The following is a 72,089-nucleotide window of genomic DNA, read 5'->3' as shown; positions in this document are numbered from 1 at the left end:
AGGAACATTGTGTCTCAGAAAGATGCAGAGAAACTTGTTCATGCATTTGTTACTTCTAGGCTGGACTATTGCAACTCCTTATTATCAGGCTGCTCCAATAAGTCTGTTAAGAGCCTCCAGTTGGTCCAAAATGCTGCAGCTCGTGTACTAACTAAAACAAATAGAAGATGCATAACATATTTCTCCTGTATTAGCTTCTCTGCACTGGCTACCTGTAAAATCTAGAATAGAATTCAAAATCCTTCTCCTTACGTATAAAGCTCTTATTGGTCAGGCTCCGTCGTATCTTAGAGCGTACTCACACTGTCCTCCCGGGCCGCGACCCGGACTTTAGGGTACTTGTCCCCCCTCCCTCTCCCCCCGCGCCCCAGCCCCGTTTGTACTCACACTGCCAGGGCCGGCCAATGCTTCTTGCTGTCCATACGCCATCACGCTGTAACACGTCACACGCATTGATCGCGTGTGGCTTTGTTTACAAATCTTTCCATAGACCTCGGAGTTTTTGTGCGTCTTGTCGACTGTTTTTGAATATTTTCATCCGACCAAATCTGCAGTAAACACTCCACCTCCGCATCACACCAACGTGAACCTTTCAACGCCATTGTTGTTGTTGTTAAATGTCCGCGCATGGTCCGTCCTTCTATTTACATGTCCGAACAGGCGGACATAACGCTACTGCCGTGGGGCTCGTGCTCGTGCTCGTACACGTGCGCACGCTCATGCTCGTACATGTGCAAACGGCTCCGCTAAAGCCCACCTCTTTCAAGCGGGCCGTGCACGAAGCGGGTGCACTCACACTGCTTAAAGGTACTAGGCTTTAGCTGAAAAAACGGTTTTGGCTGCGGCCAAAAGGACAGTGTGAGTAGGCTCTTAAAGAGCTCATAGTACCACATCACCCAACTAGATCTCTGCGCTCTGAGAATGCAGGGCTACTCGTCGTTTCCTAGAGTCTCCAAAAGTAGAAGTGGAGGGAGAGCCTTCAGCTACCAAGCTCCTCTCCAGTGGAACAAACTCCCAAATGTTATTCGGGAGGCAGACACTGTCCCCTTATTTAAAAGTAAACTTAAAACTTTCCTTTTTGATAAAGCTTACAGCTAGGGCTTACGATGAGACTTTATTCTGCTTAATTATGCTGCTATAGGCCTAGTCTGCCGGGGGATAATACTTTTCCTGATACTCTGAGCTTCTCTCCTCTCTGTCTGTATCATTCATGTCTCATCAATGCATGTTACTAATTCAGCTTCTTCCCCGGAGCTGTTTGTGCTTTGTCGTCTCGCAGGTCTCTGCTGATCGTGGTGGTGCCTGCTGCCGTGGTCCTACATGACGCTTCCTGCTGCTATTATCACTGTTACTCATATATACTATCACTAGTTTAATAAACTATAAAATTTGTAGCTGTATCATAGCTGCTATTGCCACTACTCATCATTGATCATGTTTGCCACCATAATTATTATCATTTTCATATTCTGTCACCTTAGCTGTGCTTGTTTCTACTATTCTGTTGTATTAACTGTCTTAACATATACGTTATATTCACATTACTATAAATATTATAGTTACTGTTAGGCTTTACTCGCATCTCTGGAAGTGTGTCTGTCTGTCTCTCTCTGTCCATCTGTGTGTCTTTTCTCTCTTTCTCTCTCCTTTTCTTCCTCCCCAACCGGTCAAGACAGATGGCCGTCCTCTACAGAGCTGGGTCTGTCTGACGTTCCTGCCTGTTATAGGGAAGGTTTTCGTTGCCACCGTACTCTACAGAGGAATTGTTGGGTCTATGTATATCATAAATAAGTCATTGAGTGTGGTCTTTACCTACTCTGTAAAGTGTCCTGAGATAACTTTTGTTATGATTCGACACTATAAATAAAATTGAATTGAATTGAATTTAATTAATTGTGAAGACAAGCTTCATTTACCTGTGGGGTTTTGAAGCTCAGAAGAAGGTGTGTGTAACCATATGACGACAGTTCGAGAACCTGTGTGGTCTGCTGTCAAGATATTCTGTAATTCCTGTGGGGTTTGAATGTAAGGTCAGATGAGTCATTTGTGGAGGTCGTGACCGTCTTCATATGTCCTTTGTGGTTTTGAAGACTAGCTTCGTTTTCTGTGTGATTTTGAGGCTCTGAAGAAGGTGTGGAACCTAGGTAGACAGTTCGAGAACCTGTGTGGTCTGCTGTCAAGATATTCTGTAATTCCTGTGGGGTTTGAATATCAAGGCCCGATAAGTCCATTTTGGAGGACGTGACCGTCTTCATATTTTCTGTGAAATATTATTTTGTAGACTAGTTTCATCTAAAAAAAATAATATATGCACTTAAAGGTATATAAGTGATGTCTTAAACTAGACAGAAATTAATATAATGTGTTGTGAGAAGTTGATGCAACCTAACAAATGAGAGAGGTGTTTTGGAAAATACACAAGCATTTAGGAAGAAAATGAATGATTTCTGAATCAATTATTTAAAGGAGTAGAAATTTTTGAAATGCAAATATAATTTGCATGAGCGTAGAGATTCCCAACTACAATAAAATGGGCGTATGAATGTGGTAATATATATATACATATATAGTGAAGAGGGTAAAGTGATGAGAAAGAAAGGGACAGAAAGAAGGGAAAGATGGATTGTTGGGATTAAGAATGAAAAGAGAAGGATGGAGGAAAGCAAACTCAGTTATAGGAAGACAAGAAATTAAAGAAATAAGTATCTGTGACAGAAAGAGAAGAAACAAAGTGAATGAAAGAATGAGGAGCACGGATTAGGCATAAGACAGGCCGGCCTCCTCCATGCTGTCTCCAGGCTGTGCAGCCAACTTCTCTTTCGACTACTGGCCTGAAGAAAAGGAAACAGAGAGGATGTCCACCAGATATTCAGTTGAATTGAACACTGAAGAGCTTGTGTTCAGGACATGGCAGCCAGAGGAACTAAAAGATTGCAAGGAGGTGGGAGCTGGAGTGGTGTGAACTCTGATGGGCCCACATTCGACCGGCCATTTGGTTCACTATACCAGCAGAATGGGGCACAGAATCCTGGACAAAGATGGCCTCATCAAGACAACATCAGAAGGAGAGAAAGAAGGAGACTGGGACAAGATCCAGAGGAGTCCTGGTTGTGTGTTTCTGCCTGGGGTTTTCATGTTTCCTGTGAACAGGCCATACAGACACAGAGGAAGGTCAGAGCATTTGAAAATCACAAATTAGGAATTAAAAGATAAAAACATCCACACTAGATGACACTGTTAGATGATCTTAGAATGAACAGGATGTTAATGTTCAACACATACAAACACAAGCATATACATATAGGAACATTTATTAAGAACAAGTATTGATGTCAATAGGAGAGGTTATGGTTTTGCAGTTTGAGTTGATCGTTAGACACAGAAAGTTAAGGTTTTGATTACTATGATCAGACAACATCTTTTTAACTCACATAAGAAAAAATTCAAGTTATTGAAAGCAACACTGATTCTTTCTTATAAAACAAACATGCCATTGTGGAATATCTCAAATATAATTCCCATTTTACCTGAAGAGGCAAAGAGGTTTGAGTTTCTGGTGATTGATTTTAGAAAATGCAATATTGTAGTATCACTGTCCATCCTGACTCATTATTCTGGGTTTTTTGCTTTCACTCTCAATGGTATTTTAATTTTTTTCATTTTATGGTACAGTTTTCTGGAAAACCTGGTTTAAAAAAAAAAACTTTCACCGAGATGGTGAAGTTTTCAAAAACATACGTCTTGTTTTTGCAAATTGAAGCATTAGATATAACAATAATAATAATAATAATAATAATTATGATAATTACTGGGCCCTGACTGCATCCTGAGAAACTGGATGGGTTTTAAAAAAAAAAAAGATAAAATTATATCGCCACTTATGGATTATTTTATGTTTTTGTGGAGATCTCCCAAACCCTGTATAAAGAAACTTGGCCAATGACTGACATTTTAGACTGTGACTGCTGAGGCAAACAGCCTCTACCGACTTAAAATTACCTACCTGATCGAGCTCTGATTGTTTCAATGAACTAATCTTCTAATTTTTGCATGATAGTTGTATGTCAGCAGTTTTACATCGATTAACAAATACTAACAAATAAACAGCTGACCCTATTGTATTTTCAAAGTGTGCATGTTCTGCATGATACTCATTGTCACACTTATGTTTTATGTCAGCCTGAAGCGCTGTACTGTCTTCATTTTTGAGCTTTTGATCCTACAGCTGAAGATGGAGAACCATTCTTGGATGGAAATGTTTAACAGTGGATCAAAACCATGGGATGCATTGTTTGATACATAGTTTCTAACGATGATTCTGTTTTTCTTTATAGATGGTTCTGCGAGGAATCCATCTAACTGCTCTTTCTGTGTTTGCCTTTGAACTAAACTGCCAAATAACTTGTCTGCTAAGGCGACAGAGTTATTTGTATTAATCTGTGGTTTTCATTCTAGGCGCAACAGATGATACAGTGTCATTGACTCACAATATGCTTTAAGAGTGTCCATAACTTTCACACTCTGGGAAAAACTGTGGCATTCTCACTCCTACGGGAAAACCTTTTGTTCCCAGACCACTTGTCCTTAACCTCTTGTTTCCAACACTTTCTTTCAACTGTTTACAGTTGAAAGAACCAGAACCAGAAGAACATGGAAGAGAGAAGAAAATGGCGTCCATGGCATCGAATGAGGCAAAATAAAGCAAGGAAACCTATATAATGGCTCAGATGAAGAAATGGTGTGAATAGAATTGTTTTGTTTCAATGTTTTTCATTGTTTTTATTTTTTCCCTTTTGTTATATTCAGAGAGTTAAAAGTTAACCTATACTAATGTTCGCAGTGTGTAGTCAAAGAAAGTTAGTTGATGATATCGTGTTATTTCCAAAAAATTATTTGACACCGTGTCAAAAGGGGGAAATGTGGGAAATAACCAGAGTTTTTTTACTTTCTTTGTAAGTGTTTTTAGTCTATGGTTCGGTTCCTGTATGTTGATTAACACAACAGTGAGCTGTGGAAGGCTCTTTGATGTAAATCCTTGGTTCCTGTATGTTGATTAACACAACAGTGAGCAGTGAATGAAGTACTAGGGGGATTACGGAAAGGATTCACATGGGGGGTGCAAATGGTGACATTTGGTAGTTGTAAAAACACTAATAACATCTAATGGGATCATTTATATTACTTTGATGTCTTTGTGTTTGTAAGGTGCTTTGATGTAACGGTATAAATGCTGAAGTTACTTGGAGAGAGGCAGAGATCAATTTAGACCCGGTTGAGGTAGAATCTCTCCTGTATGCATGCAGTTTAGTAAAGACATGATCTCCAGAGAATTTCTTTCACAACCCGGCCACCAGGCGCTCGCCGGCGAGCCCTCCGTCTGGGCCTGGCTCCAGACGGGGGCCCGAGGCTTCCTCCAGGCAGGGTCTCTCTTCCTCTTCCTCGTTTGTCCATTGAGTCTTTGTGAACCATTCTTAGTCCGGGCCCCTCGCCTGAGATCACTCTGCCATGGGAGACCTTACCAGGAGCACTAGGCTCCAGACAACACAGCCCTCAGGTTCAGAGGGACACACAAACCTCTCCACCACGATAAGGTGATGGTTCCCAGAGAGGTGCTTAATTCAGTTCAGTAAAATTTTAATTTCTTTCAGGATTTTCCAGTGTGATTGGCTGCATAGATGGCACACACATCCCCATCACGGCTCCATCCCATAATGAAGCAGATTCTGTGAATAGGAAGTCCATTCACAGCATAAATGCGCAGGTACATGTGGATTGAATACTGTTTCAAAATGTTAAAGACTGCATCATAGTTCAACATCTGTCAATCTCTGCACTGTCAAGATTGTATGTGATGCTGCATTCATTATTTCCGTATGGAACAGGAGCTGAAGCTGACGTCCTGCTCTGGTACGTGCTGACGTGTTACGGTGATGTATTACGTTATTTCCGGTGCTTGTGTGTTGGTCACTCGTTGTTGTTTCACTGTTAGCTGCTCTCGCTAAATTCAACTGTTTTTGCTATAATATTCACCACAGCGGCTAACTACCGCTTAACATTTAAACATCCACTAGTTCTACTCAAGCACTCACAGCTCTCCTTCTTTCAGCCGCTTTCTGGCTAATTAATCGTTACACGCTGTTAGCCACTTTAGCTTAGCAGTTAGCTTCACGGCTGGTGATGGCTTCCCCCGCTCTCTCTCCTGCTCTCTCTTGCTCGGAGTGTCGTATGTTTAGCTACTCTTCTGCCTCCTTTAGTGATAATGGTAAATGTAATAAGTGTAGTGTATTTGTAGCGCTGGAGGCGAGGCTCAGTGAGTTAGAGGCACGGCTCCGCACCATGGAAGCTCAGTCTTACGCTACAGTAGCTAGCCAGCCACCTACAACTTTAGCCGGTGCGAAGCCACATAGTGTAGCGTTAGCTCCTGCCAGCCCTCCCCCGGCAATCCCTGAGCAGCCAGGGTCCTCCTGGGTGACTGTGAGAGGAAAGCATAGTTCTAAATCGAAGCCCATGGTTAACCATCCGCACGTTCACGTTTCAAACAAGTTTTCTCCACTCAGTGACACGCCTGCTGAGGAAACAACACTGGTTATTGGCAGCTCCATTTTGAGAAACGTGAACTTAGTGACACCAGGGACAATAGTAAAATGCATCCCAGGGGCCAGAGCGGGCGACATTGAATCCTATTTGAAACTTCTGGCTAGGGATAGACGTAAATATGGTAGGATTGTTATTCACGTCTGCGGTAATGACACCCGATTACGTCAATCGGAGGTCACTAAAATTAATGTGCAGTCGGTGTGTTCTTATGCAAAAACTATGTCGGACTCCGTAATTTTCTCTGGTCCCCTGCCCAACTTGACTTGCGATGACATGTATAGCCGCATGTCATCATTCCGTCGCTGGCTGTCTGGATGGTGCCCGGTAAATAATGTGGGCTTCGTAGATAATTGGCAGTCTTTCTGGGGAAAACCTGGTCTTATTAGGAGAGATGGTATTCATCCTACTTTGGAGGGTGCCGCTCTCATATCTAAGAACCTGGACGCAGTTGTTAGCGGTCTAAAACCATGACAACCCAGTGTTGGGATCAGGAAGCAGAGTCGCAGTTTAATACACCTCTCTGCGCTGCCCTTATCGCAGGTGCCCAGGAAGCAGAGTGGCAGTCTTACACACCTCTCTGCGCTCCCTGTGGAGCATTTTCCAGCTCAGTTTAGTATACAAACACTGTCTGCCCCACGATCATTTAAATTAAACAGATCAAAAATGAACAGAAGAGGAGCTATAAAGAAAAACTTGATACAAATCAACGCAAAATCTGCGACAATGCAACAATATCAGAAAATAAAATGTGGACTTTTAAACATTAGATCTCTCTCATCTAAAGCTGTATTAGTAAACGATCTGATATCAGACAACCATATTGATTTACTCTGTCTGACCGAAACCTGGCTGCGTCCCGAAGAATATGTTAGCCTAAATGAATCCACTCCTCCCAGTCATATTAATACTCATATTTCTCGAGGCAGTGGTCGAGGAGGAGGCGTTGCAGCTATTTATAATTCAGGCCTATTAATAAACCCTAAACCTAAACTAAATTATAATTCATTTGAAAGTCTTGTTCTTAGTCTTTCACATTCAACCTGGAAAACTGTGCAGTCAATTATATTTGTTATAGTGTACCGTGCTCCCGGTCCCTACTCTGAATTTCTGTCCGAATTCTCAGAGTTTCTGTCAAATTTAGTCCTTAAATCCGACAAAGTAATAATTGTAGGTGATTTTAATATTCATGTGGACAGCGATAATAATAGTCTCAGTATCGCGTTTATCTCTCTATTAGATTCGATTGGTTTTAGTCAGAGTGTACATAAACCTACTCACTGTTTTAATCACACCCTCGACCTTGTTTTGGTTTATGGTGTGGAAATTGATGACTTAATAGTCTTTCCACAGAATCCTATTTTATCAGACCATTATTTAATAACTTTTGAATTCATATTACAGGACTACTCACCACTGGGTAAAAGTGTCTACACCAGATGTTTATCTGATAGTGCTATAACTAAATTTAAGGAAGCGATTCCATCTGCATTTACTTTAATGCCTTATCCTAATATTCAAGATTCCTGCACTAACGTTAGTTTCTCTGAAATTGATCACCTTGTTGAAAGTGTTGCAGGCTCTCTAAGAACAACACTTGACTCTGTTGCTCCTTTAAAAAAGAAGATAATAAAACAGAGGAAGTTAGCTCCGTGGTATAACTCACAAACCCGTGAATTAAAACAAATATCGCGAAAGTTGGAAAGTAAATGGCGCTCCACTAAACTGGAGGAATCTCACTTAGTTTGGCAAGAAAGTCTTAAAACCTATAGGAAGGACCTCCGTAATGCCAGAGCAGCCTATTACTCATCTTTAATAGAGGAGAATAAGAACAATCCGAGATTTCTTTTTAGCACTGTAGCCAGGCTGACAGAGAGCCACAGCTCTATTGAGCCATGTATTCCTATAACCCTCAGTAGTAACGACTTCATGACCTTCTTTAATGACAAAATTATAACTATTAGAGACAAAATCAACTCGCTTGGCACTATTTGTTCATCAAACCCAGGAACCTTACAAACTGTACGACCTGAAATATTCTTGGACTGCTTTTCTACAGTCGACCTTAACAAATTAACATCTACTATTTCAGCATCAAAACCTTCTACTTGTCTTCTAGACTCTATTCCAACTAGGTTACTTAAAGAAGTGTTACCTTTAATTAGCACTCCTGTATTAGATATGATTAACATGTCTTTGTCAGCAGGTTATGTACCACAGTCTTTTAAAGTAGCTGTAATTAAACCTCTTCTTAAAAAGCCCAGTCTTGATCCTGAGGTACTAGCCAACTATAGACCTATATCTAACCTTCCTTTTCTCTCTAAGATCCTCGAGAAATTAGTTGCCAATCAGTTGTGCGACTTTTTACATAATAATGAGTTATTTGAGGATTTCCAGTCAGGATTTAGAGCAAATCATAGCACTGAGACAGCACTGGTGAAAATTACTAACGACCTTCTAATAGCTTCAGACAAAGGACTTGTCTCTGTACTTGTCTTACTAGATCTTAGTGCTGCCTTCGACACTATTGACCATCACATCCTGCTACACAGACTAGAGCATCTGATCGGCATTAAAGGAACCGCACTGAGCTGGTTTAAGTCATATCTATCAGATAGATCTCAGTTTGTACATGTTAATGACAAATCCTCCATGCACACTAAAGTTAGTCACGGAGTCCCACAGGGTTCTGTCCTTGGACCGATTCTTTTCACCTTATATATGCTTCCCTTAGGAATTATTATAAGGAAGCACTCCATACATTTTCATTGTTATGCTGATGATACACAATTATATTTGTCGATCAAACCAGAAGAAACCCATCAGTTAGATAAACTTCAAATGTGCATTAAGGAAATAAAAAGCTGGATGACCTGCAATTTCCTGATGTTAAACTCAGACAAAACTGAAATTATTGTACTTGGCCCCAAAGGCCTCCGAAACTCAATAGCTAAAGACATTGTTACTCTGGATGATGTTGTGTTGTCCTCCAGCACCACAGTAAGGAATCTGGGTGTTATTTTTGATCAGGATATGTCCTTCGATTCTCACATAAAACTAACGACAAGGACTGCATATTTTCACCTGCGTAATATTGCAAAAATTAGGAACATTGTGTCTCAGAAAGATGCAGAGAAACTTGTTCATGCATTTGTTACTTCTAGGCTGGACTATTGCAATTCCTTATTATCAGGCTGCTCCAATAAGTCTGTTAAGAGTCTCCAGTTAGTCCAAAATGCTGCAGCTCGTGTACTAACTAAAACAAATAGAAGAGAACATATTTCTCCTGTATTAGCTTCTCTGCACTGGCTACCTGTAAAATCTAGAATAGAATTTAAAATCCTTCTCCTTACGTACAAAGCTCTTATTGGTCAGGCTCCGTCGTATCTTAAAGAGCTCATAGTACCGTATCACCCAACTAGATCTCTGAGCTCTGAGAATGCAGGGCTACTCGTCGTTCCTAGAGTCTCCAAAAGTAGAATGGGAGGCAGAGCCTTCAGCTACCAAGCTCCTCTCCTGTGGAACCAACTCCCAAATGTTATTCGGGAGGCAGACACTGTCCCCTTATTTAAGAGTAAACTTAAAACTTTCCTTTTTGATAAAGCTTACAGCTAGGGCTTACGATGAGACTTTATTCTGCTTAATTATGCTGCTATAGGCCTAGTCTGCCGGGGGATAATACTTTTCCTGATACTCTGAGCTTCTCTCCTCTCTGTCTGAATCATTCATATCCCATCAATGCATGTTACTGATTCAGCTTCTTCCCCGGAGCTGTTTGTGCTTTGTCGTCTCGCAGGTCTCTGCTGATCGTGGTGGTGCTTGCTGCCGTGGTCCTACATGACGCTTCCTGCTGCTATTGTCACTGTTACTCATATATACTATCACTAGTTTAATAAACTATAAAATTTGTAGCTGTATTGTAGCTGCTACTGCCACTACTCATCATTGATCATGTTTGCCACCATAATTATTATCATTTTCATATTCTGTCACCTTAGCTGTGCTTGTTTCTACTATTCTGTTGTATTAACTGCCTTAACATATACGTCATATTCACGTTACTATAAATATTATAGTTACTGTTAGGCTTTGCTTGCATCTCTGGAAGTGTGTCTGTCTGTCTCTCCCTGTCCATCTGTGTGTCTTTTCTCTCTTTCTCTCTCCTTTTCTTCCTCCCCAACCGGTCAAGACAGATGGCCGTCCTCCACAGAGCTGGGTCTGTCTGACGTTCCTGCCTGTTATAGGGAAGGTTTTCGTTGCCACTGTACTCTACAGAGGAATTGTTGGGTCTATGTAAATCATAAATAAGTCATTGAGTGTGGTCTTTACCTACTCTGTAAAGTGTCCTGAGATAACTTTTGTTATGATTTGACACTATAAATAAAATTTAATTGAATTGAATTGAATTATTTCCAGTGTGGAGGCCAAGTGGCCTTGGTCTGTTCATGACTCGAGGATTTATCGGGAGTCTAACTTGAGAAACAGACTGCAACGTGGTGAGCGGCCTAAAGATTTGCACAGTACTGTATAATTCACTTTTCTCCCTCCTTTTAACATTCTCTAATGTATCCACTACACATTACAGGAGAGTTTGATGGCCATCCGCTGGGTGACAGGGGTTACCCATGCCAACCTAGGCTGCTGACCCCTTACCCTGACCCTGAACCAGGCCCCCAACAGAACTTCAACCGGGCTCACTGCAGGACAAGGGCCCGGGTTGAGATGACCATAGGCCTGCTGAGAGCCCGTTTCCAGTGCCTACGTCACCTCAGGGGGACCCCTGAGAGGGCCTGTGATATTATTGTGGCATGTGTTGTTCCTCATAATTTTGCCACTATTAGAGGAGAGCAACTCTACAAATCTCTACAAATTGAAGACCCTGATGATGACCCCATCCACCTGTCAGCTATGCTGGACAGCAGAGCAGTCAGAGACACCATATGCCATCATCACTTTAGTGATTGAGTCCCCACCATCACCACCACCACTACCACCACAGCCGTCAAATAGACATAATACACATTTCATTTGGACTTTATTTCCTGCAAAAACAAGAGCTAGCTTAGAGAATGTTCCAATAGTTAACATCATTCACCTGTGACCATGCACCTACCTCTAACTTGTGCTCCAGTATTTCAATTTCTAGGTCTGCCCTCCTATTCTTTCGGTCCAAGTACTGCATTTCTTTGTCAGTTTTTAAAACATTTTTCAGCAGGTGAATTTTATAAATGTCTTGTCTTGACTGGTAACTGGGAATACATACGAGGACATTATACAGTTGCACATAAATTCCACAGAATGAATCTCTGGTGTTTACTGAACATCCATCTCACACAGTCAATCTATGCAGTGGAAGTTGAAGGACCCTCCTGCTGCTGCCCAGCCATGCCCTGTTAAAAAAGGATGAGAATGTGTTAATACTTGTGTAAGCTAAACGTAACTCTATATTCCACCAGTATGTTAAGAAATGTAAATGGAAAGACAAATCAGTAACATATCAAGATGTTACCTCTGTAGGCCTTTTTGGATCCCCCTCTGTAAAGGCATCAGATACAGTTGGAGTCGGAGTATTTCCTACTTACAGTTACAAGGTCTGTTGGGGCGTAGGGGGGCTCCACCAGGCAGACAGCACCAACAGAATCTGTTGGGACAAAAGTAAAAAAAAGTAATTCACTTAATATTTACACCTTACCATTTTGAACAATATTTTTATGCTGCCAAGTGCGCTGCTCCCCTGCAGGAATGCACCTAAATGTAATAAATTAATAGGCTACCACTCAAGCAGTTTCCCCTGTGATATTATTGTGATTGCAAAGGGCTACATTTAAACGTATGCATTGACCCGTCTCCCTCTCTTTTGCTGCTGCAGCGGTGTTACATTTTTGTTGAAAAACGTGCTCAAACTCACCGTGTGAGCGCATTAATATTTCCAATTCCAGTGGTGTAAAAAAACGTAGCCCTCCTCTTCCCCGTTGCCATGGTGACTCGTCGAATCGGGGTTCCATTGATGCTGTCTCTTTATACTTAACTCCAGGTGAAACTACTCCGAGTTGATTAAACTAACGCAAATCACCTGTTCTGGAACCGAAAACTCAGAGTTTCCTATCTCAGAGTAGATCAACTCAGAGTTCAGGGTTAGACTCAGTTTGTTGAACCTGCTTTGTAAAACGGACCCCTGATGTATACTTGGACTGCTTTTCTACAGTTGAACAAATTAACCTCTACTATTTCGGCATCAAAGCCTTCTGCTTGTCTCCTAGACTCTATTCCAACTACGTTACTTAAAAAAGTGTTTCCTTTAGTTAGCCCCCCTGTACTAGATACGATTAATATTTCTTCATCAGCAGGTTATGTACAGCATTCTTTTAAAGTAGCTGTAATTAAACCTCTTCTTAAAAAGCCCAGTCTTGATCCTGAGGTACTACCCAACTATTGACATATATCTAACCTTCGTTTTTCTCTCTAAAATCCTTGAGAAATTAGTTGTCAATCAGCTGTGGGGCTTGTTACATAATGAGTTATTTGAGGACTTCCTGTCGGGATTTAGAGCGAATCATAGCAATTAGACAGCACTGGTAAAAATTACTAAGAACCTTCTAATAGCTTCAGACAAAGGACTTGTCTTACTAGATCTTAGTGCTGCCTTCAACACTATTGACCATCGCATTCTATTACAGAGACTGGAGCATCTAATTGGCATTAAAGGAACTGCACGTAGCTGGTTGAAATCTTAAGAATCAGAATCAGAATCAGAAAATGTGTCCCGCAGACGGGGAAATTCTTTTGTCACAGCAGCAACAGAATATGACAAAATAAGATAAAAAATGGCAAAAATAAGCAATAAAGTTAAATTTAAAAAGGGAAGAAATGGAAATAGACATATATACATATTCACATGATATAGTGCAGTTGTAAATATGATTAAATATGTCCAAATAGTGCAAAAAACAGAAGTGCCCATAGTACAGGCATATTGTACATTGCAGGGTACAGGGTACAGGATGAGGTCAATAGTCTATTGGGAGCAGTGCTGATTGTAAAGTCTGACAGCAGCAGGAAGGAAGGACCTGCGATACCTCTCCTTCGCACACTTAGGGTGAATCAGTCTGTTGCTGAAGGAGCTGCCCAGTGCTGTGAGAGTGACCTGCAGGGGCTGGGACTCCTGCACCAGCAGGGATGACAGCTTGTCCAGCATCCTGCTCTCTCCCACCACCTGCACTGAGTCCACAGGGCATCCCAGGATGGAGCCGGCCTTCTTGATAAGCTTATCAAGTCTCCTCCTGTCTGCTGCTGATATGCTGCTGCTCCAGCAGACTGCTCCATAGAAAATGGCTGATGCCACCACAGAGTCATAGAAGGAGGTCAGGAGTGCCCCTTGCACTCCAAAGGACCTGAGCTTCCTCAGAAGGTACAGTCTGCTCTAACCTCTCTTATATGTTGCTGCAGTGTGGTCAGACCAGTCCAGTTTATTGTTCAGGTGAACTCTCAGGTACTTGTAAGATGTCACCATCTCAATGTCCGTTCCCCGGATGTTCACCTGTGTGCAGGGTTGTTTGTGCCTGTGGAAATCCACCACCAGCTCTTTGGTCTTCCCGGCGTTGAGCTGGAGGTGGTTCCGCCGGCACCAGTCCACAAAGTCCTGAATAAGTTCTCTGTAGGCTCCGTCGTCACCGTCCCTGATGATGCCGAGGATAGCAGAGTCGTCAGAGAACTTTTGTAGAAGTCTGCGGTGTACAGGGTGAACAGGAAAGGAGCCAGGACTGTTCCCTGTGGGGCCCCCGTACTGCAGATGATTGTGTCCAACACGTAGTCCCGAGTCCTCACATACTGTGGCCGGTTAGTGAGGTAATCCAGGATCCAGGATGTGAGGTGTTGGTTCACCCCTGCCAGCTCCAGCTTGTCCCCCAGAAGTGCAGGCTGGATGGTGTTAAAGGCACTGGATAAATCAAAGAACATAATCCTCACAGTGTTTTCAGCCTTCTCCAGGTGAGACTGTGATCTGGCCAGGAGGAAGATGATGGCGTCGTCCACTCCGATGCTGGGTTGATATGCAAACTGGAGAGGGTCCAAAAAGGGGCCCACCAGGGGGCGGAGATGGATTAAGACCAGCCGCTCCAGGGTCTTCATCAGGTGTGAAGTGAGAGCAACTGGTCTGTAGCTGTTGAAGTCTTTTGGGTGAGGGATCTTTGGTACAGGTACCACGCAGGAGGTTTTCCACAGCAGTGGCACTTTTCCCAGCTTCAGGCTCATGTTAAAGATGTGCACTACAATCCTGCACAGCTGGTCTGCACAGGACTTGAGCAGCCTGGAGCTGATCCCATCTGGACCCGTAGCCTTCTTCACCTTCATCCTCCTCAGCTCATTCCTCCCCTGGAGAGACGAGAGGGACAGGGTGGAGCAGGGGGGCTGAGTGTCGGGTATGGGGGGGGTGTCTGATCAAACCTGTTGAAAAACAGGCTCATGTTGTTCACCCACGTCTGATCCCCCGCAGCCTGGGAGCCTGGTGTCCTCTGCCCTGAGATAGTTTTTAGGCTTTTCCAGACTCCACTGACGTTTCTCTGCTGCAGCTGGTTTTCCATCTTCCTCCTGTATCTGTTCTTCCCCTCTCTGATGTTCTTCCTCAGCTCCCTCTGCACAGCCTTCAGCTCCTCCTTGTTTCCTGACCTAAAGGCCTTCTTTTTCTCCTTAAGAAGGGCCTTTATGTCAGGATTAATCCAGGGCTTGCTGTACAGTCCTGGTGGGTACAGTGTTATCAACACAAAAGTTTATGTAGTTCGTTATGCAGTCTGTTAAGCTTTCGATGTCCTCCCCATGAGAAACACACAGTTCTTCCCACACAGTTGAGTCAATGAGTCCCTCAGAGCCTCCTCAGACTCTTTAGTCCATGCTTTAACTGTGCAGACTTCCACTGGTTGCCTATTTACGAGGGGCTTGTACACAGGCAGAAGATGCACCAGGTTGTGGTCAGATCTTCCCAGGGGAGGGAGGGGGGATGAGTTGTATGCCTCCTTGATGTTGACGTACAATAAGTCCAGCGTTTTATTGTCTCTGGTGTGGCAGGTGACATACTGTGTGAATGTGGGCAGAGTAGAGGACAGAGAGGCATGATTAAAGTCCCCAGAGATGAGGAAGAGGGCCTGTGGGTGCTGTGAGCTTGAGACTGAATGAAGAACATCACAAGTTGCATCAGCGTTAGCAGAGGGGGGGGTGTACACAGCTAACACAATCACCTGTGTGAACTCCCTCGGGAGGTAGTACGGCCTCATGCTAACAGCTAAAAGTTCGATGTCCTTATTGCAGACTTGCTCTTTAACAGTGATGTGCCCAGAGTTGCACCAACTGTCATTAACAAACACAGCCAGCCCTCCTCCTTTCCTCTTACCGCTCTCTGCCGTCCTGTCTGCCCGCCGTAATTGAAACCCGTCCAGGTTAGCGTTTGTGTCGGGGGTCATCTCCGTTAGCCACGTCTCAGTGAGCACTATGATGCTGCACTCGCGGTAGTCCCTCTGATGCCGGGTCAGCGCCGTTAGCTCGTCCATCTTGTTGGGAAGAGATCTTATGTTCCCCATGATGACAGACGGGAGGACGGGTCTGTAGCGTGTCCTCCTGCGATGGCGAGCAGCTCCGGAACGGCACCCGCGTCTCCTCCTCCTCAGCTTGCGGGGGACATCAGGCCGCTCGTGCGGCTGCACCGCAGCGCTACTGAGGGCTAACAGCTGATCCCTACTGTAAACAACAGGGCTGCGAACAGGCTCCCCGGACACAAAGGAAAAAGTTGAAAAAATAAGTATTGAGACCAGAACGAGGTACGCTAGTCTGGTCTCCATACTGCCCAAGAGAGAGCTCAAAAGAGTGTTAAGAAAGAATAGTTAAAAAAAAGTGCAAAAGAAATATAAAAAGAGGAAAAAGCTCAAAAGTGAGCGAGAGCTGCTGTAACAGGCTGCCACTCACGCAGCGCCATCTTTTACCATATTTTACTTATTTATCAGATTGATCTCAGTCTGTACATGACAAATCTTCAATGCACACTAAAGTCAGTCACGGAGTCCCACAGGGTTCTGTTCTTGGACCCATTCTATTCACCTTATATATGCTTCTCTTAGGAAATATTATAAGGAAGCATTCCATAAATTTGTATTGTTATGCTGATGATACCCAATTATATTTATCGATCAAACCAGGAGAAACTCAGATAAAACTGAAGTTATTGTACTTGTCCCCGAAGGCCTCCAAAACTCAATAGCTAAAGATATTGTTACTCTGGAGGATTTTGTGTTGTCCTCCAGCACCACAGCAAGGAATCTGGTTGTTATTTTTGCCCAGGATATGTCCTTCCATTCTCACATAAAACTAACGACAAGGACTGCATATTTTCACCTGCGAAATATTGCGAAAATTAGGAACATTGGCCCTCATTTATCAAACGAACGTACGGCAGAAAAACGTGCGTACAACCATTTCCTGGCAAACTTTGGCATTTATCAATTTGGACGTGAGCGGGAGCTATGATCAAATCTCACGTCAGGTCTGAGATCGTGTACGCAAATTTGAGCCTGTGTATTTGCAGTGCAGCACAGCAAAATCTGGCTGAAAATAGTTAACAAAACTCAGCTGTCATTAAGCATAAGCAGCCACATATTAAGAACAGATCAAAACGGATTCTTAAAACGAATAAAAAAAATAAAAATTGTGGTTGGAGCAATTGATTGTACTCATGTGCGTCTGAAGGCACCATCCATGAATGATTACGCATTCATCAATCGCAAAAACTACCACTCAATAAATGTACAGGTGATTTGTGATGCCAAGCTGTCGCTTTTAAACGTGGTGGCCAGGGGGACACACACGATTCTTTTATATTTCAAAACAGCCCGGCTCCAGCCCCCGCGACCTCGACAGGGACAAGCGGTTAAAGATGAATTAATGAATGTGTTGGCGCGCGGCTACAGCAAGACGCACTGTAGAGCCAAAGTCATCTCCTCGGCTACCCTCGATCAATTGCATTAAATCAAACAAGGTATCAGATGATTAACATTTTGGTATGGTTCTTCTAGGTGACAAAGGTTTACCTCTAACGGAATACCTAATAACCCCGCTGGCAAACTCCGCTACAGAGCAGGAGCGCAGGTTCAGCAGTGCGCGCACACGGGTCACAGTGGAGTGCTGCTTCGGGTTGACTGTCTCCGTTATTCTTTTCCATACAGCGTTTTTATGGGCCCCTTTTGTTCCACTCTTAAGACTGCCAAAAAGCACATCTTTATTTTGCTCCATGTCAGATGTCAGGATGCTGATCTCTGTGTCGGAAAAGTTTCTTTTCTTACCAGTGTTTCGTCTCTCCATGTTTGACCTCAGTGGGCGAGGCCTCCGAACCAGGAATATTTAAGGGCGTAACATGTTAATGACGATCGAATTCAGCCGCCGCATTTATCAAGCCCCGCTCATTCGTACGCTGAGATTGGTCAGGTATGAATGTTTCATAAATCACACGTGGGTCCTGTCCTACGACCAATTCTGCGCTCAGATCTGCGCCCGTTTTCACGCAAGATTGATAAATGAGGGCCATTGTGTCTCAGAAAGATGCAGAAAAACTAGTCCATTACTTCTAGGCTGGACTATTGCAACTCCTTATTATCAGGCTGCGCCAATAAGTCTGTTAAGAGTCTCCAGTTGGTCCAAAATGCTGCAGCTCGTGTATTAACTAAAACAAATAGAAGAGAACATATCTCTCCTCTCTTTGCACTGGCTACCTGTAAAATCTAGAATAGAATTTAAAATCCTTCTCCTTACCTACAAAGCTCTTATTGGTCAGGCTCCGTCGTATCTTAAAGAGCTCATAGTACCGTATTACCCGACTAGATCGCTGCGCTCTGAGAATGCAGGGCTACTCGTCGTTACTAGAGTCTCCAAAAGTAGAATGGGAGGCAGAGCCTTCAGCTACCAAGCTCCTCTCCTGTGGAACCAACTCCCAAGTGTTGTTCGGAATGTAGACACTGTCCCCATATTTAAAGTAAACTTAAAACTTTCCTCTTTGATAAAGCTTATAGCTAGGGCTTAGGAGTGCTTAGCTATGTGGTTATAGACATTCAATTTCTCTTCGAGCCTGCTATAGGCCTAGCCTACCGGGGGATAATACTGTTCCTGATACTCTGAGCTTCTCTCCTCTCTGTATCGTTCATGTCTCCTCAATGCATGTTACGAATTGTCAATATCATTGTCATGTTCTGTCACCTTAGCTGTACTTGTTTCTACTATTCTGCTAAATTGACATTTAAGTCATATTCACATTACTATAGATATTGATATAGTTACTGTTACTTTTGTGGTTGCTTGCATCTCTGGAAGTGTCTTTGTGTCTGCCCTTGTCCCTCTCTGTCCATCTGTCTCTTTTCTCACTCCTTTTCTTCCTCCCCAACCGTTCAAGACAGATGTCCGTCCTCCATAGAGCTGGGTCTGTCCGACATTCCTTCCTGTGAAAGGGTTTCAACACCATTGTGTACTCAATGGGGGAATTGTTTGGTCTATGTAAATCATAAATAAGTCAGAGTGTGGTCTTTACCTACTCTGTACAGTAATCCTGAGATAACTTTTGTTATAATTTGGCACTGTAAATTAAATTTAATTGAATATAACATGTTGCAGTTAAGTAGATCACAGGTGTGCGGAAACTAACTAGTTAGCGAGCAGGCACAGACATTTGGCTGTATAAATGGATCAAGGGTAGGAATAATTATCTAAAAGTAATGACTTAGCAGTTCAAATGATTAGATAAGAGTAATGACTTAATTGAAAGTTAAAAGTAATGCATAAATAGTTGAAGTAGTTTGCTAAAACAATTGACTAAACAGTTAAAATATTTACCTTGACTAGCTAATGAAGAAACAGCTAAAATAGTTAGCTCAAAGTAATCAGTGAACAGCTGAAACATTAGCAGTAGTACAATTGTTAAGCAAACCAATCAAAATAAATAATATCCACTTTTATATATGATGAATAGTTTTACAATTGGAATTGATGGGCAGAACAAAAAGGTTGGGAAAATTGAACTAACATGTCAGGTGCAAAGTTAAACTATCAACCATCTTCATACACTTGCTGTATCAACTAAAACATGTTAAATGAGAAATTTCTCAAAACTTTATTTCAAATTTGACAGCTTTCTATATCATTGCCCGTTTCACAAAAACCTGTGTCCCATCTCCCATGTCTTTTCTTGCATACAACCTAATCTAATGGTCAAAAAACACCACCTACAAGACAAAACAAAACCATACAAAATGTCGAAAATATGACCGAGGAACATCAAAATTAAGTGTTTTGGATGACACAGGAGTAGAGCTTCAAATGGGTTGATCAAATAAAAACCTCAGTCACTGGTGAGTAGAAAAAAGGTAAGTGCAATAGAGATACTATTGGAAAAAGATTACCTTCTTACTAATCCTAGAATACGGCATATCAGAATCAGAATCAGAAAACCTTTAATGTCCCGCAGACGGGGAAATTCTTTTGTCACAGCAGCAACAGAATATGACAAAATAAGATAAAAAAAAATAGCAAAAATAAGCAATAAAGTTAAATTTAAAAAGGGAAGAAATAGAAATGGACATATATACATATTCACATGATGTAGTGCAGTTGTTCTTGTTTTGTTTGTTTGTAAAAATGTGATATGGAGTGAATAAATATGATTAAATATGTTCAAATAGTGCAAAAAGCAGAGGTGCCCATAGTACAGGCATATTGCAAAGTGCAGGGTACAGGATGAGGTCAGTAGTCTATTGAGGGCAGTGCTGATTATAAAGTCTGACAGCAGCAGGAAGGAAGGACCTGCGATACCTCTCCTTTGCACACCTAGGGTGTATCAGTCTGTTGCTGAAGGAGCTGCCCAGTGCTGTGAGAGTGACCTGCAGGGGGTGGGACTCCTGCACCAGCAGGGATGACAGCTTGTCCAGCATCCTGCTCTCTCCCACCACCTGAGTCCACAGGGCATCCCAGGATGGAGCCGGCCTTCTTGATAAGTTTATCAAGTCTCCTCCTGTCTGCGGCTGATATGCTGCTGCTCCAGCAGACTACTCCATAGAAAAGGGCTGATGCCACCACAGAGTCATAGAAGGAGGTCAGGAGTGCCCCTTGCACTCCAAAGGACCTGAGCTTCCTCAGAAGGTACAGTCTGCTCTGACCTTTCTTATATGTTGCTGCAGTGTGGTCAGACCAGTCCAGTTTATTGTTCAGGTGAACTTCCAGGTACTTGTAAGATGTCACCATCTCAATATCCGTTCCCCGGATGTTCACCTGTGTGCAGGGTTGTTTGTGCCCTGTGTGTGTATGTGAGTAAAGACATGAGAACAAGAAAAACACTTGGGCCCATCTGCTATTGGTTTTTACCAAAAAAGTCCCATAACCATACATGCATAGAGGAGGGGGGTTTACAAAGTCCAGACTTGTTCATATCTGGGTTCAAAGATGGTGATGGTAATAAGAAAATGTGTAAGCATTTGTGTCACATTTCATTTCGTTCTTATTTGTGTGCTTTTGTGTTTGCTAGTATTGCAGGAGTAGTTTAGAGGGCAGCCAGCAGACTGTCGACGCGGCTGACGAGCTCCTGTCTCTTTCCCGTCAGAGTCTTCTCGCTCTCGATGTAAGCCTCCTTCTTGACCTTACCAGCCACCAGCCGCTCTGCCTCCTGGCAGGAGCGACACGCCAGCTCCTTCACCTGGCCGTCCAGCTTCTGCACCTCCCCGACCTGAGAGCACAGAGAGGAGTTAACATCACTGTATTTTCAGATTATTTCTTTTACGTCATTTCAATCTGCGCTCTCAAACACGCCACTAGCCTTATCAGCCAAGTCGGAGCCCTCAGCTTTGAGGCGGGCCTTCAGTGAGCTGATTTCCTTGGTGAGAGTGGGGTGGTCAGCCTCCAGGGTCTTCCGACCACTGTTGAGCGCCCCCGTTTCCCGGGACTTCTTGTAGCCGTTGACCACTTCCTTCATGTGTCGGTACAGACCCAGACGCTTGTTGACCAGAGTCAGCACCTGCTCGCTGATGGAGGCCACCTTCATACGCACCTCAGTCGCAGGGTCCTGAGAGACAAACACGCATTTAAAAACCGTGAAGGTGGTGCGGCCAGTGGCTGAGTGGTTAGAGCAGTCGCCCCATGTAAAGAGGCTGAAGGTCCTCTCACCCCATTTCCTATATAAAAAAAGGCTTGAAAACTGCCACAAAAAAAAATCTTTAAAAAACAAAAAAAACAACAGTGAAGGCACAAGAACTGAATTTAGAAACACTTATGCAGAATATCTGCCAAAAGAGGGAAGCGTAGATCATAAAAACACATAAATACTGTCGTACCTTCGTGATGGAAAAGTCCAGGCGGACATAGATGATGACTGTGAAGAAGAGGATGTAGAAGACCCCTACAACCAAGAGAGGCTCCTGCAGCTTCAGGATCCTATTGAAGTTATAATGAACCTGGTAAACACAAAAGAGGTTTATTAACTCAAATTTGAATATAATTTTGCAGCTTGTTCGATTTCTTCTTTTATGGTTTTATTATATAGCTATACTAGAGAGAGGGGAGAGAAGAGGGGGAACAACATGCAACAAAGGTCGTACAAGAACTAGGGACATTGCGTCAATGGTCTGTGTCTTACCCCATGAAAAAAGTAATCAAACAATTATTTACTACACTACTTTGATATTTATTTATTATAAATAAATACTGATTAAAGCTTTTCAAATACTGAGATAACATGCTTTTGTCTGTACAGTCAAGGTGTACATTTCTGAGGATAATACAGTACTGTGAATAATTTATTACAGTATAATAGTAAGTATAGCCATACAGATCTTCATAACATAAATAGCACTAAACACCACCTAAAGACTGTGATATTCATAACATCCCAAAAACAAAAACATCCTGGCTTTCCTAGTATTCATTCTAAAAAGCAAGTTTACCAATTTACCCTGGAAACTAACTAAAAAAAAATCTAAACTGGGACAAGGCTGATGTCTATCACCTTACAAAGTTATATACAGATAACTCAGTAAACTTGCTTCTTGCTGTTTGTCCTGAGGACAGCTCCATAGGTAAGGAAAAAAAATTAATTAAGTTAAGTATTATTAAGTTCATAATACTGACACCAGAAAGGAACTCTAAAATATCTAGTTTCCAGTTGTGCAAAAAAACTACAGCTCTGCACGTTATCCGGCTAATAACACTGTAATAGCTTAATGTTAAGTTAGTTATAAATAATAATTACATTGTTAAGTTTAGGGAAGCTATAGCAATGTCACCAAGTGTGAGTGCAGAGACAGTTTAGGAACTCCTGGATAATTTCAACTGTAAAATCTGAAATGTCATTGATACCATTGCACTGATAAAAACTAAGGTCGTACTCACACTGTCCTTCTGGCCAGGGCCAAAACCATTTTTTCAGCTAAAGCCTAGTACCTTTAAGCAGTGTGAGTGCACCCGCTCCGCGCACAACTGCGGACAGCGGGCCATCCACGGCCCGCTTGAAAGAGGTGGGCTTTAGCGGAGCCGTTTGAACATGTACAAGCACGAGCGTGCGCACATGTACGAGCACGAGTGTGCGCACGTGTGCGAGCACGAGCCCTACGGCAGTAGCGTTATGTCCGCCTGTTCGGACATGTAAATAGAAGGACGGACCATGCGCGGACATTTAACAACAACAACAATGGCGGTGAAAGGTTCACGTTGGTGTGATGCGGAGGTGGAGTGTTTACTGCAGATTTGGTCGGATGAAAATATTCAAAAACAGTCGACAAGACGCACAAAAACTCCGAGGTCTGTGGAAAGATTTGTAAACAAAGCCACACACACGCGATCAATGCGTGTGATGTGTTACGCCGTGATGGCATATGGAGAGCAACAAGCATTGGCCGGCCCTGGCAGTGTGAGTACAAACGGGGCTGGGGCGCGGGGGGAGAGGGAGGGGGGACAAGTACCCTAAAGTCCGGGTCGCGGTCTGGAAGGACAGTGTGAGTACGCCCTAAGATGACCTTGACCAGACAGAGAATCTTCCTTGCTTTCTTACAGTGCAGACGCTTTTCACTCTGCTCTCGCCTCTGCTTGAAATTTTGTGCTAATATTTATTCTTTCTTCTAAAATAAATTACAAGCAGCGGCGCCTGGATACCTATAAATCACTGGGACTATACACTTTTTGTGGATAGCAGACTACTGCCATAATTAAATATTTTTGCGACCTTAGTACTGCTGAACCTTGGCCTACCCATAGCAAAAGTCGTCAGTGAGACGGAGCCAAAGCTAATTAGCAGCAATATGCCTTCCTTTTCTACCATAAACTTCTCCATAAGATTGCAGTACTGGAAACCAAAATCCACAGATTAGAATTGAATGTGGAAGTGGAAATGTGGGAAGGATACAACTTTACCATTGCCCCAAAACAGTTGACAAGAAAATGCTAACAAACGGCTAGTTAGCACTACGAAGAAACAGGAGGACTTTGTACAAGGTAATAGATCCACAAGTTCTCGCTGGAACTCTCTTGGTGCTAAGCATAAGAGTAAATCATCTCCCTGGGCAATGCATGGGAGACTAACAGGCAGAGCCTGGTGAAGTGATGCGAATTTGTGATGCGACCGGCTGGCCTGCTCTACCATCTCGGCATAGTGCCTCATCAACCCCTGCTCCTAGCAGGACAGAGCCCCGGAGAGCTGTCTAGGGAGGAATAACAACAAAGCCCCCCGACAACAATGTGTAAAACTGGAGAACAGATTTGCTCAACTGCTGCAGGATCCTGGATCCCCATCTCACGACCTGGATCATTTTTCATCTGCTCCCAACGAGCGCACAGCACAGTGCAGGATTTGGAAAAAAAAAACCATCACATAAACAGAAAACTGGAAACAGTTTGCATATAGGGTCAGGGAAATAGGTCAGCAAGGTTTCTCCACGCAGACAGGCAGCCCGCCGGCAGCCGTCACAGGCGCACTGGAATGGGGGGTGGGTGAGGGGTTTGTGTTGCATATACACTCACCAGCCACTTTATTAGGTGCACCTGGTGCTTAATAGGTGTCAGTGTGGTCTTCTGCTGCTGTTACTTATCTGCTAGAAAGTAGGTTGAGTTGTGTGTTCACAGATGCTCTCTTGCATTCCTCTGCTGTAACCAGTGGATATTTGAGTTACTGTTGCCTTTCTATCAGCTCGAACCAGTCTAGCCATTCTCCTCTGACCTCTGGCATCAACAAGGCATTTGCGCCCACAGAACTGCTGCTCACTGGGTATTTTCTCTTTTTCGGACCATTCTCTGTAAACCTTAGAGATGGTTGTTCGTGAAAATCCCAGTAGATCAGCAGTTTCTGAAATACTCAGACCAGCCCATCTGGCACCAACAACCATGCCACGTTCAAAGTAACTTAAATCCCCTTTCTTGCCTATTCTGATGCTCGGTTTGAACAGATCGTCTTGACTATGTTTACATGCCTGAATGCATTGAGTTGCTGCCATGTGATTGGCTGATTAGAAATTTCCGTTAACGAGCAGTTGGACAGGTGCACCTAATAAAGTGGCCGGTGAGTGTATTTTTGTAAGTGACCATGGATGCGTGTCAGTGATATCAGCCTGTAGGGTCGCCTCGACCAGCTACCCAGTCAGTGTCTCAGTCTGCAGAGTGTCAGCGTGATAACAGCAAGTTGCCATGGAGAAGTCCTTGATTGGGACCCAGCCAGAGTCAACAACCAACGGAAGGAACAAGGGGGGAGGATGTGCAGAGCGTCAAACAACAGCGTTCTCCTGGAGGAGTTATTCCAGCAGCAACCTTGGCCAAGGCAGCTACCGAGATAAGGTTGGAATGCAGATTAGATTATTATGGTTAGGGCGAAAAGTTGTATTTAAATAGACACGACTACTCTGAATGTCTGTCTTGGTCACCAATATGATCCATACACCTCTGCAAAGGAGTTAACTTCTCCAAGATCTTTCCCATTCAGTGTTCAATAAACACTGTCTGTGCACTGACAGCTCGCTCCAAGATGGTACCCAAGGCACGGTGTAAAATCACTGTCAAAGTGTTCACAGCTTTTTCCAAGGGGGTATCCAAATAGCGGTTAAGAACCACAGTGTGAGCACTAACAGCTCCACTCCATGCATCAATCGTGCCTGGCAGCTTCACGGGGCTGTTTACTGCTGCCACTGACTTCCAAAACCGATACACCAGGGCAGTGCCTACTCCAATCAGCAGAAAGCCTGTTATTACGGTTCCGAATATGTAGATATCCTCCACGGAACGAATTGCCAGGCACACGACCCTCCACTGCTACCATGAATCGATCGTGTAACCAGCTGCAAACGTTCCGTCAGGGCAGACAGGTTCCCCCGAACCTGAGCTTCTCGTCAAGAAGTTTCTGTCAATGACATTGAGAGACCAGTTGACCAATTCCATTATTTACAAGCTAATGCCTGGGCCTGAAACTCTGATTGTGGGTAACTCTGCCTTGAAAGATATGAGAAACTTTGGCAGTAAGAACGCCAAAGTTGTTTGTTTTCCCAAGGACATGGTATTTGACCAAAACGGTGAAACACATTATATTGCACATATATAATGATGTTGTGAAACAGCAGTCTGAAGTACTGAAGTAAGACTTTATTGATCTGCTCAACACAGTCAGCTGTCTGAACATTGATGTGACCATCAGTGGGCCTCTGCCGCCTGTTGAAAAAAAAGGAGTTGAGAAATTCTCAAGACTTCTGAGTCTTAACACATGGCTTTCAGCTGCATGTGCTGCTCACTTAGTTTTTTCCATCGATAATTTCTTTTTTTGGGACGGCAGACACCTTTTTAAAGCAGATGGATTATACCTAAACAGGATGGGAGTAAGGCTTTTCATGTCAAACTTATTTTATCTCCTACGTCACTCATCTGTTCCCTCTGCCAAGGACACGAATGGAATTAAAACATGACGAAGCCAAAACAAAGCCTCAGCATGAAGAGAGCTTTGAACATTTTTAGCGAGGATATTGAATATGTGGCTCTTAAGTTGAATTCTTCCTCCCGAGTTATGTTTCTAAATGTCTACAGGCCACCCAAATATTGTGCAACCTTTTTTAACCATGGATTTATTCAGCATGTAACCGAGCCCACACACAATAAAGGTCACACTCTGGACTTAGGCATGTCCAAGGGTGTGAGCATTTCTAAGGTTGCTGTGATTGATGTTGCTCTTTCTGATCATTCCTGTGATCTTTGAGAGTGCTATATCTGTGCAGAGGGATGTTCAAAGAAAAGTCATCACAAATTAATATCACAGAAAACACCTGTGGAGCATTTATTCAGGTGTTCTCTTCCACACCAACCCTCCCTGGGCCCCAGTAAATGAGCTTGTTGATAATTTCAATGTGAAAATTACAAATATTATTGATACCATTGCACCCAATAAGGTGAAAAAAAGTCTCCATGGAGAAATTCCACGTTGGTAAGAATAGAAAAAAAGTGTCGGAAAGCTGAACGCAGGTGGAGGAAAACAAATCTGCAGGTTCACTATGATGTCTATAAAGAAAGACTTCAAATCTACAACTTAAAGCTGAAAAATGCAAGACAATCCTTCTTCTCCTACATCATTGCCAAAAACAATAATAATGCACATGCCTTGTTTTCTACTGTTGACAGGTTAACAAACTCTCCTGTGTCAGTAGCCCCTGAACTGCTTTCCACCAGGGCCGTGAAGGACATGTGCTGTCCATGTGCCCACCTAACACTAACTCAAATACTATGGCACATGTTCATGTGATTATCCGTAAGACCTTGGAGGACATTATACAACATTTGAAATCCTCCTGCTGCCTCGATATTCTCCCCACAGGCCTTTCTAAAGATGTATCAAACTGCGTGGCCTCAGATCTTCGACAGATTGTAAACACGTCTCTTCTTTCAGGTGTCTTCCAACAGTCCCTGAAAATGAAAGTTACGAATGTAACAACGGTTCTATGAATCCTGGATGACCGCCAGAGGCAGTGCTTAACACTGAATATCTTATGTCTCGCGCATGCGCAGGATGAGTATTACTATCAACAAAGTCACATGTGACCTCGGATGACCCCCAGCTCATCCAGGATTCATAGAACCGTAGTTACATTCGTAACTTTCGTTCTATTTCATCCTTAAGCACTGCCTCTGGCGGTCAGTGCTTAACACTGGATGACTCATACCAAGAGAGTCACGAGGAATCCCCGATACCCATCTATACGGATGAGTTGGAGGGAGCCCGTTGGAAAACCACGCCAAATGGGTGGGGGGTAGCCACATTCACATTGTAATATCTGGAGAACGTGCTTGGCGATGCCCATGAGGCCGCGGCACATATGACCTCCAAGGACACACCTCTCAGGGCGCCCATGACATCATAACACTCCTAGTAGAGTGGCATTTCACCCCAGATGGTAAAGAGAGGCCGTTCAACTCATATGCCGAGGCTATGACGTCCACAGGCGTTGCTTGGTCACAGCACAGCCTTTCCGAGGTCCACCGTGATAGATAAAGGGCTGATTGGACAGCCTCATGTCTACATTAGTGTCTACATAGGCTCTACAGGCCCGCACCGGGCACAGCAGCTCAGTCATCACCCCCTTACCTAATGGAGGTTCAAATCAGCTGGTTGAGGTGCGAGCATGCCAGCACCTTAGGAAGAAAAGTCGTGTTTGGCCACAAAGTAACGGCATAGCCATCTGAGTTCCACCTCAAGCATGAATTGCTCACAGACAAGGCATGCAGCTCAAGCATGTTTGGCAGACAACGACCTCAGCCCTGCCTGTGCCAACGGTTCAAAAGGTGGCAAACATAGGGCGTCCAACACCAGGGGCAGGTCCCGTGCAGGAGCTCTAGGGGCGCTAGGAGGGCGTAATCTCAGTGCGTCAAGAAGAGGGACACCAGCCTGTGGCTTCCCACTGTGTCATTGTCGATTCTGGCGTGCTGCGATGAAATAGGAGCCACATACACCCTCAATGTAGAAAGTGACCGATCATCATCTAGGAGCGATTGCGAAAACTTAAGTGATGTCATGTTAGTAATGGTAGGCACAGAGCAGTGCACTGGATCAACATTCTCAACTGAACACCCGTAGAAAATAGTTTCCACCTGTTCTGATACTGCAGACGGGTAGAGGGTGCTCTGGCACCCAAATAGTTCCCCTGACAGGCTCTATGCAATCTCTCAGCAGTGGATTGGGCACTGCAGGGGCCAAATCCAAAGCGGAAAGCGGCAAGAGGCATGTCCTCTCTGGAAGGCGCCAGGGTGTCCCGCAACGGAGTTTGTGGAGCAGGGAAAAACCTGTGCCTGACGAAGCACCCTGAGAAGCGTTTGGAAGATCAGGTGCAAAGGCATAGAGAAGGCTGTCCAGCCATTCATGGGCCAGAGGGCTGGTCGTTTCCATTAAGGAGAACCAGAGTGGGCAGAGGGCTGACTCGACAGGGGAAAAGAGGTCCACCTCTGCTCTGCCGAAGAGACCCCAAATGTTGATTCCGATCTCCCGGTAAATACGCCGCCCATAAGCTGGTCAGGCGAGGGGCGGCCCATGTTAGAAGAGCCTGGGTCACCTGCAGTAACCATGCGGACCTGGTGCCCCCTTGATGGTTTAGATGAAAAACCGCCTCAGTGTTGTCCGACCGGAGAAGCACATGCTTTCCTCTCAGACATGGCAGAAAGTGCTTGAGTGCTAGGTGCAAAGCCCGTAGCTCTAGCACATTGACACGAGTTTGCGTCGAAATGGAACAGAGCCCATGGGCACACCACTCGTCAAGTATGACTCGTCCTTCCATGGCAATAGGGCATAAAAGGCACTGCTGTGGCACCCTGAGCCTCCTGTGTCTGTGCCACTTGGCGTTTAAGTGGAAGCTGTTTATCTATCTCTGCAGTGGGCGTAGTGACAGCAAGCCCAAGGGAATAACAGTTGAGGTGGCCACCAATTTGCCCAAGAGGGAAAGGAACTGGCTGTAGGGCAACAACCTGCCCCCTTTCGAAAAAGGAAAGATGGAGGAAATTAACGGTGTCCATCGGTGTCCAGATCCACAACGATGAAGGTTATGGTCCATGAGGGCATCAAAGAGCTCGTTTCCCAGCGCACCCTCATACCTAGCTGAGACACGAGAGAGAAGGCAAGCTGTGTCCTCAGCAGCCTAAAGCCGGGTTGGTGCACAAATTAACCAATAATTGAGGTATGGCAGGATATTCAAGCCCTGCGACTTCAGAGGCGAAAGAGCTGCTGCGATGTATCTGGTGAATACCCGCAGTGAGAGTCCGAACGGGAGAACCCTGAACTGAAGATGACTGCCTTGGAAAGCAAAACGCAGAAACTTCCTGTGATGAGGCACAATAGGAACATGACTGAGGTTAACCTCCTTTGGGAACAGCATGAAGGACATCTGCTGTGCGTAACATGTGAAACGGCAAGACTTTTAGAAACTTGTTGAGTTCCCTTAGATCGAGAACTGGCCGAAGCCTGCCGCATTTCCTTGTGACCAGGAATTAAGTTGACTTGAACACCCCGGGCTGAAGCAGGGGGTCCACAGGCTCGGATGCCCCTTTGGCCAGGAGAGCACACAATTACCGAACTAGGGCTAGGTGTTTTTACCGGGTCGTAGATGACGGTCCTCTTGACCCGGCAAAAGGAATGGGGCCGGCATCGGAACTAGAGTCTGTAACCCTAGACAAGTGTGGAAATCACCCAGGGATCCAAAGTTTGCGCTGCCCAGCAGTCTAGCTGCTGCCGGAAGAAATGCCTGACAGCCGGCCCAGAGACTTCAATTCCTGGCCCCCCGGTCATTAGGGGCACTGGGGGGCAACTGTTATGCACTGTGGCCTGAGGCTGTCTGGAGGGAAAGCACGCAGGCTCCTGATGGCTGAGGACAGACCTCCCAGTAGAGTGCTGAGGCCCATAGCAGCCCCTGGGGGCAGAGGCCGAGTCCCCAGCCCTGCCTGCCTCTTGGCATACCCCTGCGAAGACCAGAGGACTGTCGCCTGGTGCGATCGGCCTGGACAGTTCGCTCAAGCGCCTGTAGAGCAGCTGTGCGAAACATCTCCCTAGGTTCCACCGGTACCTTGCAAAGGGTCCTCCTACATGTTTCAGACAAGGATGACTGCGCCAGCCAGACCTGGCGGCGAGTCTGAATGAGAATGGACATCAAACGGCCAAGTTCTCTCGACAGTAAGGCAAAAGGCTGTAGTGAGGCATTACTGAGGCAGATGGTTGATGCGTCCACTCTGGCCTGCTGCAGGGAAGCCGATAGGGCAAGCATAAGATGCGAGAGTGAATCGCCAATACGACCCATCCATGCCATAGGCCTTATAAAGAAGGTCATCCTTGACCCGACATTGCGGGCAAGGGCACCTGGCATCTGGCCTCATCCTGGGTGACTATAAGGGAAGCGACTGTCGGCTCAACCGTCGGCATGTTGTCAAGGCCAAAATTGCCGCATCCTGAATCGCAGCCAGAGTCCGGCCATCTGCTGTAAGTTGGGAGAGAGCCTTAGGGTCTCTCCAGCATGCGTGCAACTCCCTCAGATATTCCTCAGAGGGAGGAACGGTGAAGTTGGCAGGGGCCGAAGTGCACCTGAAAAAAGCACTAGCAGGCGCTGGCTCCGTCTGCTGGAGATCCAGCTGCAGACGTGCCAGGGCTGCAAGAATGATGGCTACCATGGAGCCATCTCACTGCACCAGAATGGAGGGACAGGGGGAGAGACTTCATCTGAGCTAGCTCTGTCGCCAGCACATCCACCTTCGAGGACAGCTCGCCTCTACCGACTAGCTGTCTTCCTGGAGGGAGCACTGGCACGCCGCTTGGCAGGCAGGGCTGGGGACGACCGTCCTGACAATGTGGAGCCAGCATCAGGCTCTCCACCTCAGCCAGCCTTGCAGCTCTCAGTGAGAGACATGTAACCGCAGTTCATGCAGGCATCTTCTGAGAGACCCTGCTTCAGGTATACGAGGCCAAGACAAGAGGGACAACGATGATGGCCATCTTTGGGCTGAAGGAGCCATAGAGGAACTACTGGCATGAGAGTCCATTGCGGCAAAGGCGCCCGTACAGTCCCGCCAGACGAGAGCACTCTCTTATATTATTCTTCTTTTTGAAGACAGAACGCAATAATGTATTTTTTATTTTATTCTTATTTCTTTACCTGCTATAGTGACAGGGGAGCGAGGACACACCCCTTCACTAATATGGCAGTTATCAATACGCAGCCAGCACCGAGCACACGCTCCTGCTAGCGTACCCCCTTGAAGCAGCCTGAGCGAGGGCACTTCGCCAACCATGGGTTCTCTTTTAACAGAAAACACGGACAGTGGTCAAAGCTACCGTGAGCGGGGAGGCTTTCCACTGATACGCAGCCGTCAATAAAAAGCTAGCACCGAGCACACGCTCCTGCTAGTGTCCTTTAAGGGCAGCCTGAGCGAGAGCACTTCGCTAGCCGCTACAGGACATGTAACAACAAAGTAACGTAACAAAAAGTAGCTTGCTTCATTAGCAAAAAACACAATGTCGTAAGGAGAGAGGAGCGAGGGCACTCACTTCACTAGTACCGTATCACCATTTGCTAACTACTGCTAGCATAACAACAAACCAATCGATCTCATCAAATGGTGACATAGTTAGCTTGCTTCATTAGCGAAGAACACCATGAAGCAAGAAAACAATGATACCAACCAGGAGAGGGGAGCGAGGCCACTCATTTCACTGATATAGCATCAACTCCTGCTAGCATAACAAACCAATCAACCTAATCAGATGAAGGTAATTCTCCTTTCTTAGCGACGAACGAGGATCGGGGCATCGGTCCATACCGGCAAATGCCGAACGGAATGTACTCACCGATCCTTCTCAAAGGCTCTGGAGGGCGAACAATACGCAACTCCGATCTAGAGATCACAAGGCTAAAAGCGATGAGCCGAATGTATAGCTAAAGCTAATGATACCTGCAAAGCGAGAAGATGAAAAGGAAGTGATCTCGCGGATGACACCGGAACTTATACCCGAGCCGGGGGGTCATCCGAGGTCACATGTGACTTTGTTGATATTAATACTCGATCCTGCGCATGCGCGAGACAGAAGATATTCAGTATTAAGCACTGCCTAAGGCGGTCAGTAAGGATAAAATAGAACTGCTGTTATCAAGCCTGTCTTAAAAAAAGTACAATTTAGACACTTCACTAATGAACAATTACAGACCAATATCAAACCTCACAGCTGAACAACTGGTGGTTAGCAATGTCGCCTCACAGCAAGAGGGTTCCTGGTTCAAATCCCGGCTCGGGCCCTTCTGTGTGGAGTTTGCATGTTCTCCCCGCGTCTGCGTGGGTTTTCTCCGGGTTCTCCGGCTTCCTCCCACAGTCCAAAGACATGCTGATGTTAGGTTAATTGATGACTCTAAATTGCCCGTAGGTGAGTCTGAATGGTTGTCCGTCTCTTTTTGTCTCTATGTGCCCTGCGATGGTCTGGCGTCCTGCCCCGCCTTACGCCCGATGTCAGCTGGGATCGGCTCCAGCGACCCCGATAGGGACAAGAGGTTGAAGATGGATGGATGGATGGATGGATGGATGGATAAACAACTTCATGTCAATGAACAGCTGTTTTGATGTCTTCCAGTCAGGTTTTAGACCACAGCACAGCACCGAGACGGCTCTTGTTAAGGTCTTCAATGACATCCATTTAAACACGGACAATAGTAAAATTTCAGTCCTAGTATTACTGGATCTCAGTGCTGCATTGACACAGTCGATCACAACATATTACTAGACCGTCTGGAAACTGTGTGGGTCAGCATTAAAATGGTTTGAATCGTACTTGAAGGACAGTGACTACTTTATGTCTATAGATAAATACATATCTGAGCAAAAATTACATGTGGATTTCCTCAAGGCTCGATTCTGGGGCCTCTTCTGTAAAATATCTACATGCTGCCACTGGCTCAGATCATGAAAAACAACATATGTTACCACAGCTATGCAGATGATACACAAATCTACATAACTATATCACCAGGCAACCATAGTCCAATACAAGCACTGAGCAGATGCATCGAGCAAATCAATGATTGGATGGAGCAGAATTTTCTCCAATTAAACAAAGAAAAAAATGAAATTATTGTTTTTGGAGCCAAGGAAGAACGATCAAAAGTCAGCACCCAACTTTAAACAGTAATGCTATAACCCACAAACCAAGTCAGAAACCTAAACTTCAACAGCCACATTAAAACAATTACAAAGTCAGCCTACTATCACCTAGAGAATATGTCAAGGATTAAAGGACTTATTTGTCAGCAGGACTTAGAAAAACTTGTCCATGCATTTATCTTCAGCAGGCTCGACTACTGTACCAGCGTCTTTACAGGTCTCCCTAAAAAATCCATCAGACAGCTGCAGTTAATTCAGAACTCTGCTGCTCGAGTCCTCACTAAAAAGTTGATCATATTACTCCAGTCCTCCGATCTTTACACTGGCTTCCTGTTTGCCAAAGAATGATTTCAAAATACTTACTTACTTACTGTTGGCTTACAAAGCACTGAATGGTTTAGGACCAAAATACATTTCAGATCTGCTCAGCTACAAACCATCTCACACAACCATCTCACACAACACATCTCTGCTCTGTGTCCCCAGAGCCAGGACTAAACATGGAGAGGCAGCGTTCAGTTTTTATGCTCCACAAATCTGGAACAAATTTCCAGCAAACTGCAGGTCTGCTGCAACTCTTGGTTCTTTTAAATCAAGACTGAAGACTTTTCTATTTGCCACTGCTTTTCAGTTAACTGCACTGTAACCATCTTTTGTGTTTTCCAAAAAAACCTTTTATCTGTTACTACACTTCTTATACATTTTAAATGACCTTTTATGTGTTTTCAATTTATACTGTATGTCTTATGTGTTATTTCTCCCAATGCTTTTAATGTTTTATCTGAAGCCCTTTGAATTGCCTTGTTGAATTGTGCTATACAAATAAACTTGCCTTGCCTATGGAGGAACACTATGATGGTAAAGGCTCTGAAAACAGAATGCAGGAAATCAGAGCGTAAGTGGAAAAAAACTAAACTTCAAATTCACCGTGACCTCTACAAACAAAGTCGTTGATATTTAAACCATGGGTTATTCAAGGCTAGACAGCAACACCTTTCTGAAATGATTAATAAGAACATCAACAACACTTGCGCTGTTTGCTATTGTTGATACGCTTAAATCAACTTTAATGTCAGAGTTTAATACACCGGGCCAAAAAACAGTAGAAGAAACAGTTCAGCATCTTAAATCATCAACATGTTGTCTTGACACAATGCCATCTGACTTTATAAAAAATATTGTAAGCTTTTTCAACAGATCTGCAGCAAATAATCAATTACTCACTACAATCAGGCACATTCCCTAAACCCCTAAAAGTAGCTACCATCAAGCCACTCTTAAAAAAAAGAGAACATTGGATACCACCATTTTGACTTTTTGACAAATTTCAATCAGGCTTCCAACCTCACCATAGTACAGACACAGCTCTTATTAGAGTGTCAAATTACATAAGGTTGAAACTGACTCAGGCAAGGTGTCAGTTCTGGTCCTATTGGATCTCAGTGCTGCCTTTGACATTGTGGATCATAGTAAACTGCTGAACATGTTGGAACCCTGGGCAGGACTCAGCGGGACAGTCGTAAAATAATTAAGGTCCTACTTGGAGGAGCGGAGTTATTTTGTAACCATTGGTAGTTATCAATCCGATCGAGTGGCTATGACATGTGGATTTCCTCAGGGCTCAGTCCTTGGACCCCTTCTGTTCAACTTATATATGCTGCCTTCGGGTCAAATTCTGCAGAATTCTAATGTCAACTATCATAGTTATGCAGATGACACACGGATATACTGTATCTCTCACTGTCTATGTATGTAAGTATTTATTTGTTCCTTACATGAAAATGCCTATTTATTACATTGTACACACAATGATAAATAAAATTCACAGTTACAATACATTTAAACATTTACATTAATCGAAAGGAGCAGATAAGAAGAATAAAATTCTTATATTTGTCTGCCCCTTTTCAACACAATACAGACATGTGATGATCTCCCCTAAATTGAAAAATATTCGGACAACTTTTTAATTCATCCTCCTGGGAATTCCAGTTTTACACCTTTAACAGATAAGCACATTTGTTTTAATGTTGTTCATGCACCCTGTTGTTTAAAGTCAAACTTCCTATGATTTGCATTCTCTGATGTAAAAATAAACAACTTTTGTATATCCTCTCGTAAAATACTGTTTCTAGCTTTAAACATTACAAATAACGTCTCCAGATGACTGCAGTCCAATACAGTCATTATGTCACTGTTAAGAGCAAGGCAAAAATTGGATGTACCAAAATTGCCTTCAGTTAAATCAAGAAAAAACTAAGATCATTGTTTCTGGCAATAAAGAGAAGAGGGTTGCTGTCAGTTAACACCTTGAGTCACTGTCTTTAGAAACTAAAGCCCAAGTCCGAAACCTTGGCGTGCTGATAGACTCAGATCTGACCTTCAACAGCCAAATCAAATCAGTCACCATATCAGCCTTTTATCAACTTAAGAACATTTTAAGAATTAAGGGTTTTATGTCCTAAACTGATCAGGAGAAGCCGATTCATGCTTTCATCTCCAATAGACTAAACTACTGTAAGGTTCTTCTGACAGGACTCCCCCAAAAAAGGATCAAACAGCTGCAGCCCGAGTTTTAACCAGAACAAAGAGATCGGATCACATCACCCCAGTTCTTAAGACCTTCCATTGGCTCCCAGTCAGCTACAGAATAGATTTTAAAGTTTTATTACTGGTTTACAAATCACTAAATGGTTTTGGTCCAGAATGCATGAATGACATGTTAGTACAGTATAAGCCCAGTAGAGCTCTGAGATCTACTGAGTCAGGTCAGACAGTGGAGCATAGAGTTCAAACTAGACATGGTGAAGCAGCATTTAGCTGTTATTCTGCACACAACTGGAACAAACTACCTGCAGATCTGAAATTAGCCCCAACTGTGAGCACTTTTAAGTCCAGGTTAAAAACATTTCTCTTTTCATGTGCTTATAGCTGAGCTCTTCTTAATAACTTAAAACATTATCCATTATTCCATTCTTTTCTTTTACTTTTTTTGTTTTGTGCCGTTTGTAAAAAATGTTTTTGTCTTTATGTAAAGCACATTGAGTTGCCTTGGTGTTACTTCCTGCTTTGCTACAGTGCGGACGCTCTTCTGCTTGCTCTCGCCTTTGCTTGCATTTTTTTTGCTACTATCTGCTACTATTTGCTTCTCCTCAACAAGAAGCAAAGAGCATCAGCTCCTGGATACTTTCAAAACCAGTGGGATTATATTTCTTTTAGATAACAGAGGCATTTTTCAATATTTTTACGACTTCCTCAACATTAGGCAGGGAGGCCTACCATTCAAGATAAGCCTGAGCCTGTGCTACAGTGCTAAAGGTAATCAGCAGAAGATGCCTCCCTTCTCTACGGAAGATTACCACAAACTACTACCGAAGGTTTTACTGCTGGAAACAAAAATGAATCTGTTATGGTATATATAGAAGTGAATGGATATTGTGACAACAATACCACCCTAGCACTGACTGAAAACAGTGGACAGGGGCATGCCAGAACCCAGCTAACTAGCAATGATGAAGCTACGAGGAAACGGGAGGTCCCTGTACAGGGTAATAAATCTACCAGCGATAATCCTCCCTGGAACACACTTGGTGCAACGCCAAAGAGAAGACCACCTCCCTGCGACAAGGGAGAACGGATAACTGGGAGGACCCAGCGCCCCGATATCTCCGATCTGACCGGTTGGCCTGCGCTACCATCTCCATCCAGGCATAGCGCTTCATCAACTCCCCTGCCACGTAGGACACAGCAGCGGACAGCTGAGAAGAGGAAAAGTACCAAGAAACCTCCCCAGCAAGCAAGTGTTCAACTAAATAACAGGTTTGCTCCACTGTTGCCGGACCATGGATCCCCCTCTGATTGCCTGAATAACTCACCATCACCACGCAGAAGGGTAAGACCTGCTAACTTTAAACCACAGAGAAAGCTAACAAGTGGGCCTGATAATCTGATTGTGGGTGACTTTTCTTTAAAAGACATGAAAAGCAATAATAACACCAAAGTACTCTGCTTTCCGAAGGATACGGTGTCTGACTTGGAAAAAAGAATCCTGGAAATTGTGGCTGCACACCCAAATGTGAAAAATATCATTCTGCACATTGGTTTTAATGACATTGAAAAACAACAATCAAGGGAGCTGAGAGAGCACTTCAATAAACTCTTTGAAACAGTCAGCGCTGTGAATGCTGGGGTGTTTATCAGTGGTCCTCTACCCCCGATCGGGAGAGGAGCTGAGAGATTCAGTCGACTTTACTCGCTGAATGAGTGGCTCTCCAGCGCTTTTCTTGCTCGTTCAATGCATTTTATTGACAATTTTAGCTTTTTCTGGGACCGCAGGCATCTTTTTAAGGCAGACAGATTTTGTCTAAATAAGCTGGGAGTAAAGCCTTTCATGACCAACATGTCTTACTTCCTGCGTCATCCATCTATCATCACTGCCAAGGACAAGAGACAAGAGGAACCAATGAAAAAGGAAGACACAACACAGCTTATCATGAACGTCGAAGGAGGACCGCCATTGCAAAAGCAGAGCGCTGACCATGAGAGACACCAGAGCAAAGAGGAGAGGTGTCCATCCCCCTCTACCGCCCCCTTAATTTCGAATGCGCTTGAAGATCCCTCTCCCACACCCCCCAAGCCTCCATCCAGGTCTCCATCCTTCTCCCTTCCTCAAGTAAGCCTTTCTCCCCCCTTATCCCCCTTGGAGTTCCGGGAGCTACCCCCACCCACTCCCCGCCCTACTTCTATTTTTACCCCCCTTGACCTAGCTCAGCGATCCCCCCCTCAGCGTCATCTCAGTGGCAACCCCTTCTCACCCCCCCCCCCCCCCTCCACGAAGGCGTGCTTCACAAACCCTCAGCCCTACTTCGGCACTCTCACGTCAACCCCCTCTATGCCCTCTCACGTCAACCTTCAGTAGTTCGTTCCAGCTCTGACGCTGCTCACTCCTCCTCCCCCTCATGGCCACCCCCGCCCCGCCCTGACAGCAGTCCTGAATATTACTGATACAGAAAGGGGTTCAGCAGTAGACCACATTATCAGCTGGGCCCAAGGCTACCTCCGTCAAAGCTTGGCACCTTCTACATTCCTGTTGTGACTACCAAGAGAGTGAACATTGTGAAACGTAGACACCCTGCTAACCTAAACAATCATCTCATTCCTATTCTCTGCAAATCAAAGTCAACATCGAAGCCTGTCAATAACCCTTGGTGATTTTACATCATTCGAATACCTGTGTGCTGTGTTGAAATGCTCTCCCAAAATTCTCCTGTTAATTATTTACAGGCCACCTAAATACTATTATATATTAAATATATTTTTTCTATGATTTTACCGAATTATTGTCTAGCATCTCCACTGACTTTGACTGCCTAGTTATAACTGGTGACTTTAATTTTCATATTGACTTTTTACTATTTTAGATACATTTGAACTGTCTCAACATGTGAAAGAGGCTACTCATTGTAAAGGACACACCCTGGACCTGATTATCACAAAAGGTCTCAATGTTTTTGATGTTCTTGTGACTGATCTTTCATTGTCTGATCACTTCTGTGTTGTCTTTAATATTTCTTTAATTCCGGAAACACAAAAAGAATCAAAGAATGTCGAAAAGCGCTACATCAATGAACATGCTTATGAACTCTTCAAAAATGCCATCTCCTCGCTACCACCTCTAAACCCATGCCATGCTGATGATCTTGTAAAAAACTTTAATTCCAAAATTGTGAATATCATAGATGTCATTGCACCGGTTACAGTTAAAACGATTTCTGGTAAGCAAAAGGCACCCTGGAGAAAAGCTGCTGTTGTAACAGCCCAGAGAAGAGAGTGCAGGAAGGCTGAACGAATCTGGCGAAATACAAAACTTCATATTCACCATGACATCTATAAAGAGAGGCTCCAGGCCTACAAAAGTCTTAAAAAGTGCTAGAGAAACATTCTTCTCCAATATCATAAAAAGCAACACCTATTTGCAACTGTCGACAGACTGACCAACCCCCCAACACAAATACCAGCCGAACTCCATTCCACACAGAAATGCAATGAGTTTGCATTCTTTTATACTGATAAAATTGAAGGCATCAGACGTGCCATCAATATCTCAAACAAAAAAGTTGGATCACCGCCCCGTTTAGGCCAAAATAACACAGCAATGATGGCAAGCTTTAATGCCATAGACTCTAAAACTCTAGTGGAAACAGTGACAGATCTAAAGCCAACCACCTGCTGTCTTGATGCTTTACATACCAACTTCTTTAAGAATGTCTTTGACTGCCTATCAACAGACGTATTGCAAATAGTTAATAACTCTATTCAATCTGGCAATTTCCCAAATGGCCTTCAAAACTGCAGTCATTAAACCTCTTCTAAAAAAGCGGAGCCTAGATGCCTCTATTATCAACAACTAAAGACTAATTTCAAATCTACCATTCATAAGTAAAATAATTGAGAAAGTTGTACTCCAACAACTAAATCACTTCTTGGCTTCTACTGGCTGCCACAACAACCTCCAGTCAGGATTTCGACCTTTTTATAGCACCGAGACGGCCCTTATTAAAGTTATAAATGACAATCGTCTTAACACAGACTCTGGCAAAACTTCAGTATTAATGCTATTGGACCTCAGTGCTGCATTTGACACTGTCAACCACTCAATACTTTTGGACAGGTTGGAAAACTGGGTGGGGCTCTCAGGCACAGTCTTAAACTGGTTCAAGTCATATCTACAAGATAGGAACTATTTTGTTTCCATTGGCGACTTTGTATCAGAACAAACCAACGTAACGTGTGGAGTCCCCCAAGGTTCAATCTTGGGGCCGACTTTATTTAACATCTACATGCTCCCACTAGGACAAATCATGCAAAATAATAACATTGACCACCATTGCTATGCCAATGACACCCAAATCTATGTAGCGCTATCACCAAATGACTACCGCCCCATAGATCGTCTGTGCCAGTGCATTGAGCAAGTCAAACACTGGATGTGCCAAAATTTCCTTCAACTAAATGAGGATAAAACTGAGATAATTGTTTTTGGTGCTAAGAAAGAAAGGTTTAAAGTCATCCAACACCTTCAATCACTGTCCCTGAAAACCTCAAATAAAGCCAGAAATCTTGGGGTTATTATGGATTCTGATTTACATTTCGACAGTCACATCAAATCAGTAACAAAATCGGCCTACTATCACCTTAAAAATGTAACAAGACTTAGAGGGCTCATGTCAGCTCAAGACTTAGAAAAACGTGTCCATGCCTTTATTACCAGTAGGCTAGACTACTGTAACGGTCTCCTTGCAGGTCTTCCCAAAATAACTGTCAGGCAGTTACAGCTTGTTCAGAACGCTGCTGCTAGAATTCTAACAAAGACCAAAAAATGTGAGCACATTGCACCAATTCTTAAATCATTACACTGGTTTCCTGTACATCAGAGAATTGATTTCAAAATCCTCCTGCTCACATATAAATTACTACATGGTCTAGGGCCGAAGTATATCACTGATATGCTCCCACTACATAAGCCTTCTAGATCACTAAGATCCTCTGAGGCCAATCTGTTAGTGGTTCGCAGAGTAAACTCAAATCAAGGGAAAGCATCTTTCAGTCATTATGCAACAAACAGCTGGAATAAACTTCCTGAAGATGTGAGACTTTCACCCACTCTGACCACTTTTAAAACTAGACTGAAAACTTTTATGTTCACCTTAGCTTTCTGCTAAATCTTTGCACTTTTAACGTCCGCACTGTTTTTATTATTGTCTATGTTTTTATTCTCTTTGTCTTTCTGTAATGCATTTTAATTCATGACATGTTGTCCTGTGAAGCACTTTGAGTCTGCCTTGTGTATGAAAAGTGCTATACAAGTAAAGTTGCCTTGCCTTGCCTTGCCTTGGTATGAAATACACTATATAGATAAACGATGCCTTGCCTAGTCAAAGGCGTTATCTAAATATCTGCTGGTACATAATGCATTTACATTATATGCATAGAATATAGAATGCACAATCCTTTTTTTAATCTTACCACAACATCCTGAATGTGATGCTCCACCAAGTTGTTCTTCGTTGCAACCAGCACTGGTCGGCCAAAGGTGTCCAGATATGTATAGTGCAGCTGGTTTGGCATGCGATCAATTTTGTAAGGTGTATCCACGTGAATGTTTCTGATTGGACAAGACCAGGAATATATGAAAAATCAGCATTAAATACTGCAGAAATCGCTTCTAAAACCTAACATACTGCAAATGTACTTGCAAACACTGACTTGGCACCCTCTGGCAGGATGATTTTCACGGTGAGGGAGTCAATCACCTGGTCATCATACACATGGTCAACTAATTTCATCTTCAGTGCATACTGGGCACCTGGAAGATAAAACCACATGAGACATTAGCGACACACCCTAGAATCCAGTCTAAATGGAAAGACTGGGTTGAAATCATGATGTTAGTAAGCATCTGCCCTGCTGAGCAACACTGGCGTGGTCCTTTAGAACATGGGTGAAACTGGGAATTGAAGTTCTCCTGTTCTGGTTATCAGAAGTAGGGCTGAGTCCCATATCTTTAACCCATTTAGGCCTATGGCCGCCTGAAAAAAGTCCTCTAAAACCTATGGCATTTCTATAAATGACTCTAAAACCTGAAGGTTTTCAGAAAACTTTTGAAGAAGTGCCAACGTTTACAAAGAAAATAATTTTTCAGGCTCTGTAACAGATATAAAGATGAAATAAAAAACATTTGAAAGCTTACACCCTTGGCTATCATCGATAAGTACATACATTAGCCCTAGTGGTAATAGAAAAATTTGGGAATTCTATAAACCTCTGAAACAATTAAAATAATTGGCAACGCCTAATAAAAAATGCATACCTCAGTCTCTGTAGCAGAGTGATAGTTTAAACTTTATTTTATATAGAATAACATTCATTTGTTCTCAACTTTATCCATCCAAAATTTTACAATGCATAAACCTTACAGAAATCATATCAATTTTAACTTAAAAATTGTAATGTCAGTGTTTGTGTTGTGTATGAAAAAGTAAAATAAAGTGTCTGTGTTAGTAAGTAATACAGAGCTTTCCAGGATACTGGAAAAACACGTATAAAAAAAGTGTTGCTGTGCTGCAAACAAAGTCCTGTTTTCAACGGTGGAACTGGAAGAACATTGAACAAGCGCAGTACATAGTCAACAATAATTTCAATACAAGAACTAAAATGTCAGTGAAACTGTTTAGTGTGTGTGGTCCTCATCATATTTTATCTCGACGGACGTGCTTGCCAATGCACTCAATGTGGATGGCTTCCTTGCACTGCATACAGCCATACACAGTAGCGCCAACACGACCCTCAGTGCCACACTTTTCCACTGCACACTCCCTGCAAGACTTTCTCTTCTGAAAGATTTTGTCAAAGTCATGCACAGCATTAGCACCTTCAGGTGCTGAAGAGCAGTTCTCCAGCTAGGTCCTCCAGCCACTCTTTGTAATGTTTTTTGTATTTGGCTTTGAATGCGTTTCCTCCTGCACACCGAGCAGCTTTGTATGCATTGTAGCATGTTACAGAAAACCGAAGAAGATAATCCTCCTCCACCACTTCTTCGAGCGGTGCTTGAACTGGTAGTATCCAGCCGTCTGATCTAGCAGATCAACGCCCTTCATGTTCTTTTGATAGTCTGCGAGGCATGATGGTACCGAAACCTCACTTTGACATGATGCCTCCACCCATCTACTCACAGACCCTCTCTCCGTTGGGTCATGGTAGTTTTACAATACCATTACCTCTCCGGGAACCATCACCTTATCGTGGTGGAGAGGTTTGTGTGTCCCTGTGAACCTGAGGGCTGTGTTGTCTGGAGCTTAGCGCTCCTGGTAGGGTCTCCCATGGCAAAGTGGTCTCGGGCGAGGGGCCGGACTAAGAATGGTTCACAAAGACTCAATGGACAAACAACGAAGAGGAAGAGAGACCCTGCCCGGAGGAAGCCCGGGGCCCCCGTCTGGAGCCAGGCCCAGACGGAGGGCTCGCTGGCGAGCGCCTGGTGGCCGGGTTTGCCACGGAGCCCGGCCGGGCACAGCCCGAAAAAGTGACGTGGCACCTCCCTCCTCTCCATCCTGTTGGCCCACCACTCGCAGGAGGAACCACTTGGGTCGGGTGCGCTGGCTCTTGGGACGTGGAATGTCACCTCTCTGTCGGGGAAGGAGCCGGAGCTTGTGCGGGAGGTGGAGCGCTACCAGTTAGATCTGGTGGGGCTTACCTCCACACACAGTCTTGGTTCTGGAACCGTTCTCCTGGATAGGGGTTGGACACTATTCTTCTCTGGAGTTGCCCAGGGTGTGAGGCGCCGGGCGGGTGTGGGGATACTCACAAACCCCTGGCTGAGCGCCGCGGTGTTGGAGTTCACCCCGGTGGACGAGAGGGTCGCCTCCTTACGCCTGCGGGTGGTAGGGGGGAAAACTCTGACTGTTGTTTGTGCATATGCACCAAACAGCAGTTCAGAGTATTCTGCCTTCTTGGAGACCCTGAATGGAGTCCTGCATGGGGCTCCGGTAGGGGACTCCATAGTTCTGCTTGGAGACTTCAACGCCCACGTGGGCAATGATGGAGACACCTGGAGAGGCGTGATTGGGAGGAACGGCCTCCCTGATCTAAATCTGAGTGGTCGTCAGTTATTAGACTTCTGTGCTAGTCACGGATTATCTATAACTAACACCATGTTCGAACATAAGGATGCTCATAAGTGTACGTGGTACCAGAGCACCCTAGGCCAAAGGTCGATGATCGATTTTGTGATCGTATCATTTGATCTGAGGCCGTATGTTTTGGACACTCGGGTGAAGAGAGGGGCAGAGCTGTCAACTGATCACCATCTGGTGATGAGTTGGATCAGAGGATGGGGGAAGATTCTGGACAGACCAGGTAAACCCAAGCGAGTAGTGCGGGTGAACTGGGAACGTCTGGAGGAGGCCCCTGTCCGAGAGATCTTCAACTCACACCTCCGGCGGAGCTTTTCTGGCATCCCTGTGGAGGTTGGGGGAGTGGGCAATGTTCAAAGCTTCCATTGCTGAAGCTGCAGCGGTGAGCTGTGGCCTCAAGGTCTTAGTTGCCTCAAGGGGCGGTAACCCTCGAACACCGTGGTGGACACCGGTGGTCAGGGAAGCTGTCCGACTGAAGAAGGAGGCCTTCCGGGATATGCTATCCCAGAAGACTCCGGAGGCAGTTGCAAGGTACCGACAGGCCAGAAGGGCTGCAGCCTCTGCTGTGTCAGAGGCAAAGCAGCGGGTGTGGGAGGAGTTCGAAGAAGCCATGGAGAAGGAATTTCGGGCGGCACCAAGGTGCTTCTGGAAAACCATTCGACATCTCAGGAGGGGGAAACGGGGAACCGTCCAAGCTGTTTACAGTAAAGACGGGACGCTGGTGACCTCAGCTGATGAGGTAATCGGGCGGTGGAAGGAGCACTTTGAGGAACTCCTTAATCCGACTAACACGCCCTCTTTTGTAGAGGCAGAGCTGGAGGCTGATTGGGAATTATTGTCAATATCCCTGGCGGAAGTCACTGAGGTAGTCAAACATCTCCACAGTGGCAAAGCCCCAGGGGTTGATGAGATTCTTCCAGAAATGCTGAAAGCTTTGGGTTGGGAGGGGCTGTCTTGGTTGACACGCCTCTTCAACATTGTGTGGAAGTCTGGGACAGTGCCAAGGGAGTGGCAGACCGGGGTGGTGGTTCCTCTTTTTAAAAAGGGGGACCAGAGGGTGTGTGCCAATTACAGGGGTATCACACTACTCAGCCTCCCTGGTAAAGTCTACTCCAAGGTGCTGGAAAGGAGGGTTCGTCCTATAGTCGAACCTCAGATTGAAGAGGAACAATGTGGATTCCGTCCTGGACGTGGAACAACGGACCAGCTCTTCATTCTCGCAAGGATCCTGGAGGGGGCCTGGGAGTATGCTCATCCAGTCTACATGTGTTTTGTGGATCTGGAGAAGGCATATGACCGGGTTCCTCGGGAGATACTGTGGGAGGTGCTGCGGGAGTATGGGGTGAGGGGGTCACTTCTGTGGGCCATCCAATCTCTGTACACCCAAAGTGAGAGCTGTGTCCGGATCCTCGGGAGTAAGTCGGATTCGTTTCCGGTGGGGGTTGGCTTTGTCACCAATCCTGTTGGTGATTTTCATGGACAGGATTTCAAGGCGTAGTCGTGGTGGGGAGGGGTTGCAGTTCGGTGGGCTGAGGATCTCGTCTCTGCTTTTCGCAGATGATGTGGTCCTCATGGCATCGTCGGTCAGTGACCTTCAGCACTCACTGGATCGGTTCGCAGCTGAGTGTGAAACGGCTGGGATGAGGATCAGCATCTCTAAATCTGAGGCCATGGCTCTTAGCAGGAAACCGGTGGATTGCTTACTCCAGGTAGGGAATGAGTCCTTACTCTAAGTGAAGGAGTTCAAGTATCTCGGGATCATGTTCACGAGTGAGGGGACGATGGAGCGTGAGTTTGGCCGGAGAATCGGAGCAGCGGGGGCAGTGTTGCAGTCGCTCTACCGCACTGTTGCGACGAAAAGAGAGCTGAGCCGGAAGGCAAAGCTCTCGATCTACCGGTCAATCTTCGTTCCTACCCTCACCTATGGTCATGAAAGTTGGGTCATGACCGAAAGAACGAGGTTGCGAGTGAAATGGGTTTTCTCAGGAGGGTGGCTGGAGTCTCCTTTAGAGATAGGGTGAGAAGTTCAGCCATCCGTGAGGAACTCGGAGTAGAGCCGCTGCTCCTTAGCGTTGAAAGGAGCCAGTTGAGGTGGTTCGGGCATCTAGTAAGGATGCCCCCTGGGCGCCTCCCTAGGGAGGTGTTCCAGGCACGTCCAGCTGGGAGGAGGCCTCGGGGAAGACCAAGGACTAGGTGGAGAGATTATATCTCCACACTGGCCTGGGAACGCCTCGGGATCCCCCAGTTAGAGCTGGTTAATGTGGCCCGGGAAAGGGAAGTTTGGGGTCCCCTGCTAAAGCTGCTGCCTCCGCGACCCGACCCCGGATAAGCGGATGAAGACGAGATGAGATGAGATTACTGCTTTTGTATCCTGCCAAAGACAGAATGTCAGATCGTCCTTTTAAAACACTCTGAACTTGTGTTTCCCTGATGAAGCTTGCCTGTGGAGCATTTCATTTTTTGGAAGACCCTTTCTCTTTGCACGGATGGTACCACAGGCATCCAGACCATGACTATTCATGGCAAGGAAGAGGTCAACTCCTGAATAAAAGTCGTCCATGAAAATTGAGAGGTGAGTGCCGAAGTAGGGTGCTGCTAGGTCGATAACAACACGGTGTGCTAGACCTTTTTACTGTGTTTCCTCACGTCCTGCGTATACTTTAAAGTTTGTGACGTAGCCTGTGGTGCTCTCAGCCATTACCCAGACCTTCACGCCCCATTTCGTGTATTTGAGGGGAAAATATTGTCGGAAGGCAACTTTACCATGCTCTCATTAATGGTGACAAAGCCGTTAACCTCGTAGAGTGCCTGGAACTGAGTGGTGAGGTAATTCAGAAACCACCTCATCTTCCACAACCTGTCGGAACGGTCCACATCACCACATTCATTGTCCTGGAGGTGGAGATGACTGAGAATGAGAATGCATAGTCAGTTACTTTGGATGAAAACAAATAATTATATACATGTATATACTGTATATAATGTGCCCTGCGATAGACTGCCGTCCTGTCCAGGGTGTACCCTGCCTCACGCCCGATGTCAGCTGGGATCGGCTCCAGCCCCCCCGCGACCCGACAGGGACAAGCGGTTGAAGATGAATGAATGAATGATATATTTAATGTTTATATATGTATATATAATATGTATATACAGTTGAAACCAGAAGTTAACATACACTCTTCAAAAAGACACATAACAATTTTTTCTCACTGTCTGAAGTTAAGCCAGACTAAACTTCTCCTGTTTCAGGTCAGTTAGGATTATTAAAATTATTTCATTTTGATAAATGCCACAATAATGAGAGAGAGTATATTTTAGATAATTTTTCTAATAACTTTCTTCAAGGTCTAAAGTTTACATACATTTCCTTAGTATTTAGTAGAATTGCCCTTGAACTGCATAACTTGGGTCAAACGTTTTGGGTAACCTTCAACAAGCTTCTGACAGTACTCTGCTGGAGTTCTGGCCCATTCCTCCTGACAGAATTGGTGCAACTGAGCCAGGTTTGTTGGTTTCCTTGCTCGCACACACCTCTTCTGCCCACAAATTTTCCGATCGGATTCAGATCAGGGCTTTGTGATGGCCACTCCAAGACATTAATTTTGTTGTCCTCAAGCCACTTTTTAACTTTTTTGGCAGTGTGCTTAGGGTCATTGTCCATTTGGAAGACCCATTTGCGCCCAAGTTTTAACTTCCTGGCAGATGTCTTGAGATATTGCCTTAATATTTCCACATAATGTTCTTTCTTCATGATGCCATATATTTTATGAAGAGCTCCAGTTCCTGCTGCAACAAAACAGCCCCACAACATGATGCTACCACCTCCTTCATTTAACTAATATGTTGTCAGTAAACCTATCAGAAGCTTCCAAAGCCATGACATCATCATCTGAGCTTCCCCATGCTGTTTAAAGACATAGTACTTTTTGTGTATGTAAACTTTTGACCCCAAAGAAAGTAACATAAAAATCTCTAAGAAAATCTCACACTCATTCTAAATGAACTGAAACAGGAGAGGTTTAGTCTGATTTAACTTTGGATGGTGAGAAAAAATGTGTTATGTGTCGTTTTGCATAGTGTATTTAAACATCTGGTTTCAAATGTATGTGTGGGTGTGTGTATATATGTATATATAATTCATAAATTATTCATACAGAATTATAATGCACTGTACATGAAGCTTAGACATACAATATTGCACTGTTTACACTTGGTGTATTGTATCTGAACAAAAAACTACTGAACTGTTGATACTGAACTATCATCATTAGCATAATCAACAACAATTATTCTGATCATTGCAATTACATTATTTTAACAATACAGTATATAGCAGACAGTAACAACAAGAACGACTCTAACTGTAATTACTATAATAATAATAATAATAATAATAATAATAATAAGTTACCTCCAAATCATGTCCCTTGACATTGCTTGTGGAAGATTGGTCTGGAACAGCCATCTCTTCTGTCACCAGTAATCCCTTCTCAAGGGCAGCTTCATGATCCCCATTGCAATACACATCCCTATAAATGTTTTCATTTCCGTGACTGTAACAGGTGTCCATCTGTTTGATTTTGTCCGACCCCCAGGGGGCTCGTCACCACGGCACTGTTGTGCATATCGGTTTGTCTCTGTAAGACGCGTGAAAAGCTCTCCAGTAAAGAGTTTGGAGAACACCTGAAACAGTGTTGCATTCTCGGGCAAGTCGATCTTCAGTCCTGACTCGCGTGTAAAAACTTTTTTTTGTGCGTCGTGGTACTGCGAGGTTTTCCACATTTCCTGAAATCCAGGGAAATCTCCCTCCGCCAAATCATTGTCTTCATTTCGGAACAGATGAAACATTCACTGTGCCTTGAGTAGTGGCTCTGGTGGTGGCTCATTATTCAGGTCAATATTTTTGAATGTCTTTTTTATGGTGTACGTATTATGTGTACTGTGAGCTATGGGACACAGAATTTCCCTGAGGGGATGAATAAAGTATCTATCTATCTATCTATCTATCTAATACTGTTTTCCTCTTCAAAGCTGTAATCAGCACCATCAATGTCACTTCCATCACTAAAATCTCCCATCTCCCTTGTCTATTTGCCACTCCTCCTTCGTCTCTTTCCTCTCTCGCAGACCGGACTACACACACAATGCATTCCCACGTGTGTATTCCAGCGAATTACGATGCAGGAATTGGGTCACATGTCCGGAGAAAAAGCCCCAAACCCGGGAACCACCAAAGTGACGCCTACGTCTCTCCCGGCGTCAAAGGGAGAAACACACATGCGCCCCTTCTGGCGGAAAGGGGTTTTTTACTCCCACGTCCCTCCCGTCGCAAATGGGTTAAGGCATCGGCCGAAATAACCCAGTACCAAGTAGTATAAAAACTTTTCCAGTCAAATAATCCTTGCATTCCATCATTTTTGATCTTGCTTTTTTCTCTGTCAATTAAAGCAAGCTTTCTTCGAATGACCCACTACTGCCGCAGCAACAACCTGTGGTGAGGTGAAGTGAAGTAGAATGTGTGTATTTATTAGAGTTGGCAGTTCGGAGTGCCGAGATGCTTCCATTCACATGATAGATATCGAAGTACTCTATTGGTATCTGTAACACTTGGTTTCTGTAACGGTACTGGTATCGGCGGTTTTAAACGATACCCAGCCCGTATCTAAAGGTCAACTCACCCAGGGTGTAGAGGTACTCATAGCCGGGCAGATTGTATCCGATGATGTAGTTGGTCTTCCAGCCTCCGAACAAGGGGAAGCGAGGCCTGACCTCCACCTCCACTGAGTGATCCAGAACCTGTAGATGGGAGGTGGAGATGTTGCCAATCTCATCTCTGTTGTAGACGTTCTCGGCCAAGGCCGGAAGAAAAGTCTGTTGAGGAGAAAGTATACAGTCATCATCATCATCATCTTAACAGTGAAAAAATGTCAGAAGACAGTGGTTTACGTGTAATAAAACACCTTGAAAGATTTGACAGATGAGATGCCGCTGTCTAACTGGCGCTGATAATCGTAGTGAGAAAAATGCCCCTTCAGCATGGCTCCTGTGTGCCTCAGGTCAATAGTCTCTTCCACAGCAATGTTCCCCCAGTGAGAGACCTCAATGGTTCGAGTGATGACACTGATGGTGAGGAAGGGTTAGTTGTTTTCGTAATGGATCTTCATTGTATCCTGTGGACGGTTGAGAACACACAACAGAGAATGTTTTACCAACTTTCTTGCAGCTTCAGTTGAAGTTTTTCAAATCTGGTCTAAGCTGTACCTCGCTGAATGGAGCCACGTCACGGAAAGGCCCATACTCAATGATCTCGTCGTTCTTGCTGGGGTTACCAAACTTGGTGTAGGTCTCTACAATCTTGGAGGCCAGGAGAACAATTGGAGGGCAGCTGCACTTTGTAAAAACTTCCACTATATGGGAACATATGAGAGAGAGGAGCATGGGTAAGACACACTTGCATAATGATGATAACGCTGCTGCTGTAAAATCCAGCTTCACAGGAAAGTCAAAATGCATTTTTAAATTCTTAAAAGAGAAATTCTTAGGAAGGGGAAAGGTTTTATTACTTTACACTGTAGGGGAGAGTGGGGTAAAGTGAGACATTTTTTACATTTGTTCCCCTCTTAGTGAGCTAAAACGATGTGAGTAAAATGTACACATTATCAGAATGTTTTTAGGACTTAGGGCAGAGAAAATATATTTGTTTTTTAAAAAAAGTGGTTTTGTGTTTCACTTTACCCCAGCTAAGGGGTAAACTGAGACAGACCAGAGAATTCAAGGGGGTAAAGTGAACCAGCTGGAGGTAAACTGATCAACTACCTTTTCTGACTCTGAAACATGCAACACTTGTTGTAGCAGTTAGAATCCTGACAGCTAGCTTGACAACTACACATTCCAGAACTAATCAGACTAGTAACAGAATCATGGGGATTGGTCAATTAAACACATTTTTTTCTGAACACTTGAAAGTAACTCTGAACAAAATCAAATACAAAATCAAATACAACATAATATAATGTTAAATGTTTTAATTAACATCTTGCCCCATTCTTTGGCAAGATGGCGCCGCGCGTGTGGCAGCCAGTAGCAGTAGCTCTGTTCGTCTTTCTGTGTTTTGTTGTGTTTTTGTCCGTTTTTCGTGTCTTTTTTGCCGCTAGTCTAGGTCGGAGGGGTACTCCTATGGATGTACTTCTTCTAAGACTATGCATTTTTCTTTTTATTGGTTTTGGACTGTTTAACCCGGTTTCAGCGGACCTGTACAACCAGGGCTCCATTACCATCAGCAGGGAGCAGCTGTTAGCATGGCGCTACACGCAGGTACTCCCCGATGAAAGACCGGAGATCCCCGCGGAATTAAAGAGGAGGAGACGGGGCTGCAGAGCCGGACTGAAGCGCCGACAGAGGAAGAGACGGTACAAACCATCTGTTCCGTCAATCATCATGGGGAACGTTAGATCTCTCCCCAACAAGATGGAGGAGCTTTCGGCGCTCACCAGGCTGCAGCGGGAGTATCGGGAGTGTAGCATCATGTGCCTAACAGAGACTTGGCTGAACGATCTCACGCCGGACACGCACGTTGCGCTGGACGGATTTCAGCTTGTGAGGGCGGACAGGAAAGCGAAGGAGACTGGTAAGAGGAAGGGAGGGGGCATTGCGATGTTTGTAAACGATAGGTGGTGTAACCCGGGTCACATCAGGGTGAAGGAGCGGTACTGCAGTAGGGACATTGAGCTGCTAGCTGTTAGCATCCGGCCATATTACCTGCCGAGGGAATTCTCACATGTTATCGCGATAACTGTGTACATTCCCCCGTCTGCCGATGCTGCAACAGCCTGTGAGCTCTTGCATACTGTATTATCGCGGTACCAGACATCGCACCCTCAGTCCCTCTTGCTAATCTCTGGTGACTTCAACGATGCTTCCCTGTCCTCCACTCTTCCCACCTTCACACAGTACGTGAAATGTCACACCAGAGACAATAGAACATTGGGCCTATTGTATGCCAACACAAAGGATGCATACAGCTCATCACCTCTCCCCCCGCTGGGTCGTTCCGACCACAACCTGGTCCACTTGTCCCCTGCATACATTCCTATGGTGAACAAACAACGACCCACCATTAGGCGTGTGAAGAACTGGTCTGAGGAGTCTAGTATGGCACTGAGGGACTGTTTTGACACCACGGACTGGGATGTGTTGTGTGAACCTCACGGGGAGGACATTGACAGTCTCACAACCTGCATCACTGACTATCTAAATTTTTGCGTGGAGAACACCGTGCCTACTAGGAGGGTACGGTGTTTTCCCAACAACAAACCCTGGGTGACCCCAGATCTGAAGGACCTACTCAACAAGAAGAAGATGGTCTTCAAATCTGGGGACAAGGAATAGCTGAGGAGAGTGCAGAAGGAGCTGAAAAAGGGGATCAGGAGAGGAAAAGACAGCTATAAGAGGAAGCTGGAGGAGCGGCTAAAGGGGAGCAACGCCAGGGAGGTCTGGAGAGGCCTGAAAACCATCTCTGGCCACTCCAAGGACTGTGGGAGGGGCCCTGTATCAGGTGATCAGGTCTGGGCGAATGAGCTGAACCAGTTCTTCACCAGATTCGATGGCGACACGTTTCCCTCCCCCTCATGCTCCCCCTCGCCCCCTTCTCCACAGCAGCTGTCCTGGTCGGCTCCCCCATTCCATCCCACTGCCTCTCCAACAGCAACAACTACACCATCCTCACTCCAAGTCTCCCACCTCCTCCCCCCTTACCCATCCCTCAGCCCCTCCCCTAGCCTCGTCATAACAACAGACCAGGTGAGGAGGGAGCTGAGGAAAACCAAGGCGAGGAAGGCTACTGGCCCTGACGGCATCAACTCCAGACTGCTTAAGGACTGTGCAGATCAGCTCAGCGGTGTGCTCCTGCACATCTTCAACCTGAGCCTCAGTCTGGAGAGAGTTCCACTCCTGTGGAAAACATCGTGCGTGGTTCCGGTTCCAAAGACTGTTCACCCCAGGGAGCCGAACCACTTCAGGCCAGTAGCCCTCACCTCCCACCTGATGAAGACCATGGAGAGGATCGTACTCTCCCACCTGCGTCACCTTGTGGACAGTGAGATGGACCCCCTGCAGTTCGCGTACCGGCCTGGCATCGGTGTGGATGACGCTGTCATCTACCTGCTGCACAGGTCCCTGACACATCTGGAGAGTGCCGGAAGCTCTGTGAGAGTCATGTTCTTCGACTTCTCCAGTGCTTTCAACACAATCCAGCCAGCGCTGCTCAGGGGGAAGCTGGAAGGGGCGGGAGTCGACCGTCACCTGGCTGCATGGACCATCGACTACCTCACCAACAGACCGCAGTACGTGAGGCTTTGAGACCTTTGTGTCTGATGTGGTAGTCTGCAGCACAGGGGCCCCGCAGGGTACGGTGCTCGCTCCCTTCCTTTTCACACTGTACACCTCAGACTTCAGCCACAACACCAACAGCTGCCACCTCCAGAAGTTCTCCGACGACACAGCCATCGTTGGACGGGTGTCCGAGGGGGACGACCTGGAGTATCGAGACGTCATCGCCAACTTCGTCGCCTGGTGTGAGGCAAACCATCTGCTCATCAACGCCAGCAAGACGAAGGAGGTGGTGATGGACTTCAGCAGGAAGGCTCCCACAACAGCACCGGTGAACATCCAGGGTTTGGACATTGAGAAGATGGAGCAGTACAAATACCTGGGTGTTCACCTCAATAATAAACTGGACTGGTCCCACAACACCGACGCCCTGTACAAGAAGGGCCAGAGTCGCCTCCATCTACTGAGGCGACTGAGGTCTTTTGGAGTGTGCAGGGCACTTCTGAGGACCTTCTATGACTCTGTGGTAGCGTCTGCTATCTTTTATGCGGTGGTCTGCTGGGGCTGTGGAAGCTCAGAGAGGGACAGGAAGAGACTAAACAGACTGATCAGAAGAGCTGGCTCAGTCCTAGACTGTTCCCTGGATTCCATTGAGGAGGTGGGTGAGAGGAGGATGTTATCCAAACTAACATCGATCATGGACAACACCTCTCACCCCCTCCATGACACTGTGGGAGCCTTAAGCAGCTCCTTCAGCCACAGACTGCTGCATCCGAGATGCAAAAAAGAACGCTTCCGCAGGTCGTTCATCCCGACCGCAGTCAGACTGCACAATAATAATTTGTAATGATTGTTATGTTTATTTTGTCAATTCACCCATGTGCAATTACACTTCCACATCATCACAAGTCACTTTTGTAATGCATATTTGTAACATCTGTACTTAGTATTTCCATCCACTGTAGTTTTTCCACTTCATATTTATGACACATAGTGTAAATTGTTGTATATTGTATATAGTATATTTTCTATTCTTATTTTTAATTTTTATCTTCTATTTTATTTTTAATTATCTTTGTTTACCTTATGTAAACTAAGGGTCTGTGTTGTCTGTGTCTGTGTTGTAAGCTACTGCTCACGTGAATTTCCCCGCTGTGGGATCAATTAAGTCTATTCTATTCTATTCTATTCTATTCTAAATGACAGATAGAACTGGTGTGGGGAACACAGGACCCTTAGAGACAGCTAGTATCTGGGCATCAGAGCAAAGGAAGGAATCAGAACCAGCTAGAACATCCTGGGACTCAGAACACAGGACTAAACCCACCTGGATTAGAACATCAGCATACTGTCACTCTAAAACTAGGCCTACTCTACATTCGAGCCCTGAAGGTTACAGGGGAAGATGAAGAGTTGCTCTCTCCGTGTGGTTCCTCCAGGCCTTTTAGGTTGAGGCAGCTTCTTCACCACATCACTTTTGGGAACATGTGCCACATAATTTTCCTTTATATCAAATGTGGGTCTCTCCCACACTTTCGTGTTTCCCTGGATTCTTCTGAGAAATTGTGCAAGTATTTCGTCACCCTCAACTTTCTCAACCATGCCAATGTAACGGACACTCCTGTGTTTGGTTGCAAAGTTAACTATGGCAAAGTCACCCACGGACAAATCTGTGTTTCCTGGATCATTTCTCTCATCCTCAGAGCTCTCTTCGTCAGACATATTATCAAGTGGGACATCATCACTCTCCTCAGAGCTGCTAACTAGGATTTTCTTTTTGGTTGCTTTCTTTTTCGGTTTCCCTTTTCTTTGCTATTTTGCCTTTTCCCTGGCAGTTTCTTTTGTCTTTCTTTATAATCCTTTTCAATTGCCTGCTTCTCAGGAGTATCAGTTAGGATGGCGGTCTTCACACGCTTTCGTTTGGTTTGTGTTCTTGGGGGACATTTGGGAAGTGGTAGGATTTCACGAGGAGACACAATCATGTGGACCAAAAGCAGTGGATGGATTTGCATCAGCGAGTGAATTATCTTTAGCAGGTGTATCATCTGCAGGGGGTGGACCATCCGGATCATCTGCAGGGGTTGAATCATCTGCAGAGGGTGGACCATCCAGATCATCTGCAGCTCAGGGTTTGGCCGGTCTGATACCATGGATGGTATATATCGGTTATATGGGAAAATCCCAGTGGACCTAAATCCAGAGGTGATGTTGCGTGGTGTCACTGCTGATATGAAGGCCTCATTCACGAGTCCTGCAATCTGGTAGATGGAGACTGTTTTGCCAGGGTTAGTTCTCTCGCGTCAGAGGCTGCATGCGATGGGATGTGTGGGCTGGGAGGGTGAGCAGAACAATATCGTTGGCTATGTCCACTGCCTTAAGTGAGATGTGAGCTTTAAGATTATCCAGGATTAGCAGCATGGGACGGTCAGGTGTGCAGTTAGTGTGGTGTATCAGGTGATCGAGAAACTCAGCCCAGGTGTCTTCATTTATCTATCCCGTTCTGGTGGAGGTACCTTTGGCTCCCTGAGGTGCTCCTATCATGAAGCAGTCCTTACACTTAACTCTGGGGAAGACAAACATGGGAGGTGTGGCATTCCCAGCAGCATATACTGCACACACCACGGTCACCAGTTCTCCACTCTCAGTCGTTGTGACAGGACCAACTTGCTTTTTTCCTTTCTCTGTCACAACCTGAATCAAATAGAAAGTTTAGATTCAATGGTATGTGTAATCAGTAGGCTACTACTGGTCTAAAGGTACGTTGTATTTCTTATCAGTCCATTCATTTTTTCCAGTTCACAGGTTTGCAACATTACTCATAGCATTAGTGTCAGCATTCTGTCTACAGCTAGCTGGCCATTATCACAAGCCACTCAGTATCAGTCTGGTGCTCTCTAATGTATTATGTATAGCTTACCTATTGTGGCTTTTGTACTGTAAATACGCCTGTTTTATCCACATTGAAGATCATGTGTGGAGGGAATGTATGCCTGTTAAAGATGAGAGGCAAGGGAATTACCATATCAGAATTTAAATCAAATCTTACAGGTAAAGCCTCCAAAAACATTTTCAACTAAGAATTTATTCTATCACCTGTCCATCACTGCAGCCAAATTGTCAAAGAACTCCCAAACTGTAGTTTTATTGAAGGCTGTATTTTGAGGTTGGATGGGGGGACCTTAGGCTGGGACAACGCTGCTGACACTTTCAACCTTAGCTGTTCAGCCTCAGTTCCATTAAGGTTGTTTTTCTTTATAGCCGATTCCGTAGCGACAATCAACTCCACAACGGGTACCTCTTTTGGTGTCATGTCATTGAGGAGAGAAAAGCAGAAACGGCACTGAGCAAAGACCACAGCATCACTATCCTTCCAGCAGACAAGGGTAGATGCACAGTTGTTCTCAATACAACTGATTATCAGGCAAAGATCTCTGCATTACTCAGTGACTCTAACACTTATGAAACTCTGAAACAAGACCCTACCAGCGGCTACAAAAAGAAGGTGATAGAGTGTCTACAACAACTACAAAAAGAAGGAGTCATTAGCAAACCACAGTATTACAGGCTTTACCCCCAGGACTCAACCCCCTGCTTATATGGACTCCCAAAAATCCATAAAGAAGGGGCCCCGCTCAGGCCCATTGTCAGCAGCATAAACTCCGTCACTTATAACATTGCCAAGCATGTTGCCAATATTCTGGCACCACTGGTGGGAAACACCCCACGCCACATCCAAAACTCCATAGACTTTGTGAACAAAGTCCGAGACCTAAAAATGGATCCGTATGAAACCATGGTGTCCTACGATGTGACTTCCTTGTTCACCTGTATTCCAGCCATGGAGGCCTTGGCCACGGTAAGAGAGCGGCTCACACAGGACAACTCCTTACTAAACCGAACAAATCTCAAACCAAACCACATTTGCCAACTTCTGGATTTGTGCCTGAATACCAAATATTTCCAGTTCAATGGCATTTTTTACAGACAGAAACACGGCTGTGCCATGGGTTCACCAGTATCCTCTATTGTGGCAAATCTGTACATGGAGGAGGTAGAGGACAAGGCTTTGAACTCCTTCAAAGGAGTAACCCCAAGCCATTGGTTCAGATATGTGGACGACACATGGGTTAAGATCAAATCCAAAGAGGTGCAAACTTTTACTGAACATATCAACTCAGTGGACAGAAACATCAAGTTCACCAGAGAGGAAGTTAAGGACAACAGCTTGCCCTTCTTGGACTGTGACGTCCATATGGAGAATGACAGGAGCCTCCACATAGGGGTATGCAGAAAACCCACTCACATGGATCAATATCTACTGTTTGACTCTCACCACCCTTTGGAACACAAGCTTGGCGTTATCAGAACACTGCATCATAGAGCTGATAACGTACCCACTAGCTCACAGGCTCAAGGGGAAGAACGCAAGCACCTGAGAGGCGCCCTCACAACTTGTGGCTACCCCAGCTGGACCTTTGTTAAAACGGCAGCTGCCTCCAGAAAGAGAACCAAAGTGATTGAGAAAGAAAAAGATAACAGGAGAAACAACATAGTCATCCCATATGTGGCTGGGGTATCGGAGAAACTCAGGAGGATCTTCAACAAACACTGCATCCCTGTGTATTTCAAACCCGGCAACACACTCAGACAGAGACTAGTACATCCGAAAGACAGAACACCACACTCCCACAAAAGCAACCTGGTTTATGCTGTCCAATGCAACGAGGAATGCAAAGATCTTTACATTGGAGAAACAAAACAACCACTGTATAAACGCATGGCCCAACACAGGAGAGCTAACTCCTCAGGCCTGGAGAAAGCCCACTCCTTTGACGACAGCAATGTCCAAATCTTGGACAGAGAGGACAAATGGTTTGAAAGAGGAGTAAAAGAAGCCATTTATGCTAAAGTGGAGAAACCATCGCGGAGGAGGTCTGAGAAACCACTTATCTCCAATTTACAATGCTGCCCTTTCAGTCCTTCCCAGGAGATTCAACAATCTAACCTCAATGGACAACTGTTCACACATGGCCCTGTGTGACCCCAACGACTGTCGTTCAGATTCAATGGAGCACTAACGAAGTCGAAACCAACTGCCCACCAACGACTGTCACTCTAACGACGGGCGTGGGCACTTGGAGCACAAAGGGTTTCAGTGACATCATCGGCCTTGTGAGAGGTTAAATACCTGGATCTCACACCAGTTAGTTGGACCAGTCCCAGCCTGGTCAGATGCGTACATGAACTGATGAAGCCTCTTGGATGAGAGGTGAAACGTCTTCCTAGACAAACAACCAGTCCAGTTGTTTTTGACTGAAATTGCTTTGAGGATAACGATGACCTGGACGAAGGAGAACATTCACAGGCTCATGGTTGTGCCCACCACCATTTTAGAAAAAACAACCTCTCTTAGCAATCAAGTTTAATCTTCAGCTAGCATCATCACATGGTTTTATATGTTGGTAGTCCATCAACATATATGACATACATTTTTCTACCTGAATCAGTTGGCTTTGGCACAACAGTCGATTACAGTTTTTCTCGATTGCTAAGACACATTTCTTGAACGCTTCTCTCCATTTCTCTGAACTTTGAAAACAAACCCCAATTTTCAAGCTACGTTCACAAAACCTCAGACTCTTCTTGCAAAACCAAACTTTCACCTCAAAACAGTTCAATCTGTGCCCAAAACTGAACTTTGTTGTCAAATCGTGCCCCAAGTCAATCAAAATTAAAAACACTACTGAGCAGCCACTAAACACTACATAGAAAAATAGAAAACACAATGCTCAGGACATGAAGCTGAATGCATGTTGCAAAACAAAAAACTTGCATTTAGCACTTTACACAAAGACAAAAAACAGAAATCTTGTGCATTAACATGTAGCACTTGTACAGTACAAAAAACAAAGATCTTTTGCATTTACAGTACACATATTATTTGTTCAAAACAAACAGAAACCGTATGCATTTGCCACTTGTGTACAGTTCCTCACGGACCATATCAACAACCATATCAACAATTAGGGTCTCTTGGTGTGGGGAGAACATACCTGTCCTCACACCCTTATGTGACAGTCTTTTAATTCTACAAAAAGAGAACATGCAGTTACAAAAAATATACATGGAATACTACAGACAGTTAGACTAACCCTCCATTACAATACTACAGTACATTGGCACAGTGATGTACTGAAACATATATTTACTTACAGTATATACTGTGGTACAGTATATACTGTAATATGTCATACAGTAATTTGCTCTCAACATGTACATACTTTACTATAATGTCAAAAAATATAATTACCTATTCTCTACTCTAAATCTTCGGATTATGGTGGACACAGTGAATCTAGCGATGTTTGGTTGTACACTTTGTCCGGCCTCCCTCATGCTCATACCATGGACAAGAACATGGTCAATCACAGTAGCTCTGATTTCATCAGATATTACTGTTCTTTGTCTTCGCTGACCACCTTGACCACCTTGACCACCTTGACCTCCTCGACCTGCTCTCACACAAACTCTTCCTCTTAGATTTCTATCCATTGTAGTGCCTCACAAATCAGTGCTCTCTGAATTGGCTTTATATATTCCCTCACATCATTAGTGTTATCAATTTTGAGTTGTTGTGTTCAAGTAGTGACAACCGTGCTTTAATTGTGTTTGACTTTTGCCACCTGTGCTCACCATTATGCAGCACATGTGAATCACAATGAAAATGTGTTGGTAAGTTGTGTCTAAACAGGTGAAAAGTGCTCATGGTTTTGCCAAAAGAGTGATTGATTCAATCAGTGTGTTCAGGCAACAGAGAAATTGGTTCAGACAACAGGGTTTAGTGTTTTAGCAATTGAGAAAAACTGTAAGTTGACAGCAAGAAAATTTACTTTAACATGCAAAAAATATATTTTTGTGAAAAAAACATGCGTACCACAGCACAATGAGGTCCTCTCCTTCATGGCCAATGGGAAATGGGAGGGGTTTGAAAACATAATAGTCACATGACCACAAATGTGTTCTGTTGCCTAGATACAAGGGGTGTCGCACATTACCCCGTTCTCCCCCACATGAAAAACCGTGCCAAAATGACCTAAATGTTTTTTTAACTGTTTAATAATAAACCCATTTGTTTTCATAGAAAAAGTCACTGGACTAGTTTTACAGAAAAGCTTGTGTTGTTGCTCGCTGGAGAAATGGACAACAATGTTGGTCTTGTATTTCATAGGCTTAATGTAAAACACTTGTTTTTCTCAATTCAATTCAATTCAATTTTATTTATAGTGTCGAATCATAACAAAAGTTATCTCAGGACACTTTACAGAGTAGGTAAAGACCACACTCAATGACTTATTTATGATTTACATAGACCCAACAATTCCTCTGTAGAGTATGGTGGCAACGAAAAACCTTCCCTATAACAGGTAGGAACGTCAGACAGACCCAGCTCTGTGGAGGACGGCCATCTGTCTTGACCGGTTGGGGAGGAAGAAAAGGAGAGAGAAAGAGAGAAAAGACACACAGAAGGACAGAGAGAGACAGACAGACACACTTCCAGAGATGCAAGCAAAGCCTAACAGTAACTATAATAATATTTATAGTAATGTGAATAAAACGCATATGTTAAGACAGTTAATACAACAGAATAGTAGAAACAAGCACAGCTAAGGTGACAATATGAAAATGATAATAATTATGGTGGCAAACATGATCAATGATGAGTAGTGGCAATAGCAGCTACGATACAGCTACAAATTTTATAGTTTATTAAACTAGTGATAGTATATATGAGTAACAGTGATAATAGCAGCAGGAAGCGTCATGTAGGACCACGGCAGCAGGCACCACCACGATCAGCAGAGACCTGCGAGACGACAAAGCACAAACAGCTCCGGGGAAGAAGCTGAATTAGTAACATGCATTGATGAGACATGAATGGTACAGATAGAGAGGAGAGAAGCTCAGAGTATCATGAAAAGTATATTCTCCATCGCTTAAGTTGTTTATAGAGGCATGAGAGTCTGTTTAGATGACAATGTAAGTCCAGTCTCTTACCTTTGGCCCTGAATTGTTGTATGTTGGAGTTCAAGTGTGCCATCCTCTTCCTCATCACCCTTCACCTGTGGAAAAATGCTGATTTGAGCATACTCTCTCTGAAAAACACGTTCAACATCAACACAGCACGAATGAAAGGTCTATAATGCAATAGATAATAGCTCCTTGAATAAACCGTGCATATCTTATTATTGTAACAGACTGTTCTGTGTTTATGTGTGGAAAGGAGGTGTGTCCCTCTGAGTTCAAATCAAATCAAATCAACCTTTATTTATATGGCGCTTTTCATACAGAAATGAATCGCAAAGTGCCTTACAGAACTGTACAGAGAAAGAGAAACATCAAATAAAATCAGGAGAAGAAAGTTAAAAGAACCCAACCCTCCCATAATCATGCATAGGGGCATACACAAATATAAATATGTTCATTCACACACCTACACAAACACTAGCTGTCACTACAGAGACATAGCCGGGCAGCGAGACCTGAGGTACAGAGGAGGCTAGAGGAAGCTACCTTTGGGGGGCCAACCACACTGGGAGAGATCCCAGTCCAAGGTCACAGGGAGCACCGCCACAGAGACCACCCCAACCCGGGCAGACAGGAGCCTTTGTGTGGTCGGGGAGAAGAGGGGGCGAGTACGGGGAGGTGACGGCGGAGGACTCCCGTGGTCTCGAGGTGCGCGACCCGCCTGCACGCCGGTGGTCACCGGCTGGACGTGGTCAGGCTCGGCAGGTGTGTGATGTGACGGGGGTCCGGGGGCCTTGAACCCAGAAGGAGGATCCTCTGTCGGCTCAGTGTGAGGAAGACGTCCAGACCGTCTGAGTACAGCGTCCCTTAACATCTTACAGCGAGAAGACGATGTTGGTTTGGTCAGTGGCCGTCGATCCGGCCTCACGGTGGAGTGGCTGCACGCCTGGACACTAATTTCCCGCGGTGAGGTGACAGTGTCGGCCGATGTCGGAGCGACAGCCAGGTCACCTGGTTGGGCCGTGGCGTCATCGGACAGTACCTTGTAGCGGTTGGAGAGGTCCAGGTGCGGTGGCGATGCAGACCGGACCGCCCGACTGGTCCCACCACGGACCACCACCTCAGCCCATGACTCCTGATGGTTAGGAGTTGAGTAGGAAGAATGTTGAAGGTTGGCGACAGGGTCCCATTTGATGGTGGTGTCCTGGATAGTTGCGTTGAGGGAAGTGATGTGTTTGGACTGCTGAGATGCTACTTCCATGAAACTGATTTGTTTGGAGTGCTGTGAAGCTACTTCCATGAAACCGGACAGGAGTGAGTCCTTCTTTTTCAGTTCATTGGAGAGGCGACGGATGTCTTCTTTCAGGTCAGCAATCTTTTTGTTGGCCTTTTGAAGGACTGTGTAGCCCTCACATGGCGTGGTAGGCATAATAATTTAGTGTGTGTGTCTGCTTGTCTGTGTCAAATCACGCTAGTAGCTACTAGCTACACACAAATCACGCTAGTAGCTACTAGCTACACACAAAACACTCCAGGCTGTGTAAGATCACTGATGCAGATGATTCAAACTGCCTCTAAAGCAGGTAGAGGTTCTGTATAAATACAGTGTACGGCGGACGTTTTGCGTGGTTTTACCGCTGGTGTTGTGTGTCTCTCGTTCTGAAAAATAAAGTGGAGAAGAGTTGCATCGATGGACACGCTATCCTGTCTATTGTTTTTATATCACTACAGTATAGGCGAACCCCTAACGCCCGGCTACATTATTATTATTATGCCAAGGAAAAACAGAATATTGTTACAATTTCATACATACAGAGACGGGGGGCAGGCCTGCACAGTCACATACGGCTGTGAGCTGCGCAGCTCATACGTCTCTTTCAGCCACTAACAGAGCGTGCAGCGCTGCGGAAGTTCACATTCACTGCGATTCAAAATTAATTGATCTAATGTGGATTAAGGTGATACCCTGCACTTAGCAATGCAACGTTAAGTGTTGAAAAACTAGCTACCGTTGGCTAAATAGTAGCCTTATCAGCCAAGTAGCTAGTAGCTAGGTCCTGGGGTGGGGATTCCAGACTCTTTGTGCCTGCAGCTGTTCATCACAAGTGGTGCAACTTTCTCACTTGGACCTGAGCCAGCTGATCGGCTATTACATTTAAATATAGCTCGGTCCGATTATTTCGCTTGCTTGGGCGGTTTGGATATTTGTTGTTTCCCCAATGAGTTATGGAACCACACAGGTGCCATACGAGAAAGGGCCTATACTATAAATTCCTGTAATGGCTCAATTGTTCTGAGCATTAACGGAAATGTTTAGTTTTTAGGCTTCTTCTGCTATCTGGAATTCATGCAAATCCGGTCCCCCAGTTACATGTAGCACGGCATCAGATCTTAAGAATGTGACTGGTCTGCATATCATACATGTAAATGCTCGCAGTCTGCTTTCTAACCTTAAAATGGATTTGCTGAAAATTTGGGTTGAGTCGACCGGTGTAGATGTAATTGTCATTTCTGAGACCTGGCTCTCTATATCTGTTTTGGACAAGGATGTAGCAATTCAGGGTTTTAATATTTTCCGTTCTGATCGTCCTAATAAGCCCGGTGGAGTGGCAATATATGTCAGATCCAGTCTTACTGCACAAATCTTGCTTGCCAAATCAATTTGTAAACAGTTTGAAATTATAGCTTTAAGTATTGCTTGTCTGGTGGTCAACACCTAACTATTGTTGGTTGCTACAGGCCCCCCTCTGCCACTGATGAGACATTATCCTCTTTAATGCAGCTGTTATCTGAACTGAAATTCAAAGAAATTGTTCTCGTGGGTGATTTTAATTGGGACTGGTCTTCACCAGTGTCTGATCCTTTAAAAGGCCCAGTGTTTAGCTTTTAACCTTACACAAATCATTAAAAGCCCCACGCATCTTAACCCCAAATGCCCAACCAAATCTTCTCTTATTGATCTTTTAGTTACCAATATGCCACATAAATATTCTGCTACAGCAGTTTTTGCCAATGATATGAGTGACCATTGTGTGATCCCTGCTGTTAGGGACATTAAAATCCCGCGCACTAAGCCTCGTATTGTTCTTAAAAGAAATCTGAAGAACTTTGTTGAACAAGCTTTTCTTCATGATCTTTATCATTTTAACTGGGATCGTATTTTACTAATTGATGATTTAAATCTTGCATGGGAATATTTTTATGGCAGTTTTAGTTATTTTATGGACAAACATGCTCCTCTTCGTCGGTTCAGGGTGAAGGGACGAGAGAGCCCCGGGTTCACTGCTGAACTTGAACTTACGGGTCTCTTACACAAGAGAAATAAGCTCTGGGCCAATGCAAGGAAGTCGGGGCTTGAGGCGGACTGGCTACTTTTTCGGCAAGCACGTAACAGCTGCACCAGCGCTATTAGGGTAGCTAAACGAGAGTACTATTTATCACAGACTACAGACAACTTAAACGACCCCAGGACATTTTGGCATACCATAAAATCTCTTTCAGCCAATACCTGCTCCTCAGAGCTGCCTCCCACTATTGTTGTTGACTCCAACCCTATAGAAGAAGAAGAAGAAGAATTCCTTCATTTGTCCCGCAATGGGGAAATTCAATTTTCACTCTATTTTTTCATTGTACACACACACACACAGGCCCGAAATACATGCACATGAACAGACAGGACCTATATACATGCAACTAATGGAGAGATGTTAGAGCAAGGGGGCTGCCAGTGACCAGCGCCCCGAGCAGTTGGGGGTTCGGTGCCTTGCTCGGCAGTGCCCAGGAGATGAACTGGCACCTCCAGTGTGGGAAACCTCCTTTGTGCTCCGTCTCCTGAAAGGGGGTGACAGCACTTTATTGGATAATTACAGACCCATCTGTAAGCTCTCTATTTTAGCAAAAGTGCTTGAAAGGCTGGTGAATGACCAGGGCAAGGATTACCTGAGCCTGAACAATATTTTATCTCCTTTTTTATTATGGCTTTAGAAAGCAGCATAGTACTGCAACTGCTGCCATTAAGGTGATAAATGATATGTTGGTAGCCATGGATGCCAAGAAACATTGTGCTGCTCTTTTTATCGATCTTTCAAAGGCATTTGATACAGTCGATCACAGGATTTTGAGTCAGCGACTGTCCACCATTGGATTGTCAGACCATGCAGTTGGCTGGTTTTCTAACTACCTTTCCAACCGTAAACAGTGTGTGCAGTCCGATGGCCTTTGCTCCGAGTTCCTAAACACTGTAAACGGTGTGCCGCAAGGTTCTGTCTTAGGACCAACTCTCTTTACCATCTATATAAATGAGGTGCGCCAAAATATTAATGCATCTGCACATCTTTATGCTGACGACACTGTTGTCTATTGTTGTGCATTTTCTGTTGGCCAGGTGTTCACTGACTTGCAGTCTGCTTTTGCACCATTCAGCTGGTCTTCACTTTCCATGTGCAGAACCACTCACTGGTATCTATTTATCTATAAATCCATTATCGGACTGCTCCCCTCTTATTTGTCAATGTATCTGGTACGGAAAAAGACCGATCGCAGCCTCCGGTCCCTGGACTTCATCTCGTTTACCATCTCGTCAGTCCGTACTGAACTTGGCAAGAAGGCATTTCCCTACGCTGCACCTGCAACCTGGAACAAGCTCCAACAGAGGCTGAAGCTGTCCAGCTTTATTTCAAACTGCTTGTAGGAAGGCTGTTGAGACAGTCTGTGGGGGTCTGCACTTGTACTTAATTTGTTCTTTGCCCTTTGCAGTTTGTACTGCATTATTTTACTGTTTGTGTTCTGTGTTGTGTCTCCTCTATGTTCAGTTAGTCTGTAACTTTGTGTTTTGCTGCTGCCTACCTGAACAGGTCTCTCCTGCAAATGAGACCCTTGGTCTCAATGAGATTTTACCTGTATAAATAAAGGTTAATAAAAATAAAAAGTAGCTGTGATTTCATGCATTCAATGAACGAACTGAATAATCGCATGGAAGCATGAAAATAACATGCGCAAAATCGCCGCTCTCAATATGGTGAAACGGCATCATATGAGCGCAGCAACATTGTGCAGAGTCATTAAATGAGTAGCTAGACTACTATGATGTGGCTAACAGGCTAAAGCTAACGAGCCGTTTACAGTCAGAGGCGTTGCCGTTATTTAAGCAACTTATGTCAGACTTACCGAAGCTCCAATGTACGCCAGGTGCGGGGCCAGGTCCGCCTCCACCGCAAATATGAAGCTTTTGACGGCAGAGTGTCCCTGGTTGGACATCATGATCTCCGCGGTGATCTTGGCCAGATGAGTCCTCAGGTCCACGATCCTCTTCACCTCCTCGTTCACCAGACCTTTCGCTGAAACCTTCGGGCTCACAGCAGCCAGACGAAGCAGCAGGCAAGGAGCCAGAAGTGGCGACTGTTTGGTCATGGTTAGGATCAAATTGTGCGCTTGACGGAAGTGACGTATGATACCAGAACGTAGGCGGGAATTTGAGGATACTCGCTGTCACTGTTTGGAAAATGATGGAGATAATGGAGACGTTTAAACACAAAGTAAGCTTTGCTATGTTGATAGTGTTGGTAACTACGAGCTAACTAGCAATCTTTAAAACCGGGGAATTTGAGGACACTGCTGTCACTGCTTGGAAAATAATTGAGACGTTTAAAAAAGAATTTCCCTTTGACGTGCAGCCAGTGCCCTTAAGGAAAATTCTCGCTCCAGGTGAAGAGGAGAACCTGGAACTGGAGGAGGAGAAGGAGGATGCTGCGGCAGGAGTAGGTGCTTACACTAAAGATTGAAAAAACTGTGTTGAAAGATGCCGGGCAGTGCATCAATCCATACATGACTAATGGTGTTAAAGATTTGAACGGTGTAGATGTGAACCCAGTGCAGGACACCCCTGTGGCCTCCAGGAAGGAAGACACCTACATTCACTCCAGTGTGACGTTGAGATCCAGAGACATGTGGAGAAGTTACCAGAAGGAGCAGCTATCTTCTTTGAATTCAAGCATTACAAACCTAAAAAGAGGTTCACCGGCACTAAATGTTTTGCCTTGGGCCCCATTGTCATGGAACTGTACAAGAAGCCCACAGACTTCAAGAGGAAGAAACTGCAGCTTCTAACAAAGAAACCCCTCTATCTCCATCTTCACAGCCACTGCCTTGATAAAAAACACGCAAAGGGCAGCATGTTTTGATCCATCCTGCCGCAAAAAGTCCCAGAGTTCTGTCCAGAATGGTTTCAGTGTGCCATAAAGACTTTTTTGATGTTTAATTATTACCAATTAAATAGATGAAATAAAAAAAGCTAGATCGGCTCCAGCCCCCCCGCACCCCGACAGGGACAAGCGGCTGAAGATGAATAAATATTAATAGTATAATCCATACTAATGTGTCTGCTGATCGAACTCCGCACCATCGCAAAATGATTTCCTTTAACTGTTGCTATGTTTTGTACTTTTTCAATAAAGTTAAAAAATATATATTGAGTCACTTCCGTCAAGCAAGGGGCTTCTGTAAAGTGAGGGGCTTGTGTCAAGTGAGGGGCTTGTGCTCCGGCGCTGCAGCTGGATGGTATTGGAGTGGATGCTTCACTCGTATGGCAGGCCGACTGTTATGGCAGGCCAACTGTTATGGCAGGCCGACTGTTATGGCAGGCCGACTGTTATGGCAGGCCGACTGTTATGCCAACTGTGCCACAATTCGCGCGTGACTTTGCGCATCCCGCAACGCGTTCTGACCGACTTTCAAACGCGCTTTTTGACACGTGTTTAGGACGCGTTAAGTACTCCTCTAGGACACGTTGCATATTAAACAGTCAGATGCTAATGATCTCCTCCCCTTGATTTTCTCAGCCAATAGATTTGAACTGCTTTCCACCAATCATATGTCAGGAAAAACAGACCACATCAGTCGATGCCAGATCTCCTTTGGGCAGATCTTTGTTTAAATACTACTACTACAAACTACTACAGGGGTCCCTTTCACAAAGCAGGTTAGTGAAAACTCTGAGTCTGTTAACCCTGAAATGAGGGAAACTCTGAGTTTTCCGTTTCACAAAGGGAGGTAACTCAAACCAGAGAAATAGGGGTAACTCTAGCCCTGGTCGGGACCAGGTTTTTCTCAGCAAACCTCGAGTTTCTCTCTTTCTCCGCCCTCTTTCAGCCACACACGGTATTTGATTTCCTCATTCATTCAGTCAGCGGGCGAGTTTTGGCGTAGTATAGTTCTGTCGTCTGTTTTTTCAGAAAATCATTGCAAAAATCAGAAATTAGAAGTTATATTAGGTGGTGACTATTTCCACTACCATGGCATGTCCTTTTGATAACGACCCCGTGGATGAAGGTCCAGCATTACTGCACAGAGAATTAAATATTCGTCGGGAGATGATTATCAGACCGTAGTTGTAGTGCCGTATTCAGCACCCCTGCTGTGAAATGCACCCCCTCGCATTTTAGGTGGAAACAACAGCCTTCTGATCCAGAAAATCACCTATAATGCGAGGGGGTGCATTTCACGGCAGGGGTGCTGAATACGGCACAACACCATTTCATGTCACAGTCCATCATTTACATACACAACCTCATCCGTCCTTACATTTCCAACATTAACAACCAAAGTCATGCTCTCACATCCCAGCAGATATTGTGTGTTGCGCTGCGTTTTTTGCAAATGGGAGTTTTTTATACAACGTATAAAACAGCCACTTACGTCAATATTTACATGCTCAAAATGAGGCGTCACCATGAGATTGTGCCGATGTTTTACCTGTTTGAACAATGTTTTTATGTTTAATCTTAAGCTGCTGCCAAGTGCGCTTCTCCCCCGCGGGGTTGCACTTAAATGAAATAAACTAATAGACTACCACTCAAGCAGTTCCCCCTGTGATATTATTGTGATTGCAACAGGACTACATTTAAACTTACGCACTGACCCGAGCAGCAATGTTCTCCCACGTGGTCTCCCTCTCTTTTGCCGCAACAGCGGTGTTATACTTACGGTGAAAAACCTGCTCAAACTCACTGTATGAGCACATTAATATTTCCAATTCCAGTAGTAGCGTAGCATGCCTCTTCCCCGTTGCCATGGTGACTCGTCGAATCAGGGCTCCATTGATGCTGTCTTTTTACACTTGTGGTGCACGCGCTTAACTCCAGGTCAAGCTACTCTGAGTCAAACTAACTCAAATCTGCTGTTCTGGAACTGAAAACTCAGAGTTTCCTATCAGTTTCCTGAGTAGATCAACTCAGAGTTCAGGGTTAGACTCAGAGTTTGTTGAACCTGCTTTGTGAAAAGGACCTCAGGACTACTTGTTTATGGTGTTTGTTTAGTGTTTAGTGTGCTTGAAAAAAAAATCACATATCTAACATTTGTGGACATTTTGTGTTGTGTTTAAAGATATTTAAAAGATATTTTTGCTATTTATGTCTTCTTGACAGTAGTATGGTAAGAGTGTCAGTTTGTGAGGCAGTTCCCTACTGAGGTGCAGCTTCAAATCCCACTTTATGCAGAACTCTTCCATGCTGTCTGTTATGCTGGTAATAATATAATACATAACCCAATCAGGCTGAATTTGGCTTTAAGTGTTAACGTGCATTTACATAGCCTGAAGATGGCAACATAAGACCAAGATGCATCTTTAAGTCCACAAGAGAGAATAAACAATGTGGACCTATTTGAAATATGCTGTAATTGTGTGCCCCGATAAAAAGAAATTCACAGCACACTGTAGCAGGACATATAGGCCTATATGTGCATCGGACCACTGATATGTCCATAAAAATATAAAAATATGGAAAAAAAACGTACAGTAAACATCTTCAATTTATTGAAATGTAACAGTCATAATGTTAAAAGTTCAAATCTTAAAATGTTCAAAGTTTCCCCTTAAAAAATAATAAGAAATATGTGGAAAGAGGTTTGAATCCTTGACATTTGACATTATTATGGGTAATTAGTGTTTTTTAAACAAGAAATGTGAATATCACCTTGATCTTGTCTCGTCTTCTCTTTTGATTATGGTAGATATGAGTTAGAGAAAGGTGTGCGCTAGTGTTTTCTATACATTATGTTCAAGTGTTTGAAGAAAAAACCTGAATGCAGTGTATGGACTAAAATACTAAAGTAAAACATACCTTTCAATAATGACAGCATTATAAGTCCTTGATATACTTATGGATATTTATTCAGTTTTTAAAATGACACATAGTTGTAAATAATTTAATTGTGTTGTTTATTAAACAGTCTTAACAGGGGAGAACATCTATCTGGATGGACCACAAAGGATGAAGGGCAGCTGGATATACAGTGAATGCATGGTTCCCCAGCACCAGTTACTGTTAGTGCAGTGTGAGGTCATGCAAACTACCAGAGTGGACATGTCTCAACAATGGGCAGAAGTGCACAAACCTGTGCAAATTACAAACCTGTGCCAACTAATGCAGTGAGGAAGAGCCCCCCTGCACACCTGACAGACTCAGATGGAGATGATGTTGATTTAAAAAATGATTTTCAGTGACATTTTAACATTTCTTCTGTTCTCCTCTGTTATGCCACCTGTGATTTGGCTTGTGCTGAAGTCATAATGCCTTGTTACTCTGTTATATGTTCTGCTTCACGCAGGATGATTGTACAGAGTATACATCCGTATACTTTGTTTTCATCTCATTTTGTTGGAGATGTCTTCTTGCCCTGCACCAGACGGGATGATGATTCCATAATTTAGTGTCATATTAAAGTTGGCTTGTTATGCTGCTTTTAGTCTGTAATTATGCCCTGTGACTGTAAACAGTCTGCTGTGCTGTTAATGGAGTCTGAGTTTCCATTCATCTATCTATCTATCTATCTGTCTATCTATCTATCTATCTATCTATCTATCTATCTATCTATCAATTTATCTATCTGTCTATCTATCTATCTATCTATCTATATTGACATATATATGTTTCTCTTTCTCTCTCTCTTTTTATATATATTTAATATATATACATACATATATATATATATATATATATATATATATATATATATATATATATATATATATATATATATAAAGGGATAATATATAATATATCTTTCTTTATATATATTGTTGTGGAAATAGATTCTTCAATAAAGATCAACAAACAGGATCAGCTTTTTCTCCGTGGTTTATTTTGCCAAAGCATTTTCCTCTGCAGACAAAAATACGTTCATCCCTACATCCTCACAAGTTAGAGTCTAGTAGGGAATGACGATGGGCCAAATCTCACACAGTCTTTTAGGGAGAGGGACAGGACGCAAATAGCCTTGGTTGGGTGACGTCTTTAGACCAAACAAAAACATGCC

General features: G+C 44.3%; 2 pseudogenes across 2 annotated transcripts; one reads left to right on the top strand and one right to left on the bottom strand.

Moving 5' to 3' along the window:
• Positions 1-21,151: 21,151 nt before the first annotated feature.
• LOC310966174 (dolichyl-diphosphooligosaccharide--protein glycosyltransferase subunit 1-like) lies at positions 21,152-67,187 on the bottom strand (annotated as a pseudogene). The gene is made up of 10 exons: positions 66,945-67,187; positions 61,809-61,873; positions 50,688-50,833; positions 50,387-50,596; positions 50,105-50,297; positions 42,004-42,103; positions 41,764-41,902; positions 21,939-22,058; positions 21,425-21,670; positions 21,152-21,334 (listed from the first exon to the last, which is right to left on the bottom strand). The product of its transcript is annotated as a dolichyl-diphosphooligosaccharide--protein glycosyltransferase subunit 1-like (transcript).
• A 104-nt stretch (positions 67,188-67,291) lies between these two features.
• Positions 67,292-67,957, top strand: LOC310966218 (axin interactor, dorsalization-associated protein-like; annotated as a pseudogene). Its single transcript has 2 exons — positions 67,292-67,312; positions 67,418-67,957. The product of its transcript is annotated as an axin interactor, dorsalization-associated protein-like (transcript).
• The last annotated feature ends 4,132 nt before the right edge of the window (positions 67,958-72,089 follow it).

This window comes from Echiichthys vipera (genome assembly GCF_963691815.1).
Source record: "Echiichthys vipera genome assembly, chromosome: Y".
Lineage (NCBI taxonomy): Eukaryota > Metazoa > Chordata > Actinopteri > Perciformes > Trachinidae > Echiichthys > Echiichthys vipera.
This window is presented reverse-complemented; position numbering and strand designations above follow the sequence as displayed.